Below are 59135 nucleotides of genomic sequence, written 5' to 3' on the forward strand. Positions count from 1 at the left end.
CAAGTATCTCTATACAATTCAATTCTCTCAACAACTTCAAAATTCCAAAAGAAAATAATAAAAATGATATAAAATTAACACACAAAGCGATGAGATTGGGCGAGATGTTTGAGGAAAAACCCATCAAAAAGGTTCTAATCACAAGATAAGTTAAGGCACTAATAATAATCTTTTTTGGAAAAGAAAACACATGCATACATACATTCAAATGATTTGTTATTTTTGTCATCACAACAATACAATTAAAAGAAAGAAGATGACGGCGACGATCGATAAAGTATAGAGAAAATAAAAGAAAGAAAAAAAAGAATTATTTGAAAAGTAAGAAAGAAAATGGGTAACCACTTCCATCAATATCACCCTCCTAATGAGTAATGCATTGAACTATATATAATGGAGTTACTTGAAAAATGAAAAATAAAAAAGATAATTACTGCCATCAATCATACTCGCCTGACGAGTAATACATTGAACTAGTTTCTACGGGCGTAACACGGTTAGTTCTTAGGTAGCAGATTACACTCAATGATGTAGGTTCGAGTCATGACAGTTGCAATGTGAGAGTTTTACCTTCTTGTAAATGTGGCTCCTTGTGGATATCATGCACTGTACCTCCTATTTGGTGCGTCGCCATGTACCATGATTAATCCCTTCCACATGCATGAGAAGTCTTTAAGGTGAGAGATTTCACCTTTTGCACCCAAATAATATATTAAACTATACATAATAGTTATACTTAAATGGAATCTAAATAGTCAATTTGATCAAAGAGAAATAAACCAATCAATGGTGTAGGTGGGAGAACTGAGAAGAAACAAAATAAATTAAATCGAGATCTATTTGATTAAAGGGAGAAAAGAACACCAATCAATCAATTAGGGGAGAAACAAAAACATTAATATCAGAGCCAGGTTTCGATCCTGGGACCTGTGGGTTATGGGCCCACCACGCTTCCGCTGCGCCACTCTGATTCGACACTTACGGCGGGCATATTATTTAAATTAACTCTTCAAGCGACCCATTGGACGACTCAATTACAGTCGCCGCCCTTCAGGATTTGCGTAATTACGTGGACCAACCTTTCCACCCTTTCGGGAATACCACAAAGTACCCCCCCCCCCCAACTAAATATATATACAGAAACATTCTTAGAAAATCTAATTCTAAATAAAATATATATATATTTTCTAGTTACAGAATATATTACATATTTTATAATTTAGGTCAAAATCTATATAAATTCATCTATCTTATATATATATAAATCTAATTTTGAGCATTTTATATCACATTAAATATGAATCATATATATAGATTTCTTTGAAATAATTTAAACAAGTGTTCTCTCATTTTCCTATTTTAGTTATTCAAATAAATTTGTAGGGACTAAACACATTTAATGGACTTTGAAAAGTTTTATCAATTAAAATCTTCTTTAAAAACTTTAAACAACGAAATAAAATGATAAATTAATGTCACAAAGTCATAAAAATCTAATAAATGTCTGTCTTCTCCGTTTGTTTTTTTAACCTTTTCTTCCCATCTCCACTTCGTTGTTGTGAGCCACCGTGGGTCAACTATTTTTCTTCTCTCTTTCTATTTTGTTTTATTTCTAAAAGAGTTTCTTGTCTTAGTGCTACGTTATTGGTATGGTAGAGTGAAATCCACTAAAAGATGTAACCATCATCACTAAACCTCTTTCTTTCTCGTTTTTTGTTTTCTAAGATTTCTTTTTTGTTTGCTTGTTTAAATCTTTTTTATGGGCTTCTTTTAATGGATCTTTAGTGTTATTTGGTTTATCTTTTATTCGACCCCATTATAATACCTTTGTTTCCAGGCCTAAGAGATATCTCGGTACATCTACCTTTATTTGGTTCATTACCTTGGAAGGAATTAATTTGAGAAAAACAAAAACAAAATAATATAGTTTTCAAAATTTTAGATACTTAGTTAGATTCAAAAAAAAAAAAATTTGAGGCATTAGATTCATTTTCTATTCAAAATAATATAATTTGGTATTAGATTTATTTTCTTTACGTTTGACTTTTTGTTTTTCATTTTTTTAATGCAACAATAATATACGAAAAATAACAAATATGGTCTAATCTCAAGAAAATATTTAATGCAATTGTAATACCATTGATAGGTTGGAAAAAATAAGAAAAATTCACATCAAATGAAAAACCATGTCACTAGAACCCATGCTCTATCAACCTATAATTTTACTCAAGATAGGATAAGTCTTCTATTGTCACAAAGGATCACTATTTCAAATGAACCATATTTTCGAATTCCTCAAAGAATAACAAAGTAAAAAAGTCCAATCTAGGAAGAAGATAGAAATTGAGATATCTCCTGTAGTAAAATATGGATAGTCATTACAAACACAATCCAAGCACGAGAAGATCTTGAGGGGTTTGTCTGTCAAACCATCTTTTGAAAGCATCAATAAACCCTCAATTCAAGACAATCGTTAAGATCTAGAGAATGGATAAATCCAAGCCTAAAATGAAAGTTCATAAAATAGGCATCCCAAGTATTCTTGATGCCACATGCCTTGACGTCATAAACTCATGTTAAGATACTCCACAATTACTCAGTAATTCTAATTCAACTCAATCATAGACTCATGAAACTAAGGGAAATCAACTAATCCTTTTGCGACATGAGCGGGACTTATTTTTTTCTTATCGTGATCTTAATCACAAATCTCAACCCAAAAGGTATACAAAGACCTCGAATGGCGAGACAAAGGTATGACATTCAACGTTATTCTCATAAGCTTCCAATCTCTCTCTCTCTCTCTCTCTCTCTCACACACACACAACTTCCTAACTAATTTAAGCATCAGAGTGGTGTTATACCAACTAAACGTAAGGGCAAATGTTCTTATTTTTTCTATGCACGAACCTTAAATTTGGATCATTTTGGCACATGGTTGATCTCTCATTTGAAGTCTTATAAATTCAATTAATGTCTCGTCCCTACATCATCAATTTGATGTCATCTATGGAAATAAAGGTTTCTTTAACTTTACGAGATGGCAAAACACCTAACTAATTATCACATCATCAATAATCATCTATCCAATCCGTAAACTCAACATGAAGAAAAACAATCAAGCAATCATCCAAAAACCCTAGATCTCTTAGCTCTTATCATGCAATTGAATGAGCTAATAAGGTAGGTCTAAATCCTTGTTAATAATTAAGAAATGAATAGCAATACTGAACACAATAATCAAATTTCAGTCAATCAAGGCAATGAAAGAAACAACAGTCTCTAAAATTATACTAACGGGGATTGAACCACTAATTACAACAAGCAAAGAATCATAAACAATGTTAAAGCAAATACTCTGCCTTGGCAATCTCATCCCCATGATTTTAATCACTAGAACTAAATGAGGGAAGATCAAGACCATAGCAATCAAACAAGTTGCTCTCATACTAAGAGTGGCAAGCATACAAGAAACCCTAATAATCATGTTAGGTGAAGTCATCTCAATCTCAATCCAAAAGTCAAAGCACAAACAAGTGTGAAGTATGTGAAGTCATACACGTGACCTTGAGCAAAGTCTACACTAGAGGCGTAGATCTCGAGTCGTATCATCAATCATGATTCCTTTATCTCACTAGGTATTCAATCAACCCGTTCCTAATCATTTTGAACATCCGTGCATTAATACATTTTTCAGAACAAAACATTCTTGGTGAAGAAAGTATCAAAACATTCTTTCATTTGGAGCATTAGCATGTCTAAAGGTTTCAAGGGAATTAGTGCCCTCTGAAGTCCAGTTCGATACTTCTTGAAGTCAAGCATAAACTAGGGGAAATGTTCAAGCAATATATACATGGAAAAATTCCAAATTGTCACCACCAAATTAGACAAGGTAGATGATTTACTAGCTATTGCAACTATATCTAATGAATAAAAAGATATTAGGTTCGATTCTTCTCTATTAAAAAATCCTCCTAAAACATTAAACGAGTTGTACATTCGCTTGCAACGTTACATTAGCACTGAAAAAGAACACTACAACCAAAAAGCTCATGTCAATACTAGAAAGTTTAAAAAAAAAAGAGGACACTACCAAGGACAAAAGAAGAGATAACTTAGCAAATTGGAGAGAAAAATGTTAAAACACATGGAGTTTTTTTGCAAATGATCTGAATAAATAGGATTTCTAGGTGAAATTTATCCAATAAAAAACACAGTTACATCTTTGAAATATAATAATTATTTTTAGAACGAAAAAAAAAATATATATATATATATGATAAAGACAAAATGTTCTGTATTATTTGAATTCTACAAGAATTTTTTTAAAATATCACAATTTTAAAATAAATTAGCAAAATGCTACATGTTTTAAAGTATTTAACAAACTAGTATAATCCATCCACCTGGTCAAGTTCATGTTAGAAGCAAGCTAGTGTGGCAATCTAGCTTGACCAAGTAAAACTCGCTCTTGGGATTCCTAGTAGTGACATATGTTTTCTCATTTTTTTAGTTAATGTCAATCTTTTTAATTGTTTTATACATTTTTATTCTTTTTATTTTAGGTACCATTGCCAAGGGCACCCCATTGAGGCATTGCCGATGACCCTACAACACCAATCACCACTAAAGGCACTATTGAAGAATGTATCAACATAGGCCATGCATGGGTTGGCAACAAAAGTCCCTAGCTAGTTGCACAATAGGAGCCTATAGTTGCTCCTACTCAACATAAACGAAAGAAAAGGCCTACATGCCTTTGTTTTTACCTGTTTGGATGTTGATTTGTTGTATTATTTATATATTGGACACTTGAATTTTTTTTTTTTTGGGGGGGGGGTATATATAGAACTCGTTGGATGTGTACTAGAGACATTTGATGACATAAATATAAAATTCATTGTCTAATTGTGACATACCAATGTAATAGCACAAAACTTGCTTATGGTAAAACTCGCACCTCACAAAAAATAAGTTGACTTTTGCAACGCAAAAATAACAACTTTGTAAAAAACAGTCATGCTAGTTACACATCATTTATGTACATCTTGAATTACACAATGCATTTAAATGACATAAACACCCCTCATTTTATTGCACCTCATTGCGCCTTAGATGAAACATTTTAGACATTAAAATATCATCGTAAAACTTTTTTCTTGTAAAAATGCAAGCACGGTTATAACTTTTTTCTTGTAAAAATGCAAGCACGGTTCCTCTGTCGGCTGCACAGCCTTGGCTTTGCGTTACGAGCGTGGAACCTTGATCCACAACAACTCGATGCCTCATATAGACTAATTTCGTTACTTTCAATGTGGACTGTCATTTGTATAAAAGGTGTAATAATTTATTATTAAATTTAAAAACCGTCTGAATGGCCATAGATAAGAGAGAACACACATGAAGTTTAGTGGAAACCACTTGCATCTCGGTCAAACTAACTTTAACAACCTATGGGTCACCACCAACCAATTATCAATGTTACACAATAAACATTTCATCCACCATTAGAAGTAAATACATTTCTGAACATACCCAAATATATATCTGCATAAAAGAGCACAAGCTTGAAAAAGCAAGCAAATTCTATTCAACTTTACTTTAGCAACCATAAGCAACGCTAGTTCTTTTCAGGCAATCACCAATACTTACTTATTCCTATACACACCCAAATAAATACAGGAAAGAGTTTATTATATATATATATAAATATAATACACTACAAACACTTGCGAAGTACCATCCGGTTGCCAAACTACTACCACGAGATGCTGTGCAGATTGATTAATGTTCGGGAAAGAATGGTTCAAGCTGTCCCCATAACATCTTTTCTTTGCTTCTGCTGTGGACTTCTTGCCATACAGATTTTTCTTCCTTTCTTTCTTTTTTTGTTTTTAGCCACTCCCCAGGAACAAACGGCAGCCCATACTAATCCCATTCTGACATCGAGGCCCCTATTGAATCTATTGTTCTGCTGCTTCGCTTTCTGCACGCCATCCAAGCCAAACAATCTCCAGTCATTTCAGTATTTTGATGAAATACAGAGAAACATAAAATAAATTATGGATGACCATAAAATTTGTGTAATATAGATGTACATAAATAGTAGGCAAGGTAATAAATAAGACAGTACTAAAGTTCTGAAATCATAAAATTTCTTAATTCTGACACGAGGTAATTATTAGATCAAATAAGTACATTTGACCTAATTGAATGATTTTTCCCTATCCAGATTAATACCAATCCAAGCCATTTCAAGCTTAAAATGTCACCAATTAACCAACCAACAAAAAAACTTGTTACAAATAATATCTTGTTGCATATAATTCTTAACCTTTTATATTTTTGCATGCATATTCTACACAATAAATGCAGTTTAAATTACAATCATAAATTATCTACAATTACAAACACAAATGTCAAAACTGATAAGTGAGAGACAGAGTGAGACTGAGACTAAGACTAAAAATGAGAGATCAACCTGAGAGAGATTGAGGACTGAGCCACCATCTGAAACTGGAAGAGAGAGAGATTGGGAACAGTAGTTACAGAGAAGGTTGCAGGGGGGGGGGGGGGGGGGTGTTCAGAAACTGAGAGAAAGAGAGCAAAATAAAAAAATAAAAAAAAAAAAAAACAAGACAGAGAGAGAGAGAGATATTTAGTCTTCTTTACTACCAGAAAGAACTTTCTTTCTCAATGAGATTCAGAAACTGTGAGAAAGAGAGCAAGAGAGAGAAAATCAAGGCAGAGGGAGAGGTAGTGAGTCTTCTCAGCTACCGGAGAGATCTAGGTAACATTTGTTAAAATGAGCAAGATAAAGTTGCATCAAGATAACTTATCAGTAAAGTCCAAAATAACTTATCCGAAATGAGAGGAGAGATAAATTTATCTAAAAAATTCAAGATAAGAAGTCATATAATTTCTTTCCAGATAAATTTAACAAATACAATGGAAAACACTTTTGTCCGGGATGCTTTCCATATCCCATTTTTTTCAGTCTATATCTTGATTAACAAACATTACCTCAAGCTATTGAGACAAGGCTAGACTGTTAGGGATACAAAGTGGGGGCTTATTTTCACTGCTGGATCTGAGAGATCTGGGAGCATAGTCCAGAACAGAAAGACAACATCCTTTATGTAAGATCTAATGTGGACATGACAATTGTAAGAAATCCTTCGGATTTCTGGGGCAATAGAAAAGAGGTGTTACCTATTATTAACTGCCAAACCTTATGGTTGATGTAAGGAGAGAAAAATATTCTGTATTTTTCTGTTTCTTGCGTAGACACGTTACACTATTATATATACATTCTAGATCCTAGGATTGTGCTTAGGATATTTTACTTTATATATTTACAAAGTTGACTATCCTACCTATTCTATTCTTACAACATTGAATGCTCTAGTTGTCTAATTTCTATATATATAGTTTCTATGGATAACACTCCCCCTCAAGCTAAAGTATAGGTGTTAATCATATCCAGCTTGTTACATAGATGGTCAATTCTAAAATCATTCAATGTTTTTGTGAATATATTACCTAGTTGTTTGCATGTCATGACATGACCAATTGATGTGATGTTTTGCTGGATCTTTTCTCGGATGAAATAACTATCAACTTCAATGTGTTTGGTTCTCTCGTGGAGAACTAGATTTGATGCAGTATGAAGAGCAGCTTGATTATCACACCATAACCTCATAGGTAGAGGGTTACCCAATCCAATTTCACTCATTAGTTGATAGATAGATCCACTAAGCTCACATGTTGACTATCATTGCTTGATATTCTGAGTTCGCACCAGACTGAGACACCATATTCTGCTTCTTACTCTTCCATGCAACCAAATTGCCACCAACAAAGACAACAATATTCCGTTGTCGATCTCCTGTCAACCTTAGAATAAGCCTAACATGTGTCTGTGAAACATTTAATATTAGAGTGCCTATGATTTTTATATAATATGCCATGGGACTCCTTTGAGATAGCACAAAATCTCCTTTAAAGTAGTCCAATGAGCCATTTTGGGAGAGGACATAAATTGACTTACAATGTCGATAGGATAAGCGATATCAGGGCAAGTCACGATTAGATAGTTCAATTTCCCAACCAGCCTTCTATACATTTTAGGATTTCCAAATTGCTCTCCCTCATCAGTTGTAAGATGCAAGTTCGTATCATTGGCACACTACATGGTTCGACTCCCAGCTTCCTTGTTTCAATCAAAAGATCAAGGACATATTTACCTTAGGAGAGAAAGATACATTTTTTAGATCTCGTTACCTCAATTCCCAAGAAATATTTCAACTCTCCCAAGTTCTTGGTCTAGAATCTCAACTGGACGAAGGACTTAAGAGATGCAATGCCTGTATTGTCACTCCTTGTGATAACAATATCATCAACATATACGACTAGCAATATTATACCAGCCTTTGATTGTTGATAAAACACAAAATGATCGCGAGAACCTTTTTTAAGTCCAAACTCTTGAACTACCTCATTAAACTACCCAAACCAAGCACGAGGACTTTGTTTTAGACCATATAGAGATTTTCAAAGTTTACAGACCTTTCTAGACTCCCCCTAAGCAACAAACCTAGGTGGTTGCTCTTGTAAGTCACCATGAAGAAAAGCATTCTTGACATCGAATTGATAAAGGAGCCAATCATTAGAAGCAACCAGAGAGATAAACAAGCGAACAAAAGCAAGTTCAGCCACTAGAGAAAAAAGTATCAGAATAATTAACACCGTAGGTTTGAGCATACCCTTCAGCAACAGGATAAGCTTTGACCGAGCCACAAAACCATTAGGATTAACCTTGACAACAAATACCCATTTGCATCCAATAGTTGTCTTCCCGGGAGGTAAAGGAACAAGATCCCAAGTACCATTCTCATCCAAGGCCCGCATCTCATCAACCATAGCCACAGGCCAACTAGGGTGAGAGAGAGCTTCAGATAAACATTTAGGAACCGAGACAAAATTGAAAGATGAAATAAAGCACTAATGGAAAGGAGATAAATGTGTGTAAGAAGCAAAAGAAGATATAACATGAGTACATTAGCATTTACCTTTGTGAAGAGCAATGGGAAGATCAAGGCTCAAACCAGCATATGAAATAATCGAGGTAGTAGTGGATGTAGGAGGCCCCACAAATGAAGAAGAAGCTAGTGGAGGATGTGAAGTAGTAGACTGAGCCTTGCGAGAATACACTTGAAGAATAGGTGGGTTAGGAGACAAATGGAGCAACGTGAGTGGTCACAGACCAAGATGTCATCATCCCCATGGGCATCCTCATGATTAGAGGAGGTAGGGAAGAGGGTAACGGTCTCAAAGAAGGTGACATCAGCAGAGACCAAGTACCGGGCACGAGTAGGAGAAAAACAATGATAACCTTTCTGAGTACGGGAGTATCCGAGAAACACACTTGAGCGATTTAGGATCCAACTTAGATAAGTGAGGACAGACATCGCAGACAAAAAATGTGTAGCCAAAGATACGAGATTCAACAGGGAAGAGAGACTGAGAAGGAAATAAGATAAGAGTAAGGAATATCCCCCCAAGGATAAAAGAAGGCATGCAGTTTATTGCAATAGGGAGAGAAAAAAATAATACCTCGAATATATTTGCAAATGATGAGAACAACAGCTTAAATACAAGGAATACAAAGCCTACTTTCTAACTAAACTGTCCTTAATAGGGATCTTGGACTGTAAATACAATGCCCTAGCCACATTTAGAAGGTGTTGATGCTTCCTCTCAACAACTGAATTTTGTTCAGGTCTCTCAACACAAGAAAACTAGTGTATAACTCCCTTAGAGGCAAATATTCAATAAATTGTAATTCAGGAGCATTGTCCAATCTAAATTTCTTAATCACCTTGTTGAATTGTGTCTCAACCAAAAAGAAAAACTTGGGAACAATAGTTCTAGCCTCAGACTTATGCCTCATAAGAAAAACCCAAGTGAATCTAGTGCAGTCATCAACCAATGTAAGGAAGTATCTATGACCAACATAGGTTGGAACATGGAAGGCCCCCAAGTATCACAATGAACAAGAGGCACACTTTGATAGATGATTATGTGAAACAAAAGACAACCTTCTTTATTTAGCCAAAGGACATACAGAACAAAATTCATTGTCATCATTTCTATAATGTAATTGAGTCTTATATTGAGTCCATCTTTTTAAAAGAAAGATGAACTAGCCTGCTATGCCAAATAGCTTTACTAACAACATTAGCTACTGTGGCAAGATGAATATTTCCCTTATCTATCCTTATACTATTAGGAACTCCAGTGACAACATCAAACACATATAGCCTTTCAATCAAACCACCCTTGCCAATCATCTTCAAGGTGAGTGTATCCTGAATAAAACAGGCATGAAAGGAGAAATTGAGACTCGTGGCATTCTTCCCAACTAATATGCTCACAAAAATTAGGTTAAACTTGAATTGTGCCACATATAGAACATCTTCTAGAACTACATGTGGAGTAAGTTTAACACTACCAACAAATTGAACTGAAATCTGAGTATGATCAGGAAGAGTAATATAGGCATTCTAAATAGGCCTCATCTCAACAAAAGAGGAATGATTAAAGCAAATATGACTTGTGGTTCCTGAGTCCAATATCCAATATCTAGGACAACTAACCAAAGGACTAATAGAAATAAAGAGGTAGATACCTGACGCCTGATCAGAGGAGGAGGCATCAGGAGATTCTACACTGTTCTTGGCACTTGTAAGATGGGAGGAGCTCAATACATTCAACAAATGTTGATATTGCAATGGGTTTAATGACTGCATAAAACCTTATACCCCCAGATTTTGAGGAAGACAAGCACTTGAACCAGACACCTAACTCACAATAGCAAACTTCATGTGATTAGAATTAATCTGAGCTTGACTAGGGTTATTGTTCCGTTGTTTAGGTTTATAACTTGGGGGATAGCCATGGAGCTTATAACACTTGTCCATAGTATGTCCATCGTCCCCACAATGAGTGCATATAGGCCTCTCCATCTTCTGAAATCTTACCCTGATTAAGCCTATTTGTATCATACTTAACAGAGAAAATAACCGGATCAACAGCAGAATTATGAGCATTCCTCTGATTCTCTTCCTGAGTAACTAGGGCAAAAACTTTATTAATTGGTGGTATCGGATTCATTAACAACTGGTCCCTAACTTGTGCATAGGAGTCATTTAATCCCATCAAAAAAGACATTACGTACTCGGTGCAATAATGACCAACTAGTGCTTTTGCACCACCACAAGAACACCCACCACATGAACATGTAGGCCTATAGTTGCTAAGCTCTTCCCAAATGATCTTAAGTTTTGTGAAATATGCACTCACAAACAATTGTCCTTGTGTTAAATTCATCAATTCTTTCCTAAGTTGGAAAATTCGAGGGCCATTATTTTGTTGATATCTCTCCTTAAGGTCAATCCATATATCACGCGTTGAATCAAAAAATATCACTTACAAAAATCTCTCTAGAAACAGAATTCAATATCCAAGGTATCACAATATTATTGTTTCTGATCCAAGCATTGAGAAGAGGTTCATCACCTGATGGCCAAGAAATCAAACCATTAACAAACCCTAGTTTATTCTTTACTGAGAGGGCAATCAACGTCACGCAGCTCCACGAGGCATAGTTGTCTCTCGTCAGCGATTGATTAACAAGCAACAACCCAAGGTTATCAGAATGATGCAAAAAGTAAGGGCTTGAGTCATCTTCAATGGCGGAATTGCTCATTGACGAGGAAGACAGATCTGGTGTTATCGTCACCATAAAACAAATATGGACGATCGATTGAAGCAGAAGGAAAGAAATTGATAGCAATCTTTGAACAAAGGAGCGCGAGAAAACGAAATCGCCGGTCACCGGAAAAGGTCGAAACACGATGATAAAAGTTGAAGAGAACAAGGCAAACCCTAGTGCTTTGATACCATATTGCAATAGGGAGAAAAAAAAATAATGCCCCGGATATATTTGCAAATGCTGAGAACAATAGCTTAAATACAAGGAAAGCAAACACCTTGCTTTCTAACTAAATTGTCCTTAATTACATAAATGCCCCTACTAATTAACCAACAAGGCAAAATAATAGTAATGGCAAGTAAAAATAACAATGAAATCTATTACGGTTAATCAAGAAGCAGGCAGTAGAGATTGCATAAACTCAAAATGGTTTAGGAACTTTCATGTGGAAAAGAAGAGCCCAGGCAGTTTCCAAGAGATGTCTATTTTTTCGGGCGGGGTATAAACACAAGACCATTCATGAAGAATGCCATGTGAGAGAAAAGAGGTAAATGAGGCAGAAAAATATTCAACGGCATTATCGCTACGTAAAACACATGCATTAGTATGAAACTGTGTTTGGATATCAGCAAGGAAGGAACGAAATATAGAAAATAATTCAAAGCAAGTTTTCATTAAATAGAGCCACACAACACAAGAATAATTGTCAACAAAGGTTACAAAATATCGATATCCAAAGTTGGAAGGCACCAAACAAGGACCACAAACATCGGAATGGACTAACATAAAAGGAGACGAAGTGTGTTTAATAATTCGAGGGAAATAAGACATACAGTGGTGCTTAGCAAATTGACGGGATTCACATTCTAAATGAGATAAGGAAGAAAAATGAGGAGACAGCTTCTTCAACGAAGACAATTAGGGTGAAGAGCAGATATCTTTTCTAATTAGGTTTCTCGTTCTCGATAGCCAGCTTTGAATAGTGTAGTTTGGTATATAGTATGGCAAGATTTTGGAAATGATACCCTTATTTCCATGTCTCCCAACTACTTTATTGCCTACTTTGATTTCACGTCAAAACATCTATACCTGGACTGAGCATATCAAAGACATACAAAAGTGGTTGCCTTGGGGCATATTATATGAAGGGCTTTTCCCTTAATAGTAAAGTTGCTCGAGGCAAGAAAATTGACGTCCCAGACGATACTAGATATCAAGAGGAGAGAGGATACTTGAGCAAACAATTGGTTGTGGAACTGGTGGGGTAGGAATAGTGTCAAGGAGATACAGACAACTGGACTTTTAATGGAGGCTCAGTATATTAGGTGATGCAGGGTCATGAATTCGCTACATACCTGCGAATTTTAAAGTTAGGTAGCTACCACATTGTGCTAAGAGTGGATTGGATAAAAATGGTGAGCCCCATGATCTTTGATTTTAATAAACTGGAAGTGACTTTCGAATTGGCAGGTAAGAGGATCAAATTAACAAGGAGTTTGGAAGAGGGTGAATGCAAACTGGCGAAAGGTGGAAGGATGCAGAAATTATTTCAGCATGGGGAAGCTACCATAGCCCAGCTACTTTCCATATATGCAATGGAGTTGGGGGTTTAGGAAGAAGATGCAGGAGGAAATGCAGCAGTAGAAAGAGTGGACCACTCAGGTCTTAAACCGACTGCCACACTGCATTCTCTCAACGAGGTACAACCTAGTGACCCTTTACATTCATTGTTGATTAAGTTTGAGGATTTGTTTGTTGAACCTTCTAGCCTACCCCCAACCCGATTCCTTGATCACACTATCCATTTGAAACCCAAAACGGAGCCTGTGAATGTTCAATCCTATAGGCATTCCCCTTTCAAAAGGCTAAAATTGAAAGATTGGTTAAGGAAATGCTGACTAGATCCGTAATCCAACCGAGTCAAAGCCCTTTTGCTTCCCCCGTTCTACTAAAAAAAAAAAAGATGGTTCTTGACAGTTTTGTGTTGACTACCACCAATTGAATTTCCTAACCATCAGCAATAAATTCTCAATTCCAGTAATAGAGGATCTCCTAGACGAATTGTTGGGTGCCACTGTTTTCCCCAAGCTTGACCTAAAATTAGGGTATCACCAGATTTGAATAAGTTCCAACAGATATTTCCAAGACTACTTTTATGACTCATCGAGGCCTATACGAGTTTTTAGTAATGCCATAACTAATATCCCTGCCACCTTAATGAACCACATTTTTAACCCTTACCTGAGAAAATTCATACTTGTCTTTTTCATACTTGTCTTTTTTTATGACATTTTCATATATAGCCCATCTGTTGACCAACATTAGAGCCACTTAGAAATAGCCTTCAAAATCCTCGGATCTAATCAACTATTTATAAAGAGATCTAAGTGAACCTTTGCTGAGAGGAAGGTGGAGTACTTAGGCCACATGATTACTAGGGAAAGGGTGAGCACAGACCCAAATAAGATTGCAGTTATGGTGGAGTGGCCGAGGCCTAACACGGTCAAAGACCTAAGAGAATTCTTGGGCTTAACAGGGTATTATAAAAGATTCATCAAAGATTATGGAATTATAAGCAAACCATTAACCGAATTACTCAAAAAGAACAATTTTGGACAGAATCCAAGGGGAGAGGTAGCCTTTCACACATTAAAGAATGCCATGACACAGGCCCCTAAACTAGCCCTACCTGATTTTACTAAGCCCTTTATTTTGGAGATAGAAGCATACGAAACAGGGGTTGGTGCAGTGCTGGTACAGGAGGGAAGACCCTTGGCTTTTCTCAGCCAAGCCTTAGCCCCAAAGCACTTGGGACTAAGCATTTATGACAAGGAGCTGAATGCAGTGTTAAAAGCAGTAGACAAATGGAGATATTATGTAGAGGGGAACCAGTTTGTGATAAAGATTGACCATGAGAGCCTCAAATTCCTGTTGCAATAGAGGATGCACACTCAGTTGCAGAGAAAAGGAATTACTAAGCTCTTAGGGATGGACTATACCATACAATACAAAAAAGGGAAAGAAAACACCATGGCAAATATACTATCAAGGAGGGAGGGAAAAAGGAGTTACCAAGCTATCTCAGTTGTGGTGCCTAATTGGGTGAAGGAGATCACACCAAGTTATGAACAAACTGCATGGGCAAAGGATATTGTGGCTCAACTAGCAACTGAGTCCACTAATTGGGATGGTTATACCTTGTCGGCCAGGTTATTGAGTTGCAAAGGGAGGCTGGTAATAGGTGAAGATGATCAGCTCAAAAGAAGGATCCTGCAGTCCTTGCACCACTCACCTATAGGAGGTCATTCAAGCTTAAATGTTACTTATCACAAGGTAAGACAAATGTTTTATTGGCCTGGACAGAAAAGATATGTAATCAAATATGTGCTAGAGTGCCCACTTTGTCAACGTTGTAATCATGAGCAGGTTCCGTATCCAGGCTTGCTGCAGCCACTGGACGTTCCAGATCAGGCATGGCAGCAAATCTCCATAGATTTCATGGAAGGTCTACCTAAATAAGAAGGAAGAGTGTTGTGTTAGTGGTAGTCGACAAACTGACCAAATTTGGCCATTTCGTAAGTATGGCTCTGGTAGATCCCTTGCACAATTGGTTGAATTTTAGCTCAAAAACAGTAGGAATTCCTCAATTACAGTAGCTTTAACAATGGATGTAAACGAAAACAATGAAAGAAAACAAAACAGGCCAATTCGAGAGGGCCTTATCTCTCCCATGATCACTCTTCCAAAATTTCCAGCCCCTTTCTCTCTCCTCCTCCCTCCCCTTTTATACGTAATCCTCATTCCGTTGCAGCCACGTGAGTGAATATTCTTTCTCCAACTGAATGTGACTCTTCTACTCTTGCATTTTCTTCCTTTAACTGCCCTTGCTTCTCCACCCTTTTTACGTCTCTAGTATGTGTGACGAATAGGGATTCTAACATTACTCCTTCCCATGAAATTCACCTTGTCCTCAAGGTTAAACTCAGGAAATTAATGCTGAATATGATGGCATGGCAGGGGTGGCAACCCCTTCCATTGGATAAGAACATCAAGGCTTCTCAAATTTGTTCCCCTACCCAGCCTTACCCCCGGTAGGAATTCTAGTTCTTCCACTATCTCTAGCTCTGCAGTCCCAGGATGCAGTGTGATGCTGTGGTTGCCCCTCCGGTGAGGGAGAAGTTCACATGACTCCTCAAAAACCTCCCTAAATTATGCCAACACTTCTTGTAACCCATCAGGTACTTCCACCTTACTTCCATGAGTTCAACAGACAAACTTCCCAACTCCAGGAGTACACCCTCTCCATTTTCATGAAACACCCTCATCATCGACTTTTAAGGATACCAATGTCTTGCTAAGACTAAGATCACCTTGCAAAGTCACAACAGTGTCCCCCACTCGAAATTTCATAACCAATGGTCCCCAATCCACCTGTGTCAACCCAAGGGTGGCTAACCATTTCATTCCAAAAATAACATCTAAGCTCCCCCATTCCAACAGTAAGAAATCCTCAACTACTTCGACATTTTGCGATGTTAGGGTCACCTCCTTACACACACCAGCCCCTTGAACAGCTATGCCCGACCCCATGATCACACCATAACCTCTAGTTTGTGTCCGGACCAGTCCCGATTTCTGCACCAGATCAACCGTTATGAAGTTATGGAAGCCCTGCTATCAATTAGGACCACCACCTCTTGGCCCTCTACTTCCCCCTTTATTTTCATGGTCTGTCAATGGGTTAACCCCACTACCAAATTTAAGAATAGCTCCCCCATCTCCCCCATTTTGACCGTGTCCCCCAATTCCCCTGAATTCCCCCCTGCTTCAACTTCCTCTGTGCCTTTTTCTTCGTCTTCCCTTTCCTCCTCATAAATTACCATTACCTGTAACTCTCTATTCTTGCATTTTTGCCCAATCGAATACTTCTCATCACAATAGAAACACAAGCCCTTAGCCCGTCTGGCTTGCAACTCACTCAACCGTTTGAAAGAGGGGTTGTTTCACTTACCGACGGTCAGAGGCCAGTGTGAGGAGGAGGGGTTGGGCGTCACCGATTTTTGTGTCGTCGGCAAAGGAGGCATATCACTACCCGCTAGTGATTCAAAATTGGGGACGAAGGCGCTTGCCCTCTGTTTGGGCCAGGTTCAAAAATGCTTCCACGAATCACCAGATTCCTCTCTTTAATTGGTTGGGCCAGGTCCATCATCTGCTCCAGCCCTATCAACCTCGACACCCTCATCTCGGCTCAGATGACCGGCATCAATCCGTTGATAAAGTGGCCCTCCAGCAACGCATTTGGCATGCCTTCAAGCGGTGAGGTCAGAGTCTCGAAGAAGAGGCAGTAGTCCTCAGCGGACCCCCAATGTCGGAGCGCAAGGAACCTCTCTTCCACCATGCCTTCCTGCATGGGCCTGAACCTATTCCTCAACATCGCCTTGAGTCCCTCCCAGCTCCTCACCCGTCATTGTCTTTGCTCCCTCTGGAACCAAGAAAGAGAAGCTCCTTCAAAACAGGGAGCCGCTGAGTCCAACTTCTCCGCATTCGTTAATTGATTCACGAAGAAGTATTGTTCGACCCTAAAAACCCAACCATCAAGGTCGTCTCCCTTAAACATGAGCATCGCCAAGCGTCAACTTCTCACTTCCAACCTCCCCAAGATATCAAACCCACCGCCTACTTCCTTACTCCGTTCCCTAAGTTCCGACGTGGCCTCCCCAGTGAAGGACGAGCCCACAGGTAGGTTCTCCTCACTCTGTTTTCCCTTCCTCCCTTTCTCCTAGTCCTCCCATTTCTCCATCAGTAAATTCAATTGGTCTAACATCATCACCATGTTCTTCTCTATATTCTGCACCCTCTAGAGCTCATTTCTCATAGACTCCAAATCGACCTCCAGACCCCCCATCTTTCCTTCAATTCGCTCTTGATAACTCTCCAATCATCCCTCCAATTCACCCACTCTCTCAGAGACGATCACCCCCATAGATCAATGCTCTAATACCAAAATGGTAGATCCCTTACACAATTGGTTGAATTTTAGCTCAAAAATAGTAGGAATTCCTCAATTACAGTAGCTTCAACAATGATGTAAACGAAAACAATGAAAGAAAGCAAAACAGGCCAATTCAAGAGGGCCTTATCTCTCCCACGATCACTCTTCCAAAATTTCCAGCCCCTTTCTCTCTCCTCCTCCCTCCCCTTTTATACGTAATCCTCATTCCGTTGCAACCACGTGAGTGAATATTCCTTCTCCAACTGAATGTGACTCTTCTACCCTTGAATTTTCTTCCCTTAACTACCCTTGCTTCTCCACCCTTTTTATGTCTCTAGTATGTCTGACGAATAGGGATTCTAACAGGCTCATCCCTATACAGCCCCCAAGGTAGCAAGGTTGCTGTTAAGACTCTGTGGTGAAGATACATGGGCTACTCCTATCCATCATCTTGGACAAGGACAAAGTATTCACCAACAACTTTTGGAGAGAGCTATTCAAACAATTCGGAGTGGGGTTGCACATGTCAACGACATACCATCCCAAAATTAATGGACAAACCGAAAGAGTGAACCAATGCCTAGAGACTTACCTAAGATGCATCTGCTTCTCTAAGCCCAAGAGTTGGAATAGGTGGTTGCTACAAGCACAATGGTGGTATAATTCAAACTTCCATCAATCCTTAAAGAGGTCCGCGTTTGAGGCCCTCTTTGGATATAAGCCACCTTTAATTCCTGTTGTCATGTAATATTCAAGAACTGAAATAGCCACAGACCAGTATTTGCAACAAAGACATGAAGCATGGAAGATGATAAAGGAGGAGTTGACAATAGCACAGAACAAGATGAAGCAAATGGCAAATAGGAGGAGAAGTGAGAGAATTTTTGAGGTGGGAGACATGGTTTATTTGAAGGTCAAAAGATTTCAGCAACAGTTTTTTTCTATGACCCCTACATCAAAGTTAAGTCCAAAGTATTATGGGCATTTTCCTGTCTTGGCCAAGATCGGGAGGGTGGCATACAAGCTGCAATTACCGGAAGAAGTTGATGATCACCCTGTTTTCCACGTTTCACTGTTAAAAAAGTTCGTGGGGCCGACTGAATTAACCAGCTTGGACTTGCCCCATATGGAAGAAGATTCATCAACAAGGGTGGGAGCTGCTTGCAGTGCTGGAAAAGAGTCATCCATCAAAATTCCATACCTCTCACCCAAGTCTTGGTGCAGTGGAGTCACCTGCACCCTAATCACACAACTTGGGAATACTTGCCTGATCTTCTCAAACAATTCCACTGAGTCGCACAACTTCTGTAATTTCTTGAGGACAAGAAATGTTTCACCCGGTGTACATTCCCAGCGGGTTACTCCCCAGCTATGAGCTATATATATGGCCACAGCCACAGATTGTAAGGCATGTGATGAATAAATATTCTCTTTTTCTCTCTCTATTCTGTTATTCTCTCTCTCTCTCTCTCTTTCGTATCTTCTCTCTCTCTCTCTCTCCCTCTCTCGTAACTTCTCCTCTCCTAAATCCTTCTCTAATCTCGAATATACCAAATCAGACCCTTTGTCAATTATGGAGGATTAACATGGTACTGCGTAAAACAAGCAGATCCATCAGTAGAAATCAAAATTGTTTGTTTAGAAGGTGAAAGGCTCCTATCATGAGTAACAATATCGGCAACTTGCGGTTGTGAGGGTTTCCCGTGAAATTCTAGCAAGTACATTTAGTGTGACCAACCTCATTGCAGTAATAACACATAGGTCTGCTGCTACTATCTCAGAACTGCAACCCCCACTGCCACTAGTATCACCATTGTGCCTCCCTCCACAACCATTCCAACCACCCTTTCCACCACCACCACCACAATGTCCATTTGCAATCCAGTTATTGCGACTTACAGCAAAGTTGGTACCTGGAGGAGGACGAGGATTCTCTGCTAGTAAAACCCTAGTAAAAATATCATGTAGAGATCCAAGCTTCAGGCTAGACAAAATTTGCGTTCAAGCAGCATCAAATTATGTTGGTAATCCTGCCAAAAAAACTCATAACAGCCATCTATTCACATTGAGACTGTTGCGTCTTTACATCAGTGCTAAATGGAAGAAGAATTCAACTCTTCATACACTCATTTGAAGTCCATAAAATATTCCATAAGGGTCCTATCCTGTTTCTTTGGGCGGTAAAACTCCTAACACACATCATAGATGCGAGAGACATCACCTTTGCCGAAGTATAAAAAGGCTAGGTAATCCATAAGCTCCTTAACAAATTCACAATGATTTACTAGACCAATTATCTCAATGTCGATAAGAGTGTTGGATCCGCAGAAATATCTTAGCGTCCTCACATAACCATGCCTTCTTTGCAGCAGCATTAGATGGCAGTTCATCAGTGTGGTGGTCATCTCTTTCAGTGCTACGATTGTATACCCTAACGGTTTTGCTCCAATCTAAATAGTTCCCACCATTGAGTTTATGTTTTGTGATTTTTGTTGTCATGAATGACATCAGAAATCAGTCTTTACCCCCGTAACATCTACTTGTTCAGTAGCATTAGCTGTTTCTGGCTCATGGACCACTATCAAGAACTACACCGAACTAACTCAAGTGGACCAACAGGAAGGATTGGATGATTGGAACAGGTAGACACGAGAGGACTAGAACAAGATCAAAATAAGGAAGAATCAATACTCGAGTCACCACCAAGAACACAACTGGCTGCCAAAAACTAGGAAGAGCCAATACTTGAGTATCCACTGGGAACTCAACTCACTGCACTATCGGGATTCAACAGGATCACGCCACAGCTGCAACTTGAACAGGATTGTAAATAGAACAGTCGTGAGCACACCAAGCACACCTAGAACGGGGCTTACCTAGGCTTGGAACTGCACCTCATGATCAAGCACGACAAGGACTGCTTCAACTCAGGTAAAAGGGCTTGCTCAACTAGGGCAAAACTTAGGGCAAACGGGCTGGCTCTAATACCATGTAAAGAGAGAAATATTCTGTATTTTTCTGTTTCTTGCAGACACACATTACACTATTATATTTACATTCTAGATCCTCAGATTGTGCTTAGGATATTCTACTTTCTATATTTACAGAGTACACTATCCTACACACTCTAGTCTTACAACGTTGAATGTTCTAGTTGTCTAGTTTCTATAAATATAGTTTCTATAGATAACAGTTGCATTTGAACCAGCTCCATATTTTAAAAACCGGCATTTGAGACATGGTTTCCCCCATTTATCACAAATAAGCTAGCTTTTATGTTTAACAGTTTTATGGGTAACAGGGAGCAGTTCATGGTACAATTCGTACTACAGGCAAGTATTTACAATACTAAGATCAAATAAAAAACAATCCACGTAAAAGAATGCATAGTTCTCTATAGTTAACAATTAAACAATTGAATGCAATTTTTAACTTCTATGTGAATAAGGAAAACGAGAGATAAAACACTGGAAAATGTATTCTGCAACTAAACAAACAATAAGCAGTTACAGTTTTTTTCTCTAGGTTTTTGCTTTCTGCTTCAGAAATAAACAAAAGTATCATTAGCAAATTTATACAGAAGATTTCATCCAACAGTGGCCCAGCAACCACTCATCTCATGAAGAAAGAAAAAAGTGAAACACGATATGATTTATATGTGCATGTGGCCTTTTCTTTACAAATGCATGTGTGTGGCCTAATCGATATTTCCACACATATTGCTAGTAATTGTGGTTTATGGGTAATAAATTTTGGTGCCAAACTAGCATTATGCATCAGCAGGAAAAACAAGAGATTGCTGCAGTAATAATAGTAGTAGTCATAGTGCAACGGAATAGACAAAGTAATGATTTAGTTGCAAGTACAAAACTCAGTGCATAGGAAAAAACATGACAAGCTGGACGTGACAGTAACATGCCCTTCCTAGGAGGTAAGAGGCTGGAAGGCCTCTGTCAAGCCATAGCTTCACCATATTAAATGAAAATCAAGTGAATCAAAAAGTCAGCATATAAAATATTGATTCACAAGCAAGCCAAAACTTGATATAATGTGAACAAGGAAATTTCACCCCACTCCATAACCATGCACCACCATTATGTATTGTAGATACAATGAAGGAGATGTTACCCAATGAGCTCATTCCTTCAGTTATCTTATTAGTGTAAGAATTTTCCAGATTGATTTATTATATTTTAATTGTATGATTTCCATGCTTCAAATAGTAGAAGAATAAAAAAAAATATCAAAATACCAGCAAATAAGCTAATGCATATCAGCAGAAAATAAATTATATGGATCACTACAGATGACTACCATCGTAATGCATGCACGTGCAAAGGGAATATAGAAATAGAAAATCCACGCACCTTCACCAGCTAATTGCTCAAAGCGAGCAACGATATGTTTTCCATAAGTGTATTTCTTCAAAGAATGAAGGTGTATTCTGATCTGATTCAGCAAAACTTCCCTTTGCTTATCATTGCTTGTTTCAAGGATCTTTTGGACCACATAATTTGCAAACTGGTCTTTCATCATTATCTAGAAGATGCCAATAAGAAGATCATTCAACAAAATACACATTTAATCAATACAAGCTTCAAATAATAGATGCTGTATCCAAATAAAAGATAATTCTTGAAATTATTTGAGCTAGAAAGCTTTACACACACAACTCATCACTGTTGTGTTGAGGAATGGTAATACTTTTCCAGTACAGCCTTAGCAAATTGCAAAACTAGCCATGTTTAACTCTTGGTATTAGACAAGCTGAAACAGCTTGACCTCCCAAAACTTGCCCCCACACAAGATTAGAAGGTAAGCAACTACTAAATGTAAATCTGAAAGTTTCCTCGTATTATAGCAATGAACAAACTGTTTTAGTATAATATCATACTCCAGGCTATTTTCAAAAATGGGAGACAATATAAATGTTCATAATACTAAGTACACTATCAAGTAAGATGTTTCCCATTGCTTTTATTTGTAAAATAAGGATTTCCATAATATTTCAATTTGTTGTTTAAGTGCAAATATTTGTCAGGCAAGCACAAGGATATATTTTGTGCAGTCACTTTACAAACATCACCACAAATTACATATGTGGTGATTAATCTATCCTGCCAACCCCTAGCCAAACATTGACAGAAGGGAGGGAAAACAAAGAGCCAACATATGAGATTTCAAAAACCAGACAGGAATAACCAATTTCATTATCTTAACTGTTAACTGCTATACTCCTGTCTTCTGAGAACCCCAAAACTGTCCCTCTTGGAAGGAACTCCATTTTCATTACCCATTCACTGATGCACGGTAGAAGTATGGTGTCTATGAAGCTTGACCTAATCATTATTTACAGGTATATCATGGTTACTCCAAAAAGGAAAAGCTAAAGAGAATTTCACAAATCACACCTCCTCCTAGTAAGAGACCTTGAACTCAGATAAATCTAGGTAGCTCCTGAGCTAAATATAGGTGGGGCTAGTGCCTGGATCTCATCCTACTGATTAGCAGGACATGTGGATCAAGTCAAATTAATTTTCAAGTAAAACTATTCTACTTTCCTGATATCACATAAGCACGCAATAGCAGAGGGCAGGAACTAAATTATCCACTTACCAGTAAATTATCATTTTCCTCAGACTGCCCAAGGATCTCATCAATTAGGAGGTCCCGCTCAGCCACATCACCATGTTCCAAACACTTCTCAACAACATTTGATGCATATTTATGTTGACTCATTTGGACAATTTCCCCACTCAATTTGCTGATGATTTGGCTTCTTTCATAAGGCTTTCCTCTTTCCAAAACATGCTGCAAGCAGTTAAGCAATCTTGATATATTCAGAATGCAATTCAGGATATGAAGAATATAAAAGGAAAGAAACCAAATATATATATATATATATATCCAGGAATTGGGTATCATCTTAGCTCACACAGTAAGAAATTCCCCCTCAAGGCACAAAAGCAGTTTAGGGTTGATCTTTTGTGCACTCAACCAATCACACATGCACATCAGAGAAATGGGAGTTAAAGAAAATATATATATATATATGGAAATAATTAATATTCCAGTTAATTAAAATGACTCAGTAAAGCAAGATTTGAAACCGAAAGAACTGTTAATCTAATCGGCCCATTTTAAATTAACTATTCATTATATTGATGTCAGTGTTATGCTGTTCATAAGATTAATGCAACAAAGGTAGTTTCAGCAGACTTATTCTAGTATACTTCAAGAAAGTGAAGTAGTATTCGGATACAAGTGTGCTTCAGCTCCCAGACATTTTTTGCTTATTCAAATATCAGAAAATATCCACTTGTGATAGTGGTTGATCTCGTTGGTATCATGAAATTAACCAACTCACAGGACAGTTTTAAGTCCCATAACAATAGTTAAATAATTAACCAGAAAAACTTAAAACTCCTATGCAGTCAAACAAAGCATTCTTGATGGCATGATGTTTGCTGCTACAAGTATCATACAAATCCCATTCCTGAATTTATGCACCAACTCGAGAGCAGTGTCATGATCATTAGCATAGGAGCAACATAAATCCTGGTAATCATGAAGGACAAGGGGCAGTGAATTTATTCAGCCAAAAATTACAAAAATAAAAAAAATGAAAAATAAAACTTCATGTAGTTCAATACTCAAATTATGAACTCCACTTAGAATTAAAGTATTGTAATTCAACTTCATATTACTTTTGTCCTTGGAAAATACAAGGAGAAACAGCAATAAAGTCAACGCTTGGGAACATTTTTACGTAAGTCAATTAGTTGGCAATCTTCTGCTGACAGGTTAGCTGAAAGATAAACAAAGAGGAGTTATGAAGGAAAATCTTAGCAGTAACTATTTGGATTAAGGATTTTGGATTGGCAATTTGTTTGCCCAATAATCCAAGTTGTAACAAGTGAAGTCAGACAAGAAACACCAAACCAAGCTGAAGAGAAGTGCAAGCTTTGCAAAATTCTAGATCGAGAAAATAAATTATCAATGAAACTAAGCTTCAACCAATAGCTTCAAATCCAAGTCATATTAAGTGAAGTCAGACAAGAAACACCAAATCCAAACTGAACACAGATCAGTTATAAATGAAGTGATAGCTTTGCAAAATTGTAGGTTTTATCAATGAGAGCAATTTTCTTTTGATCTGTTCAATTGCAAGCCAATTTCTCAACCCTCCCCCCCACCCCTCCCCAAAAAAAGGAAATGAGGGGGGAAAATAAAATGTGCAAGTGCAATTATACATGCATGCACAAACAAAAACCATGTAGCCAAATAGGTAGACAACAAATCCACACTGTGTCAGTTGAAAAATAGGTTTAAGATAGCAATTGCTTCTCCATTTGGGATCAGGTATAAGATTATTGGGTTTTAAAGAGAAAAGAAAGGCCTCAATCATTTTATAGCACGCTGCCTCCTTGTTTCCCGTCTTCATCTGTTTCTCATAAAAGAATACTGATCAACTTTGATCAGTGATAAAATGAAGATCTTCTAATTGACTGCATGATGTTAATTGTCTTATGAATTACCTCACAAGACTGACTCATAAAACCTGGGAAAGAAAAGGAGGTTTTGTTAGTGCCATGTGGAGCCTGAAGAGGATCTCTTGCCACGCCTGGAGGAGATCGCCATGTCAAAAGGACTTCCCAGACTCACCACATGGCATCCATTATACATGCACCCACAATCTGAAGTAGTCATGCATCTCAAGAAGATGAAATGTGTTAACAGGGATGAAGATGAACAAAACTAAAGCAAAAAGGTTATGCCAGCTATAGTGCAGGACTTCTTGCATTCTTGGGAGTGAAGTCATCCTTTTGGTGGTCAACGTACAACTTAGGTGACATTTTCTCTTGGTATTTTGTGCATATAGTCTGAAAGACACAGGAGCACCATAAGCACAAATAGAGTTTGATTTTTTTTGTTTGAGATTCATTATCTGTTCCATGTTTTTTTGGTTCCCGATATGAAGGTTTTAGAAGATTTATTTTTATTTGTAAATAGATAGCATTGACCTCTAGGTTGTTACTGATCGTTTGCAAAGGCTTGTCTCCTTTAAGCAGCTTTTTGTTTAACATACTCAATTACTTCTCAACCAAAAAAAATAAGAAAATAAATTATTCCTTCTCTTTACAGAAAGAAGTTATATAACATAATTCAAGTCGGAGCTAGGTGAGAAATTGTCAGCGATTACTAACAACAAAACCTGAGCTGAGAACATAAATGAGGAACAAAAAGGGTCATGATATGACCACATTACCTTATTGAAGAGAACAAAAGAAAGAAGGCTGAAAAGACAATCAAAAATAGCCAACCTGGATGACATAATTTCCATATTGATCTTGAGCAAGATTACAAGTAGATTCCAAGATTTCATCAACTATGCACTGACTTTGCAATCCATCTGAAGAATGCTCCAATACTCTCTAGGATAGTGCAAGAAACAAGGGGGCATTAATCAGACATAAAATAATAATAGAAGAAACTCATCAAACATCACACCAAAGAAGCTGCAAAACAATACCTGAATAACACGGCACCCATAAGGATGAGTAGAAAGTGTGGCAACTTGGCCCTTAAAAGAAGAGATAATAAAACCAATTTTGTCTGTAGAAATGCATTCAATACATTTCTGTATCACATGATTTCCATTTTGATCTCGCACACATTTCATGACATTCCCATCAAGTTCATGCACAAGTTGTATTTTCTGGTCAGGCTCAATAACCTCAAGGGCCTAGAACAGGCATAAAGAAAGGGATCAATTACAATAGGCAATAATAATAAAACAATCAAGAATGCATAGCATCAATTAACCCAAGTCAAATTTAAAGTAACAGAAATTCAAAAATTTAAAGTAACAGAATCATAAGTGCTATTAATTTGAGAAAAGCAAAAACATGAAAACCAAAATTATAAGGAAAATAAAAACATTGAGGGGGTCTTCAATGCACAAGGCTACCATTCTGTGAGATCATGCAAGGGTCATCCTTGTACATACCCTTACCCTTTGCAAAGACAATGTTTTCGACTTAAACTTGTAATCTTCCTATCACAAAGGAGCAACCTTACCTGTTGCTCCAAGGCAGTAGAAACCCTAACTAATAGAAATACCTAGGAAGTATTACTAACAATCATAACTGAGAACTCCCTTCCACTGTAAATAACAATAACACAAAGCCATAATGCTACATAAATTGACTTGCCAATCATGTCAATGTATAACTGTATATTTAGTAAGTTCAATATAACTCAATGCATGTCTAAAATTTTCTCAACAAGTTTTTGTTGGTCTTCCTAGAGATGTCAAATGAGTTGGGTTGAGCCAGCTTGGCCTTGCTAGTGTTGGACGTGTTACCATGCAAGCCAAGTCAGGCCCGACCTACTAGCCTTAACGAACCAAGTCCAATCGCCAACCCTATTTTTTTAAAAGTTTTATAAATATATTTTTAAAATGCACTCCAATTCCACTTTTAAACATTATTTTATAGTTCAAGCTTCAGAATTTCAAATGCTACACATGTAACTATGAAATTTAAATGTGAAATAATTTAAATTATGAAACTAAGAGACTTATTAAATACGAAAAATGCATATTAAGACTAGATATATATAAAATAGTTAAAATTAAAATATATATTAATATTATTGTTTAAATTTTAAATCATTAATAATTTTATAGATATAATTATATGTTATGTTATACTAATATCAATGTTACAAATAATGATATTTATATAGTTTTTAACTCATCTTTAACTTTTCAATTTATTAATCTCATATTCTTATAATTTTTTCATTATTTTGTAACTTAATTCTTAGTTTTGCATTCAATATGGTTCATCTTATATTCATCCAATAAAACTTCTCTTTTAACTTTAAAAGAATTTTACACTCAACTATCCCACCTTAATATTGTATGTAACTTCCACGATGTCCTTCACTTCTTTTTGAATCCTTAATCAGAAATATCTGAACTGACCTCTTTTTGAATCCTTAATCTGAAATATCTGAACTGGCCTTTTCTTATAATGACGTGTTCTTCAAGTCTCACCATAACATCACTCATACTTCTTAGTTTCTTTTTCTTTCTTTTTTTTACCAAACATACATTTTATATATTCAGTTTTCAATCTGCTCAACTTGAAGCCCTAGATTATAAAGTGTCAATCTATATCTCTAGCTTAATATTCATGTCAAGTGGTATTACCTCCTGTCAATCCTAATACCAAACACCCCGTTAGGGTTTAAGAAAACCTCAAACATTAAATTAGAATAAAATAGTTGCCTATAAAGTGTCTTAAAAGCTATTTATACTGGGGTTATAACAATAATAAATCCTAATCATTAATCATAAATGAATCCTTTTAATCTTAATCATCCATCAATATTAAAAGTCACATGCTAGTCACATGATTACTTATGAAATCTAATAATATAACATACTAACTAAAACATAATAACATATACTCCAATCATAAGCTAAACAAATAAAAACAAAAACACAAATAACCCAAGAATATACTCTGCATCAGTCTCCTTGGGTTGAAAAGAAACAGCTCTAACAAGAAAATCTGGATATATTGATCATATATGACAGGATCAATTTCCCGCAACTCTTCTTTAGATATCCAAGTGATTTCTGTTGGAGGTTTGCCGTTTGCCTAGAGATGTCAAATCTCTAGATATCTAAGAAATCAACAATAGAGATTACCTCAACATGAAAGAGCATCTTTCACATCAAGCAAATTATCAATAACTTTTCTTGAGTTCTTTGGCAACTGATTAACTCATTCCTTGATGGTAGCTTCATCATTCTCCCCATCTAATCACTGGAAATCAAATAAGTCTGCAACACTAAAAATAGGGTTGATTGAATGATTATTTGGAAGCTCTACCATAAAAGGCATTGCAACCAATCTTTGTCAAAATCTTGCACGATCCAATTTTTCTAAACTTGAGCATATAGTAAGTTCCTTTGGAAACCTATCTAAGATGCACCGAAACTTGTTGATCTTCAAAGAATTCTTTGAACCTCCTATGTTGATCAGCATTTTCCTTGTAAAGGTCATTTGTGCTTCAATGGCATCTTGTAGCACTTTGTGGGTAGTTTGAATAATGATCAACAATAGCTTCTACATCTTCACTAATTCAAGCTTCTTGAGATAATGACACAAGATCTAGCACAAGTCAAGGCTTGTAATCATAAGGGAGTCCTTTTAGTAGCATGGTTTATTAAGTTATTATAAGCAAATTTAGGACATCCCAAACCTTCACATGATCACCAACGACGCATCTCAACAAATTCCCAATACTCCTATTCACCAATTCAATTTGCCCATCGGTTTGTGGATGACAAGTGACAAAATATTGCAACTAAGTTCCCACCTTCCTCCACAAGGAAGGGTCATCTCACCCATCATTTCTCCAAACTGTGCAACAAGGCTCCTTATCTCCTCCCCAAGGGCCTTTATTTTCCTCTTGAAGGGCAGCAACCTCATTAGAAAGAGAGTCGTGCAAAGTATTACCTCGCGTGATGCACTTCTCGATGATAACATTCAAGGCACCTTGCACCTCCTCACGGAGCTCATCTTGCCCCTTCTCGAGCTCCTTGACGCGTTGGTCCACATCCTCGAATTTGTCATGGTCATCAACCACCGCAAGTTCCACCTCGCAAGCCTTGTGTCAAAGTCTCCAATGGCATCTCTAGAACATTCTACAACATGCTAGATATGTATAAGATATTCTATAAGATTCTAGGACCTTCCACAACCTTCTAGAAGCTTGTGGAGGCTTCAAGGTCTCCCCACATTCTTCTAGTACCTTTCAAAAGCCTCTTGAACGTTCCACGTCCTTCTAGAATATTCTAGAAAACTCTAGAACATCCTAGAGAACTCTAGGATAGTCTACATACTTCTTGGTCTTTCTAGAATTCTCTTCATCATTTTTTAACTTTGGAATCTCTAGACTACCTTGCTCTTATGAGGTGTGGAAAATGTATGGCACATGGCAATAGGCACAATGGAAGACAATTCCATCACATATGACGCATCAATTTTCCATGAACAAGAAATGAAGAGAGTCATTTTGGAAAATCAATCAACCACCACGATGATAGAATCATACGCATTAACAATTTTAGGAAATCAATAACAAAATCCATACTAAGATAAAAGCACGGGGAAGTAACAAGTAAGGGTGTATACAAACCAATACTTTGTGACTAGCCATTAGCAAGCTCACAAACTCTACTCGAATTCATCAACCCTGTTCATCTTCAACCACTAGTAACATTCACTCACCATTACCAATATTTTATCCCTCCCAAGATGTCATCTCAAACCACCTCCATGAACTTCTCAAATGATTTGCTCACCTAAAAAACCTTCTAGAATACATCTGGTTACCTCAAAATAGGCTCCCAACAAGTACAACAAAAGAATTAGATTACTCCATATTGGACCATGCAAATTTCTCATCAATTGGCTAAAATAAGAATCTATTTGGTATTGATTTTTCAACTCCTCAAAGCCAATGACTTGAGCATGTAAAGTAGCTAATAAGATATCTCATAAGTGCATTGGGCACTCTAATAAACTCCCCAGACTTATGCTTCAGAGTGAAGGAGAATTGTCACAGAAAACACTCCACCTTTTACATGTTTTGGATTGAGTTTCTTTTGGGAATTTAAATACCAAAGCACCTCATGATATGAATACACCATAAAATCTTGATATAACAAATAATGTTGCCAATGATGAATGGCGCAAGTGAAAGCATAGAACTCCTAGTTATAGGTCAGATTTCGATGTTCTGCATTAGACAAATTATTAATTGAAAAAAGGAGTCCTGAGGACAACTACTATCTCCACATGTGATGCGTCATAGATGGTTGTCTTGATGTATTTGAAAGCCTTTTCCACCTTCTTAGTCCATGTAAATGTCTCTCCTTGTGGAAGAAACTGAGGCAGATCAGTTGTAGCTTCTATTCTTTTATACTGTTTGTTATTTTATATGCTGTATTTGTGACTGGTAGGTTGTATTGCTAGCCTGCGGTTTCAGTTGTAGAGGATTGATAGTTATTTACGTTATGTAAAGGAGGTGATCAAGGCTATATATAAGATAGCCTTTCTGTTGTATTTTAGATTTGAGATTCATTTCATTCTTCTCAATCAAATTGGACAAGGTTCTACTTTCTTATTCCCTTTCCTTTCTCTTCCTAGCTTCTGTTTCACTCCTTAGAAAATGATAATTGATTAGGGAGACTGCGAGAGAATGAGACCCCTCAGACCCTCTATTTATAGAGTATATAGGGAGAGAAATACAAGGACACTAACCTTGGTAACCGCCTTATACAAGTGGTGGTGGTTACCATTACAATCCCTAACTACCAGTCTTCTAGAAGCTTTAATATAATTCCTTCTCTTCGACCTTCCTGTCCCGTGACCAACCGAGATTATATGTCTAATCCTCAGGGAAATACTTCAACAAAATCTCCACCATTTGCTTAGGATTTGACTGCTCCAAGATAGCCACCTACATTCAAACCATACCTGACCTGATCTTCTTATCTAGCCTCTTCAACCATCTGAAGCAACTTTAAACAATGCTTCAACTTTGCCATAGGAACTACTTTTGTGAAGATATCTGCAGCATTATCATCACCTGCAACCTTTATTAGAAAATTTTCATTTTTTCCAATATTTCCCTAATAAAATGGTGACGAACATCTATATGCTTTGTCCTTCCATAATGAGCCTGGTTCTTGGACAAATGTATGGCACTTTGACTATCACACATCAAAGTGGCATGCACTATAGTCCCTGGGAGTTCACTGGCTAGGCCTTTCAGCCACATAGCCTCTTAAATCGCCTCTAATACTGTTATATATTCTGCCTCAATTGTTGATAAAGCCACCACATGTTGGAGACTTGATTTCCAACTGATAGTAGAGTTCCACAACTGAAATACATACCCAGTTGTGGATCTCCTTTTGTCTAAATCAGTAGTATAATCAATATTCGAATATCCTAAGATGCTGGTTGATTCTCCTATATTTGCTCCACCACAAGACAAAACCATGTTGCTAGTCCCTTTCACATACCTAAACACCCACTTAACTGCATTCCAGTGTGCTCTACCTGGATTTGCCATGAATCTGCTCACAACACTCATTGCGTGAGCCAAATCGGGCCTTGTGCACACCATGTTATACATTAAACTACCCACAGCACTAGAGAAGGAAATATTAATCATTTCCTTTATATTTTCCTCATCTTTTGGAGACTGATATGAGGATAGTTTAAAATGTTGAGCAAATGCCACATTCACTGCCTTTGCATCTGCCATTCCAAACCTTTTAATTAGCTTTTCTAAATAGGATTTTTGAGAAAGGTATAATTTTCTTTGCTGTTTATTTCTGAAAAATTCTATCTCTAGAATTTTCTTTGCTTCCCCTAGCTCCTTCATCTCAAATTTTGACTTCAATTTCAGCTTCAATTGCTGAATTTCTTGCACAGATTGACTTGCTATAAGCATGTCATCCACATAAAGGAGCAAGTAGATTGAAACACTAGGTGATATATGTTTAAAATAAACATAGCACTCATAGGAACTTCTTCTATACCCTTGGTTTAACATTACCAAGACGAATTTGCTATACCATTGTCTTGGTGATTGCTTCCCATAAAGTGATTTCTTAAGCAAGCATATCTGCACCACCTTTCCTCTAGATTCAAAGCCTTTAGACTGCTCCATTAATATCCTCTCATCTAGGTCTCCGTGGAGAAAGGCTGTGGCAACATCCATTTGTTATAATTTTAGGTTTAAGTGGGTTGTTATAGCAAGCAGCACCCTAATTGAGGGATGTCTCACAACTGGTGAGAAAAACTCATTGAAGTCTATACCTGGGACTTGGGTAAACCCTCTAGCAACTAACCTAGCCTTGTACCTAGGCTTTGGATTGCTCCTAGTTCCTTCCTTAATCTTATAGAGCCATTTACAGCTTACTACCCGCTGTCCTTAAGGCCTATCAACCAATATCCATGTCTGGTTCTTCCTCAAAGATTCACTTTCAGACTTCATGGCTTCTATCCACTTTTTTGCATCTTTTGATGACACTGCCTCCTCAAAAGTGAGAGGTTCCTCCCCTACCACTTCGGATGCACTTGTTAGAGCATATGACACTAGATCTGAAAATCCATATCTAAGAGGTGGCCTTCTACTTCTTTCCTGTCTATCCCTCGCCACACTATACCTAGAGGTATCAGGCTAGTCACCTAAACTAGAATCGGCATCACTCTCTTCCTCACTCTCTTCATATTGAGCAAAATCTTGCTCATGAGAGTCTTCCTGGACATTTTCAAATACTATTTCTCGGACTTCTTTATCTATAGACTTAGTCTTTTCTCCTAAGGTTGGATGGACCTTTGTATCTAATAATTCCATGGTTGCCCCTTCATCAAATGTCACATCTCTTGTGACAATAGTCCTAGGCCCTCTGACTCAAGGTTCTACAATTTATAACCTTTAACTCCAGTGGGATATCCTATAAATAGGCATTTCTTAACCCTAGATTCCAACATGCCTTGCTTCACATGAGCATAGGGAAGGCACCTGAATACTCTAAGGTGGTCTGAGGATGGCTTATGGCCTGACCATCTTTCATAAGGTGTCTTAAACTCAATTGCAGCAGATGGTGATCTAGATTCCAACTTGCCTTGCGTCACATGAGCATAGACAAGGCACCTGAATACTCTAAGGTGGTCTGAGGATGGCTTATGGCCTGACCATCTTTCATAAGGTGTCTTAAACTCAATTGCAGCAGATGGTGATCTATTTATTACATGTCTTGCAGTTGATATTGCCTCCCCCCAAAAAGGATTTAGGTAATTTTGCATGAAATAACATGCATCTCACTCTTTCCAATAGAGTTATGCTCATCCTTTCAGCCAATCCATTCTGTTTTGGGTTTCCTAGGGCTGTCAAGTGCCTAACTATCCCACTTTCATTACACTATCCCACTTTCATTACACATTTGTGTAAATTCTTTGTTACAAAATTCTAACCCATTGTTGGTCCTAAAGGTTTTGATAGACCTCCCCATTTGGTTTTCTACCATCTTCTTCCATATCTTAAAAGCTTCAAAGGTATGATCCTTTGACTTCAAGACATATACCCACACCATCCTAGAATAGTCATCAATGATAGATAAGAAATACCTAGAGCCTCCATGAGTTTGGGCTTGAGATGGTCCCCAAAGATCCGAGAGGATATAATCTAATGGAGATTTGGAAGAATGGATTGCTTTCTTGCTAAATTTGACATTGGCAGCTTTCCATAAATGCAGGACTCACATTTGTCGAGTCCTGCAACCTGCCCTTGACTTAAAATGCCTTGTTTTTCTAGCTCCTTGAGCCCTTGCTCACTGAAATGTGACATTCTTAAGTGCCACAATCTAGCCTGCATATGGGCACTATTGCTGGCCACTGCAGCCTCCCCACTTAAAGTGGTTGCCTGCAGAATGTAAATACCATTCAAATTGAGGGGAAATGTTGGAGACATTGTCTTAGCTGATATATTGTTTTGTATTCTGTTATAGCAATTAGCTGCTTTTCTGTTATGCTTCTTTAAGTTGTTTTTGTTAGTTTGTTATTGTAAATAGCTATATAAATAGCTATTCCTCTGTTTTATAATATTCATTGATCGAGGTTCATTTTCACAATTTCTCTCTCTTCTTTTCTGTTTGTTTAACTGAGAGAATAACATTCACATCTTTCACATACACACAGCACATACTCTTTCTCAAGATAGAAAATGATAACTGATTAGGGAGAGAACGAGACCCCTCGGACCCTCTATTTATAGAGTATAGAGGGCGAGAAATACAAGGGCATTAACCTCGGTAACCGCCTTATACAAGTGGCGGTTATCGTTACAATCCCTAACTACCGGTCTTCTAGAAGCTTTAATATAATTCCTTCTCTTCGACCTTCCTCTCCCGTGACCAACCGAGATTATATGTCTAATCCTTAGGCAAATACTTCAACACATATATATCAAAAGTCACATGCTAGTATTAGTCACATGACTACATATGAAGTCTAATAATATAAAATTATAACTAAAACCTAATGGCATAAACACTAACCCTAAGCTAAACAAATAAAAATAAAACACTAATAATCAAAGAATATGCTCCTGCATCAATTTTCCACCCACATGACCAATCAAGTCACCTTTGACAATGTTCTTCTCTACCCTGGGCATTTCTTGCAACTTCCCAAAATCCTGCCTTCATCTCTTCTATTAATCTGACTTCTGGCACACATGCACTGACAATATTCATAGCCTTCTCTTAGAACCATAACCATGGTAATGTGGAAGAGTAGTTACTATTGCTTCTTGTATTTGTTTCTTATTTAAAATTATGTTATTTGTTAATTCATATTGTTTTCTGTTAGGCATTTGCTTTTGTCTTTCATTTTGTATATAAGGACATTCTAAGTCTTTTGTCATTAGCAATTGTATTTTTCTTTTTTCATAATATCAGTTTGCTCGAGGTATTTTTCATCTTGGTTTTCTTTTTGTTCGATCCTGAAGCTCTCGCTTCATGGTATCAGAGCCACATAGACTCGCGTCAATGGCTTCTTCTCACACTGTGAGCTCCTCTTCGTTGCCTTGTTCTAACTCTGTATTGTCGTCGACATCACAGTCAGACTTTACAGCAATAGCTAAGGCTTTTAGCTTTGTTCCGATCAAATTGGACTCTAGCAACTATCTATTCTGGAAAGCTCAAATTTCAACAACGATTAGAGCGTTTGACTTGCAACAATATATCAACAAGGCTCCAACACCTGCGCAATACATTTGCGATCCAGATAATCCAGATTGCGATGCTCAGGTGCTGAATCCTGAATATATTAGTTGGATCAGGTCAGACCAACTCCTCTTAGGTTGGTTATTTTCGACTATGGAAAAGGATGTTTGGGCGCAAGTCATACACTATGAATCTTCATCTGATGTTTGGAGTGTTCTCGAAAACTTATATTCACAACAAACAATTGCAAAATCATTTCAATTAAAACAACAATTAAGATCTATGAAGAAGAATGATCTATCAGTCAATGATTATATTCTGAAACTTAAAAGTATTGAACATGCTTTAGCCGCCATTGGAGAACCGTTGAATGATAGAGAATTGTTGATGGCCATTATACATGGCTTGGATAGTGATTTTGAGACTGTTGTAAGTCTAATTACATATCAAATGGATGATATCAATATAGATAAAGTGCAATATCTCTTATTAAGGCATGAACGACGACTTGCTGTTAAGAATGCCTCTAGTGTTTCCTCCATTTATAACATTAGATCTGCTAGTGTCAATTTAACCTCACAGTGGACAAAAGACAATTCTGGAGCGTCTAGAGGTGGTGGTAGCTCTAGAGGAGGAAATTATAGAGGTGGAAATTATAGAGGACGAGGACGTGGCCGGTCCTTTGGTCGAAGGATGTATTGTCAGTTTTATGGACGGCCTGGCCATTTGACTGACCGTTGTTATCATCGGTTTGATCAGAATTTTCAGAGGAGTTCTTTATTACCTACTAATCAGAATTCTAATTTTGGTTCCTCTCAGTTTGGTAGAGGAAATGGTGCTTTGGTTCACAATCCTCAATCATTCGTGGCACATCCCATTGGATCTAATGAAGCCTACTTAGCTGATAATTCTGAGACTTACTATGGCAGTCTGCCATCATCTTCAGATTTGTCTTCTTCATTTTCTTCTCAATTCTCTCCTACATCAACCTCTCATGGTGATGCTTCATGGATTGTGGATTCTGGTGCTACAAATCACATCACTTCCAATTTAAACAACCTATCCATTCATTCTCCATATGGTGGCAATGATAGAGTTGCAGTTGGCAATGGTAAGAAGTTACCTATATTTCATGTTGGCTCTAGTCACTTACGCACACAAACTTCTCCTCAAACCTCCTTGTCTTTATCTAATGTGTTGCATGTTCCTTCTATGCAACGAAATCTTATCAGTGTTTCTCAATTGACCAAGGATCATAATCTGATTATTGAATTTCATGTTGATTCTTGTTTTGTTAAGGACAAGGAGTCAGGTCGTGTGCTGCTTTGAGGGATTCTTAGAGATGGATTATATCAATTTGTTTCAGCTCCTAATTCTACCTATTCTAAATCAGTGTCTAAGTCTGTTTTCAAGTCAAGTATACCAACAGCTTCCTTGTCAAGAAGGATTCAAGTTGCTTCTTCGCCTGAAGATTGTTTTTCTTCAAATAAATGTAAAAGACCAGTTTTGTCTACTGAGTCTTCCTTTCCTGTTGTTTCATATGTTTCTAAAGTTTGTCAGCAGTGGCATTCCAAATTAGGACATCCTTCTTTACATGTACTTCGACTTGTATTGAATAAAATTGGTCTTCCTTGTTCAAGTTCAAATATATCTTTTTGTGATTCTTGCAAAATAGGCAAAATGCATCAACTTCCTTTTGATGATTGCATGATTACAGCTAAAACTCCTCTCGAACTTGTCTATTATGATCTTTGGGGACCAGCACCAGTGCTTTCTACTGAGGGATTCAGATATTATATTGTTTTTGTCGATGCATTCACTAGGTACACATGGTTATATCCTTTGAAATTAAAGTCTGATGCCTTAGCCATTTTCAAAACCTTTCATAAGCTTGTTGAACTTCAATATAATACCAAACTCAAGGCCTTTCATACTCATAATGGTGGTGAGTTCAAAGCTTTCATACCTTATTTGACTGATTGTGGCATTCAACCTAGATTTACTTGTCCTTATACACATCAACAGAACGGTGTGGCTAAACGAAAACATCGCCACATAGCTGAAATGGGTCTTACCTTATTAGCTCATGCCCATATGCCCTTAAAGTTTTGGGTAGAAGCATTTGCTACTGTTGTTCATATTATTAATCTTTTACCGGCCTCTACATTAAAATTTCAGTCACCATTTTCAGTTCTTTATTGTAAAGAGCCTCATTATATGAAGTTACAACCATTTGGTTGTGCTTGTTTTACATTTCTTCGACCCTATAACAAGCACAAATTCCAATTTCATTCAACCAAATGTGTATTTCTAAGATATAGCCATGTGCATGCTGGTTTCAAGTGTCTACATCCCTCAGGAAGAGTTTATATTTCTCGTCATGTCAAGTTTAATTCTGAAGACTTTCCTTATTCTAAGTTGTGAACTTCTTCTTCAAGTTGTTCTCCTATGTCTTCTGTTTCTACTTATTGTTTTGGTTCATCTACTGCAACACTTCACAATCTTCCATCTTCTCCAGTTAGTTTCTTACCCTCCTTATCTTCTCGAACAGCACAATCCTCTCCTTTGTCCTCTACTGTTCCATCTCCCATACCTAATAATCCTTCAGCTCAATCCTCACTTCAATCTTCTGAGTGTTTGAGACGGAATTCACCTTTTATTCATTCTAAATCATTGATTTCTAAACTTGCTCCAGCTCCTTCTATTCATCCTATGATTACTCAGTCTAAAGCCAAACATCTTTCTGCTTCCACTCCATATGCTTTAGTCAGTACCTCATAACCAAACTCAGTTCAAGAGGCTTTCTTAGATCCTAAGTGGGTTAGAGCTATGAATGAAGAATGCATTGCTCTTTAATGCAATCAGACGTGGAGTTTGGTACCATTTTCTTCTGATATGAATCTGATTGATTGCAAATGGGTGTTCAGGGTGAAATATAATTCTAATGGTTCTGTTTTAAAAGTAAAACATAAAGCTCGACTGGTTGCGAGAGATTTTCTTTAAAACCCTGGTGTTGATTATAGTGAGACCTTCAGTCCAATGGTTAAGGCTCCCACCATTAGGGTTTTATTCTCTTTGGCAGTCAGTTTTGGTTGGGATATTCAGCAGATTGATGTCAATAATGCTTTTCTAAATGGTGATCTTGATGAGGCAATTTTTATGAAGCAACCAGAAGGATTTGTAAGCTCTGAGTTTCCTACTCATGTTTGTAGATTAAACAAATCCTTATATGGTCTGCGGCAAGCTCCTCGAGCTTGGTATAATAAACTAAAGGGAGCATTACAACAGTGGGGTTTTAAGAAGGCAGTTTCTGATGCCTCTCTTTTCATTAAAAAGACTTCTAGTTATGTGTTGTTTGTTCTAGTCTATGTTGATGACATTTTGGTGACTGGTTTGGATTCCTTGGCTCTTCATGAGTGTATTCATGATTTGGACAAGAATTTTGCTCTTAAAACTCTTGGATCTGTTAATTACTTTCTTGGATTTGAAGTATATAGAAACTCCACTAGTCTTTATCTTACATAGTCCAAGTATGCTATGGATTTGTTGAAGAAAGCGAATATGGTTAACTATAAATCTTGTCCAACACCTATAACTTCGGGTTTGTCTTTGACTGATGATAGTGATCTCTTTTCTGAACCTTCATTTTATCGAACTATAATAGGCTCTTTACAATATCTGACTTACACTCGGCCAGATATTGCATTTACAGTCAATAAGCTGAGCCAATTTTTGTCGGCTCCTAAAATTCAACACCAGCAAGCTTGCAAACGATTATTGAGGTATCTTAAGGGTACGCTTCATCTGGGATTGGTATTTACACCTTCTCCTCAAGATATGTCTCTCATTGTTTTTACAGATGCGGATCATGCTGGGTGTAAGGTAACTCGCAAGTCTACTAGTAGATTGTGTGTGTTTCTTGGCTATAATTTACTGGTCTGGGCCTCTAGGAAGTAATCGGTGGTCGCTCGGTCAGTAGGGGAAGCTGAATACTGAGCAGTGGCTCAAGGCGTTACAGAGATTTTATGGTTGAAATCTCTGTTGTTAGAGCTGGGGTATCCTTGTGAGAAGACTCCTATTTTGTGGTGTGATAACTTGGCAACCAAGAGTATGGCAAAAAATCCTGTCTTCCATTCTAGAACAAAGCACATTGAGATTGATGTGCACTTTATTCGTGAGAAAATTGAAAACAGAGATGTTGAAATTCGATATGTTCCTACTCTTCATCAAGTGGCTAACATTTTTACAAAGGGTTTGTCAAGAGGATCGATTTCTGTTTTTGAGTAATAAGCTACGTCTTCGACAGTCACCTATAAGTTCTACTCAGTATGCTGATCGTGCTGATTCTAAAATACAACTGTTGTCTACAATAGCTGCAAATGGTTTGACAAGCTCAGTGTTACCAAGGGAGCTTGATTTGAGGGGGAATGTGGAAGAGTAGTTACTATTGCTTCTTGTATTTGTTTCTTATTTAAAATTCTGTTATTTGTTAATTCATATTGTTTTCTATTAGGCAATTGCTTTTGTCTTTCATTTTGTATATAAGGACATTCTAAGTCTTTTGTCATTAGTGGTTGTATTTTTCTGTTTTCATAATATCAGTTTGCTCGAGGTATTTTTCATCTCGATTTTCTTTTTGTTCGATCCTGAAGCTCTCGCTTTAGGTAACACTCCTCGTACTTTAAAGTCTTAACCTTGAATCCTCACCCCATTGCTCATATGGTCTTCCCTGAATACCAAAGTTCACATTCTGACTTAGTCAACATTTCCACCAACCCATCTTATCACTTGAAGACAAATAATATTGATTTTGTTGAAGTTGCATTTGTCCTACATCGCCAAGTTATTGGGTCATTGTGTTGTTTATATGTGATTTGGACACCCTCCTCCTAATAACTAGCTTTCAGGAGTGAGTTCTACCCAAGCCCATTTGACATGGTATCAGAGCAAGCTTTTGTTTACGATGTTAGGTGTGGACCCTGCCCATATGTATTTGCACGCTACGCGTGAGGGAGGGTGTTGAAGTTGCATTTGTCCCACATCGCCAAGTTATTGGGTTGTTATGTTGTTTATATGTGATTTGGGCACCCTTCTCCTAATAGCTAGCTTTTAGGAGTGAATTCTATCCAAGCCCATTTGACATATTCTTTTTCAAAACATCGCATCTACCATCTCCTTAGTCTTTCCTATCAAAGTATATTCCATGATTCACCTTGAGCTTCTAATCTTGGACTAATTCATTACTCACATCTGTTAGTGAAAATGTGAGAATCCCTTACAAATTTTGCACTACATTTGGGCATCAATGCAGTGGTGCTACCCCATTTTCCGACTCAAGCAATACAATGCATAGCTAAAAGTGTTACAACCCAACAAAAAGATATTTTGTCCAGAAATCCATAATACAAGATCTGATGATTTTTACACTAGTGGTTGGCTACCTAACTTAATAAAACTTCCTACTATATATAGAGTAAGTTCATAAATAAATAAATTATATCAAAAATAAGTTATCATTTCTGTTTGCAAATAGAAGTGGCTGGTTTTGCTTATACACATGTTTGCCCGTTCCCATAGGAAAATAAGTATTGGGACTGAAATACGCACTCAACTCAACTCAAGCAAGCTTTGGGAGATAAGTCCGCAACATAGATTTCCGTTTCTTCATTTTGCTCTATCAAGAGCCATAATTTCAATTATAACATAAGAACTCATGAATTTCTTTATTATCTCAACCCAACTTGACTCTAGTCAAATCCTCATCCCATACCCTGCCCTCAACATGGATGTTCTGAATTCTAACTTGGAGATAGTCCTTGGCATAAATTGATATCAGCATACAACAGTCACGTTAATAGACTACCACAAAACACTCATAACAGAAAACTGTTATCCTTTGAATTACTAAATTCTAAGTCAACACGGCATTTGAATTGTAAGGTTATGGAAAAAAAAAAAATGTACCTTCTGTATCACACGACAGCCATACATCTGCAAACTTAAAGGTAGCATCTGTCCTGAAAGTTGATCGGCAAGTTCCTTCCTTTGTTCACGACTTCCATGCTCAAAAAACTGTTACATGTTACATTTAAGTTTTTTTTTTTTTTTTTAGTGGGGAGAGGCGAGAATGGAACTGACTATATAATCTCTCTGACAGGAGCCATATTCTCTTGCAAAATTATGACACACGTTGAAACAAACAGGATTTTGAAAGCATACCTTCTGAATGACGTAGTTCCCAAAAACATCTGTTATTAACTTCGAAGCATGAGGAAGAACTTCCTTGAAAACAGATTCCTTCTCATCAACCCCACAACTTTCTAACTTCTGCTGAATAAACCGACTCCCATGCTGATCAACACTGAGATAAACATGGAAAAATAATAAAATAAAAAGTAAATATTCAAAATACTATATCAATAACATTAATAGATGAAAACACAATCAAGCTAGGTTCAAAAGATCACCTCAATTCCACAACACGCCCAGCAATATCAGAGAGATCAATTTTTCTAGCATTACTGGATTTTAGTTCCTCCAGAAAAGAATGTTTCTTAGGGTCACTGAAAGTGTTGCCTCCTCTTTCTCCTGGCCATCCAGAGTATACTCCTGCATTTCTACTAGAACCTTGAGAAAATCTAAAATCAGTTCTCCTCCCTGAATGACTTGCTCCTGCCACCGGAGATCCTGGCAGTAATGGACTACCCAGAGGTGAGGCTGGAAACTGTGTCATGACATTTACAGTTGGTGGGCTACCATAGTAACCACTAGCACCAATCCCCCCTTTTCTTGGACTTGGAATGCTTAGACTTCCATTTGATGGAGAATGAAAGGTCTGATCAGCTCTATAACCAGCAATACTTGGCTCCTTTTGGGAAGAATATGCATCAACCTGTTGTCCCCCGAGTACACTCATTGATGGGAACCAACCATATTGACTGGAAGCACCATATGCATCCTCAGCCGGATGCTGAAAGTATTGCATCTGGAAGGGGTCAAGAAAAGAAGGTTGCATCATGAACCCTTGCTGCCTAAAGAACTTGTTTATATGTTGCATGTCACCTGTTGGTGGAATACCCTCCCCTGTTGAAGGACCAGCAGTTTGACCATTAAAGCTTTGAACAGAAGAGGAATCATACTGCATAGGTATACCAGTCTGAGATGGATATCCAGCCACAAATGGTGGAAGGAATGCAGAACCCATAGCATACCCACCCACACTGTACTGTGGAGCATATAGGCCAGGTGGATGTAAGCCAGGATAAAATGGATTTCCTGAAGTCATGTAGGCTGCTGTTGTTGCATATAAAGGAGGTCTGGGTCCAGGAGGTTGAAAAACTTGTAACTCTGCCGAGGAAACCTTTGTGCGGCCATGAGACACCTTTTCCATGCCACCATATGGAAGGTTAAGACCTTGAGAAATTACTTGGGCCTGGGTTCCATGGACTTGATAAGTAAGGCCTTGTTGGGGAAAAGGCAGTTGCTGATCCAGATTATTCTCATGAGATTGATGTTGAGGGAAAAGATCTGACCTAGGTGCGCCATTGACTATTACCTTATCTCCAGAACCAGTATCCTCACTGATTAGTTCAACATTTTGTGGTGAAGGTGAAACTTTAGTTGTGTCAGAATATGACCTTTTCGGCAAGATTGAAGGATTATCATTGGATGTTAATTCTCGAGCACTCAAACCTTCAACACCCATACCCGCAGAAACATTAGCAGAATCTGATTTTGAATCTGAGAATGTTGAAACTTTGAGAGAGAGATTATCTAAGGAAATGGCTTGAACATCATGATCAATGGGATCCTCTGTAGCATGGCCTGATGAACGAGACTGATTGTACATAGGTGATGGGGTGCGGGGAAAGTCTTCCTAAAAAGTTTAGAAGGAAAATGTACCCATCCATAAGAATCCATCCAACCCAGAAAATCAATATTTCTTTCCATAAGTGAAGGAGTATCAAACATACACTTCCATACTTATCCAAAAAAGAATTACCCTCCATTAAAACAAGATTTTACCCTCTACAAAAAGTAAACAAACTAGGTTGCATGCTGAATAATCACTAATTATTACCTACAATTGAACCATCTGCCATCACATTTATGCTAAAGCAATACAACAGCAGCCTTAATCCCGCTACATGGGTTGGCTTTTATGCTTAAGCAATGAGTAGATTATATTCCTTCACATGTCTGTTTATATTTTATACTTCAAAATATTGAATCAGAATAATTAACTGTTAGCAGAAGCTAACAAATGAAAATTTTTCATTTAAGCTCCCTCCCCATCCCCCAAATACTAACAAAAAAGGAACAAAGGGGCACCTTCCTCCCCAACAAAACTCAGGGTGCACCCTTAACCCCAAAAAAAAAGACGTGGGGTGCACAAAATTGCCACCACCATATGGCAGGAGTAGGAGGGCCCATGTACAAAACAGCTCTCCATGACATACCACCTCATCTCACCCTGTAGCAGGGGAGGAGTGTCAAAAGATATAAAAGCTACGAAAGAGAAATGTTACTTTCAAAAGATGATAGGAGGCCATGTCAACTGGTAGCATGTAAGAATGTCGAAAGATGGAAGGGGGAAACTGTCAAAAGCTTTAGTTGGTCGGTCGAAAGTTTTGAGGATTTGCCAGGTACGGTTGATGCCAGCTAAGTTTTGCTGGGGAGTTCAGTGTTGCAGGAGTGAAGTTGCTGAGAGCATAAGGAGCTGGAACTGAAACTTGTGCACCCAAGAGAGCTAACCAAGCATGAGGAAATTGATAAGAATTCATGCATGCTACCATTATTAATGCATACCACAAATGTCAATCATAGTATGCATGGTTTTATGTATATGCAAAGGCCTGGCCAGAGGAATCCACAAGCAGTCCTGTGAACCCTGGAGTAGGGTAACACCTTTGAGGCAGAGGGATGTGATGGTCCCTTGACGGGCCATGGTATAACCATCCACAGAAACTGATACTTGCTTAGCAACATATACGCACCAGCATCTGTGTTGCATATACATGATTATCTTACTAGGCTTTGCAGCTCAAGTGGGTATTGTTGATCACATAGACTAAGCACCAGATGGGGGCAGACTAGATGGTTTGTTGGATGATTTGGTTGTTTTATGCTACATACTTGATCTAGTCCTATTTGGATATGCTGATGAACCATCCTATCAATGTGACTTCAGCTGTAAATCAAGAACCTTCATCGTGTAAATCTATTTTGACATAGCAACATGCATGTAATGTAAACATGTCATATCAGACCCTTGCTGATGTGTGTCTGTATGAGATCCAAGATGTTCTTTTTATTGCTGCATTCTGATTTATATGTGAAGGTAGTTGTACTCCAAAGCACAGGTAAGTCATGTAAAGATAATTGTACTGGGTGCTAAAGCAATAAGGAAAGCAATATATTTAACGAAGAATATAACAAGGGTGTTAGCCAGTTTCGACAAGCCAACCTGAACAAACTGTGGGCACTATCCACAGGCCACATGAAACTATCAACAGCCTTGGAGAATGTTCAACGGTCTCTAAAGACATGCTGAAAGAACAGCTGAAATGCACAGTTGACACCTAGTGAAAGATTTGGAAGAAACAAAGAGTGGGTAAACAAACTGTTGACGGGAGGCTGAAGACTGTGGACCAGTCCAAGGGAATTTTTTGACAAGAAACTGACATTTTAGAAATCACTTAAAGATTATACGAAACCTGACTACCTAGTGCTTAAAGGGTAAAAGTAAAACTACATAAGAATGAGATTCTGAACTGACATCCATGGGTTACAATAATGGGCTTCCCACATTGAACCTGGGTGCTCAATTAAATGAGGAAAATTCTAGCTGGTAATGCACGAACACTACAGGCTAAAGTGTACTTCCCTTGTGACTTACTCATAGAAGGGTTGTGGATCAGGCTTTGAGAGACAAGGGTCACTGGTGCGCATGAGAGAGAGTGAGAGAGAGAGGTATATAATTGTGACTTTTGAGTGCTAAATGGAGGACAGGTAGTGTAGAAGTAGCAAATGAGGATTTCAAAAGAGCAAGAGGAAGAGAAGTTGAGAACCTTGGATAACTGAATAAAACACTAAATTACTAATTAATCTACTATTTATTAAATATAAATAATCATAGTAATTAATATATTCTTTATTCATTTCAAATAAAATGTAACACAATGTGGCTTTTTAGTTATGCATTGTAGTAAATATTAGTCATATAAAGTGAGAACAAGTGGGAAATCAATTAGATCAGGGTTTCAACTTTCTTTTTGTTTAAAGAACCATATTTTGGACATCTTAAGGGAGTTTTCTTTTTTTCTTGTATTCAATTTTCATTTTCAACTAAAAAATGAAAGCTTCTCTAATAATTTTGGTTTGTCTCCAGTTTTGCTTTTGATTTTTTTCAACATTCTGCTGCGTGGAGTTGCCAAACTCCAGCAAGCCATCAGCAGTCTTCTCTAGCTGTTGGTAATTGTCGTGGGTTGCCAGAGCTACTGTAGGAGTCACTACATGAGGTTACTGTAGGAGTCACTACATGAGGTTGTCAGGACTTTGGCAATTAAAATCACCAACAATGCAAAAGGTAGGCAGGAAAACAAAACAAAAACACAATGAAAAAATGTGAAAAGGTTTTCACTTGTTTCATATTTTTTCAAATTTATTGAAAACAAAAACAAGCAGTCAAAAACCCATTGTTTCCAAAATGATGGAAATGAAAAGAGAAAACTGAAAATGGAAGCCCTCCCAATCAGGCCCTTAAAAGTCAACATAGTCAAATAACCAGAAAGCAAATATTTGTAAACATATACGGCAAGGGAGGACCCTGCCTCCTTTAAAAACTTTACAAGCATGGGCGACAATCCAAATCTCAAGAGGCCTAGGAATTTACATCAAGGAGGTACAATCATACAATTCATTAGACTTTTTAAGTGTGAGTTCATTTGCCATGTATGACACAATGTTAGCCTTTTGTATTGATAGGAAGAACATTTGCAAAAACAGCTTCATGAGATTGTTAATTCCATAATAGCATCGCCCGTATGATTGTGCCCAATGGATTAGGCTGGATTAAAAAAATAGAAAAAGAAAAAGAAAGCACACAAACAGACATAAGCTCAATTCCTATTAACTTGCACATCAAGGGAAGAAAGAAAACATATGATTAATGATTAAATCTTTTTTTTTCCTCAATATCACAGCAATGGAATATCATTACATCAGTGTTTCAGCTGTTGATTATTTACCAATACAATACACCTTTAATAACAGTTCCCAAACACTGATAGCAAGCTAAAAGCTTTACATAAGAACATATATATGAAGAAATCCAAGTAAAATATCTCTCCATGACAAACAGGCATTATAAGGACCGCTAAAGTAGCCAGAAACCAGAAATACAGAAAAAGAAATACAAAATATAAGTAGCAGATAATTCAGATCTAGATTTATACCTGTATAAGATCGACCAAGCTTTTATGATGAGCAGCCAAAGCTGCATCATATCCAGGCATGAATGCATTACTACTTTTTGAATAACTATCTGAAGTTTGACAAGATGGCCTATCATCCTCAGGCTCCTCATTATGAGTAGAAAGGGAACCCCTAGCAAAGTAAAGGGACCCATTCCCACTGTCATCGAAAGAGGTCAATCTACTTTTACTGCCAAGGCTGCCAAATTGACTTACTAGTTGTCGATTCTCCTTTGAGAGTATAGGTGGAGGAAGCCTTGGATTCAAGTTAACATTTGAATAATAATAGGCAGCATATGATGGATCAGCACGAAGCTGCTCCTCAGATTTACAATTTCCTATTGAACTGCTAAAAGTGGCCAAGCTCGCATTCAGACTAGAGCTCTGTCGAGCCATTAGGTTCCCAAAAGCTGCAAAAGACCCTTCTACACTCGGAGGTGCACTACCACTTCGGTTGGGGACCATGTTTCTCTGATCTCCATTAAGTCCATGCCCCTTCAGGAGCAATCCCAACTCATCTGCTGCAACATTATTAAGTGGTGGTGCAAATCTAGCTCCAGTGCTTTCAACCAATCTCATAGGGCTCTCTGTTGCCATCCTGCTGAAAGAAAGGGTATCAATTTTCACCAAAAATAACATTCACATAACTTCGACTATACAGTTGATCCCATATTCTCCAGGGCCCTTTCATCTGCTTAAATTTCCTGGGCAGCTCTATACAGAAAAAATTATAAAAAAGGTTATAAATCTCAATAAATAGATGGCAAACAGAGGCAATAAGAAGAGCAGCTAAAGTGGTAATGCCATGGGAGCTCAAGCCTTAATTATTGGGTAGACACTATTTATTGGCAACCAAACAAATTTTTCTAGTTATTTTTATTTTTTAATTGTGAGCAACTATAGGTAACATGGGCCAGCCAGTCCTAGTCAACCCTGCAGTAGCGGACAAAAATGTCAAATTACAAATGCTGCAGTAAATGTCAACAAAGTATTAAAAAATAAAAGTGAAAATACCAAAGGTGCAGCACACAAATTCTGTTAAATGTTATTCCTTTTGTCTGTGCATTAGCAGTGTTAAGTAACCGCCATCTTTGTCCAATCTACATCCACAACCAAATACACCATACCTAGTCATAACAATAGCAGCTGATCAGGGCAACCCCCAGTAGAACTACCTTCGTCATTGTAAAACTTTAATCCTTTAGACACTAAGATTGTTATCTTTTTTAGTATTCAACAACAACAGATACAGTCCGCGAGGTTTTGCTTCCTCCCTGTAAAAAATTTGGGGTTTTTTCTTTAAGAAACCCGATATTCTCCTAAGATAATACATTTCGGATAAGATAACACTGAAAGCAGAACTTTCTTTGTCACGTCCACCGAACTTATTATTCATGAGCGTAGGAAAGTCACATGAATAAACTAACATATATATAATGTTCCTTTTCTCACTCCCTGCGGTTTCGATGGTAGAAATGCATAATCTTTGTACAAACTATTGAAACTTTCTCGGCACTGTCTCTGGCATAAACAGACTACTAAAATAAAACTTCAAAGCGTCGTTCTGCCACCCACAAACCAAAAAATTAAATAGAATTCACGAACAGCTCCATCGTCAATCAACAGCACTTATACACAGAAGTCAACTCACACACAACAATTACCTCTGAAACACATAAACGCGAGTAAAAACGTAGACAGCGCTAAAAATTCAGTAAAAGAAGTGAAACCAGAGCATCACAAAGCTTCCAACCATAGAACAAACACGAGAAACGACACAGAGGCACAGAAAGATACAAGATTCTCCAAAGGCAAATATTCAAAAATTAGAACCCTAGCAAGCGCACGACGACGACGACGAGCAAAGGTCACTGAGACTCACCTGCAGGCGCTTGATGGCTAAACAACAAACCCTAGCAGTTCGAACTCCCCGAGAGACCGCCGGAAGCTCGATGGAATTACTCTCAAACGCCGAGTTCACATGGACGAGCGAAAGAGAAAGCAATAGAAAGAGAGAGAGAGAGAGAGGTTCCTTATTCCTGTGTTTAAAAATTATATATAGACACAAATGTCGCTTGCTGGATACATGAGAGTGTAAACCAGGGTTTGAAATTTCTTCCGGAGCAGAAAGGGAAAATTAAATGCGAGTGCATTAACCCTTCTAATGACGGAAATATCCTTGCTCCAGAATAAGTTGCGGCCTCGCGGGGGTTCGGATTGGGGGCAGAAGTGCAAATAGATAACGCCTTCGGGGTAAACCGTGGAGACTCACTGCCTTTTTGGCCTTGGACAGTGGAAAAGGGAAGGGCTTACGCATGCAGGCGGGGACACGTGGCGGGATTAGGGAGTGGCAGGATGGACTTGCTGTCGATCAGGTGGTGGCATTTGGTTGGTTGGTTTGGGTTGGTGACGTTGGTTTCTTGCTCCGCATACATTAATTAGTTTATTTGGCCTTTCTTTTCTGCGGTTAAGTGTATTCGACGCTTCTGTGCTTCACCCCTCCCTTAGACCCCTCGTTCTAGTTTAATCTTCGATTTGATTTTTTATTATTGTGAGGGTAAACCCCTACTCCCCTAATTAAGGGAATCAATTAAGCAACATCAAATAAGAAAATCTTGTCTTTTAATTACAATGGTATGGATCACTTTAATTAGTATAATCCACAAAATATAGGCAAAAATAGCCACAAAACATCTAGCCCAACCTTCGCACCTTTCTCCTCGTGGGTTGTGGCTAAGGTAACAACTTGGGCATGACTTAACACTGTCGAAAAGTACAGAAGATTTCAAAAAAGGGATATACGGCCAAAGGAGGAAATAGAAGCACAAGTGCGTGCCAAAGCCCACAGCTTACAAAGACCTTCAAGAAGAACAACAGTAAGTAGTATGATGCCGACATTGGAAAAGGATATGGTATATATTATAATGGCTTTTTCATGTCATGGCAATATCTCAAAGCTCCTTATAAATAATTAAGGCTTATTTATTTGTACTTTGTGGTACTCTGAATGTAAAATATTAAAATGTAACTTTTATTGAAACATATTTAGAGAATTTTATTTTGATCGACTTTGGATTAAGGTTCTTTATAGGTTTAAGGGCGGATACATGTGTGAGCTGCCATGGCCTAAAGTCTAATGCAACCCATTATTAAATTTAATTTTTTAATATAAAAAATATATTTTTTAATAATAATTCAGTCTAAAAAAAATTACAGTCCATCTCAAAATCTGTGATGTATAACTCATGAATCAAATGCATTAAATGGCTATCGGAAAGGGTCTCGAACACCTTTTGGAGAAGGTGATTTCGGCTTCCGAAAAAATATTAGAACTTCTTTCAGGAAGGTGCTTTAAGGACCCAGAGAGAACTTGAATCTTCTTGGGGACAATTCTTAGATCCCTTCGGTAGACTCGACCTTCGTTTTTTAGATATCAAACTCGTGAGATATCTCCAAGACTCTTTCAAACTGCATATCTTTTCTAGGAAAAATTATTTCAGCAACAACCTTTTCAGAGATAATCCCTGTTGGCTTAACACATCAATTTTTCCTACATTAATAAAATTTCAATTGTTATATTTTTTAACAACAATAATTTGGCGGCGTCTGTCAGATTCTCTGGGAGCTCTTGGTTGAGCAGGTATTTCAATATCGGGCCCCCCAAAAAAAATTAAGTCTCGCCTTATATAGATTTTTAGTTTTGCTCTTGTATGGGTTTAAATAAACTTAAAAATTGAACCAAAATAATGTGATTGAATTGAACTGATTGTGTTATTTTCTAAATTGGTTTGAGGGTAGATTTGATTGTTTAGATTTGATGTTCATTGATTTGGGTTTAAATTAGACCTAAAGACCCCACCTGAACCAATAGATGCATGCATTTCAAATTACACATATATTATTTCAAGTGACATGTATAGATATTTATATATACAAGTATAATGTGTAAAAAGGGGGAAAAGAACTTTAGAAAAGCATAGACATGGACTAGTTTCTAATGTTAGACATCCAAATCTATCTTATTCATAGTTATGATACACCATCCAAGTAAAAGTAGAACTACAACAGATATGTAGGATCTAAATCCTAATGAATATAAACCAAATATAGTTTAGTTCCTATCATTAATAGACCTAGTTATCTAAAGCCATGCATCCAATGGCAACCTTATATAATTATTTTAAATTTTAAAATAATTTATTAAAAGAAAAGGATTGATGACTTTTATGTGACTATGACCTAAAATATCCAAAACGTAATTATGTGTGCATATTTGATGCACGCGATTTATAGACTATTATGTGTATATATAAATTTATTGAGTGCACATTCAAGAACTAGTACTAAAGAGTTCACATTAAAAAAAAATTGAGAAATCTCATAAACATTTATTCTAAATCATAGAATCACTCAATAAGGGTACGTTTGATTTCAAGTATAGAATTTACATGGAAATAAATTTTTTATAGGTAATTGAATTGTTTATAATTAAATTTCAAAAAAAATGTTAATTGAAAGTGTTTGATTAACTTAATTTTTTATCTAAAAATTGTTGTACTTTTATAATTTTTTATGTTTGATTGTCATTATTTTTCATAGAAATAATCACATACACACATATAGATAATCAATAATCAACTGCATAAAATAATCAAATATATGCATATTAAAAAAATAAATCAAATATACATACACAAAATATTCAAAAAATAAATCAAATATACATACACCAACAAGTTCAGCCACAGCCGCTGCTACAAGTCACTGATGGTCGCCGCTGCAAGTTGTCGATAGCCATCGCCCAGCCACAACCACTACAAGTCGTCGATTCGTCTCTTCTCCGGTGATGGGCAGTCATCGGATATTATTGATTCTAACCCTACAAATCTCTTCTCCATTGATGGCATATCCAGCGTAAGTTTTCTATTTTCACGGAAAATTGATTATAACCCCCTCACCCATGAGAAAACTAATTCCAGCAAAAGTGAAAAAAAAGCATCACGTGACCATAAGTTGAAAAATATTTTTCATGAAAAATTTAGTCAATCAAACACTTCAAAAACTGAAATTTAAGTGAAAAATGATAATTTTTCATGAAAAAAAATGATCAATCAAACATACCCTAATTAAAATGACTGACTATTTGAATGTTACTTTTTTTTCAAATTCACAAATATGATTGATAATGTGGGGAGTGAGATTGACCAATAAAAAACCCAAAAGTTGCCTAATAATTTGAACTGCCAGTTGCTGTCCTAAGTGACAAGAGAAAGTGGTGAGACACCCCAAGGTATCCGATGCTTAAGACAAAATCAAAATCCGTGAAGGAAATATTAGATCAGGAGAGAGAGATGATTGGGAGTTGTGGTGAAAGGATTTCCCCTTATTACTGTAAAAGAGAAAAATGATTGTTTTCTTCTTCCATACTCAGGTCCTATACAGTGGTGAAGCTATTTTAGATCAAGTAAGGATGATTCTTTTGTTAGCTAAATATCCTCTCTTCCCCAACTCAACTAGAAAGATGGTTTAAAATAGTGGCATTAATTGCTTTTTAAACACTCTGGCACAATTGTGTTACAGGTAGCACAACGTGCATGGCTCGCAATTCATGTTGTACAAATACTATAATGCCTTATTGGAAATAATTAAATGTGAGAAAATTCATAGCCTTCCCTCTTAAAAAATTTTACGAGAGATTGTCGCGTGTAAATTGTATATTCAAAATTGATAGAGATATTCATTCGGTCTAAATTAGACTAAACTAATACTATATTATAGGATTTTATGGACCAAGAATTTAAAACTAAATTGAATTAATAAAGGACCGGACAAAATCGGATCAATTTGGTCTAGTGTGAGCATTTTTTTTCCCTATTTTTGATATGAAATTTAGAGAAAAAAAAAAAATAGACCATAACAAGGATAGTTTATATATGCATGTCAAAATGTAAGGTGTAATTTTAAATAGAGCTTTAAGTACAAATGTGGTACCTCAACCATATATGCTTTCTGAAACAAAGTTTCTTGCTTTTGGACACCCTATGAAGCACAACATTAATTGAACATGGCATTACTTTGAACCACAAAGAATAAAGTAATAAGGAAAAGAATAAAGCATATATACCTATGTATGGGTGCAATTCACATATATGCGGATATATGCATGGAGGGAGAGAGAGAGATTTAGTAATAATTTGTAAATAGGTTAATGAGAAGTTGAAAGGATGGCAATTTTGAATGGGACAATGATACTAACAATAATCATAAGACCACGACACTGACAAGACAAACACAAGTAATAGTTAATAAATATAAACTAATAAAATAGACGATGATAAGTCGATGATGACGAAGTGGTCACAATTTGACAATGATCATGACATGATGCAGACTTGTAGTCTAACGAAAGAGAAAGAGAGGGGATTAGGCTTATTACCGAAATAAAATATTTTCAATAGAGAGTTTTTGAGAAAAACTAACTTCACTATCCAAAGATATTTTTGATATTTTAATTTTAATAATTTCAATTTTCAGTCCAAAATGGGGTCTAAATCAAATATTAAATTGAATTTATTCCATTTTAAATTAGATCGAGTTTTTTTTATCTCATTCAATTTGATTTTTCAATTCAAATCAAAATGTAAATACAATTATACAAATGGATCCCTTATTGCATTGCCACGTGGAAAGTTAAGTCAACCCATTCACATGACCAATTATATTAATAGGATGATATTATTACGTCATATTTTAGTCTTCTATGTTTAAATGCCAGGAAGAATGGGAAGAACGAATATGAAAAGCAAAGAATAAATAAATAAATAAAATATAACAAAGCAAAATGCATTATAGAAAACAGTTTTAATTGTCTAACTCCAACTTTCTAACGAGTAGTTGTACCTCCAATTAGAAAATAAAAAATTTAATTTTTCAAATTTTTTATTTTGAATTAAAAAATATCAAAAAAAATATTTGCTAAATTTTTAAAAAATGAATGCTACTATGTGTCAAAAAATATTAGAATAAAGTCAATAATATTTTTAAAAATATTTTCTAAACACGATATTAGATAATTCACATAACAAAAAATCACCTCAAAATAAATAAAAAGTATTGGTATCTCTTTAGTTATATAATGCATCACAAATGATAAAAATACTTTTTGCACTTTATCGTTTTCTGTGAGGATATTTTAATCATGCGTCTCATATCATTGTATTGAGTGAGAAATATTTTAATTATATTATATAATTTAAGATATAAATGATATGATATATTAAAAGTATTTTTTCATAAAGTATCCCTGCTTGTGCTATATATAGCTATGAAATGATACCCACTAGCCATAGCAATAGTCAATATTTTTCTCTAATGGCATACAAATAATCACAATGGGTCACCACCAATGATGTGATTGATACATTTACCGTGGATTGCTTTATTAAAGTACCTACAAACCGAATCTAAGTATTAAAGTTCAAATGGGAACATGTGCCTAATCTAGAATATGCCACTCAGATACCATCACATCTTCAGCTTCCCTAGTTTATGTTACATTTTAACGTATAAACAAATATAAAACAATCAAGCTTGGAGATTTATATGATCTGTTATATATTTTTCCAAAAATATCTTATTTTATTTTAAAAATATCTCTATTAGATACTTGTTAGACATTCTAATGAAATTGAAATTTAAAACAAAAATTAACATTTATATTTTAAAATTTGAACGATTTCTAACTTTTAAAATTATTGGGAGGGAATAGTGGTGTGATTTGGTATCATTGTCGAGAGTTTATTTAACATTTAAGTCTCTTACATGTTTTATCTAAAATGTAAAAATAAAATTATCTGTATGGTATATAAAATTAAAATAAAAAAATTGTGTATGATTTTCAAAAATAAAAAAAACAAGGTAGGATTTTCAAAAATAAGAAAGAAACAACTTTTTAAAAATCGTTTACTAGCTTTGTACTTTACAGCAAGAAGCAATTTTGAATATAGAATAAGATATGAACTTGATTTCTTTAATAAATCAATAAATGGCAACATGATTTTAAAATTTTTAGTAGATTTAAGATATAAAAATACCTTAGTATTTTATCAAAAATGTCGTGTGACATTTCAAACTTTCAAAACGTTCCATTAGATATCTCTACTCAAAAAAAGTGAAACTATTAAACACTTGTTACACTTATTAGAGATTGCTTGAAAGCGCGAAACACATGTACAGTAACATGGCATAAGCAATATAATGTGGCATCCATAGAGTCTAATAAAATAGAAATATGAGTTTTCGTTTTCAGTTTTCAGTTTTTAATTTTCAAATTTTCAAAAATACTAAAAACTCCTTTACTTTGTTATTTTTAAAAATGTATTTTAAAAAATAAGAAAAAAATTATAAAGGAAACTCATTTTGTTATTTTTGGTGTTTTCAGCCAAAACACACTGAAAACACTCAAAACGCAAAAAACACACAGCCCCCACCAATCTCGCACAAACCCAACATCTCTCGTTTCTCTCATATCTTATCTTATTTTTCTTCTCTTTCCTTCATTCGGCCGTCGATCGCCATTGCCATCATCGCCGTCGACCTCGCCCGCTATTATTGTGTGATTTGGTATTATTGTCGAGAGTTTATTTAACATTTAAGATTCTTATATGTTTTATCTAAAATGTAAAAATAAAAATATTTGTATGGTATATAAAATTAAAATAAAAAAATTGTGTATGATTTTCAAAAAATAAAAAAGAAACAAGGTAGGATTTTCAAAAAATAAGAAAGAAACAACTTTTTAAAAATCATTTATTAGTTTTGTACTTTCTAGCGATAAGCAATTTTGAATATTGAATAAGATATGAACTTGATTTCTTTAATAAATCAATAAATGGTAACATGATTTTAAAATTTTTAGTAGATATAAGATATAAAAATACCTCAGTATTTTATCAAAAAAGTCGTGTAATATTTCAAACTTTCAAAACGTTCTATTAGATATCTCTACTCTAAAAATGTGAAACTATTAAATACTTGTTAGACACTGATTAGAGATTGCTCGAAAACATGAAACATATGTGCAGTGACGTGGCACAAGCAATACAATGTGGCATCCATAGAGTCTAGTAAATTAGAAAAATTAGTTTTTATTTTGAGTTTTCAGTTTTTCAAAATATTAAAAACTCGTTTACTTTGTTATTTTCAAAACCAAGACAAAAAAAATTATAAAGGAAACTCAGGTTGTGTTCTCTTTACTATTTTCAAGTCATTTTTAGTTTTCAATTTTATAAAATAATGAAAACGCGTTCTATTGACTGTTTTTAAAAATGCATTTTCAAAAACAAAAAAAAAATTATAAAGAAAACTGAAAACAACCAAAAATTATTTCGAGTGTTTTCATCCAAAACAAACTCAAAACTCAAAACATATTTATTTATTTATTTATTCATATTTTATTATTATAATGGACAAAAATATTACAAAATTCATTAACTTTAAAATGTATATATATTTTTAATAATATATTAACATTAAATATTTATAATTTACTTAATAATCAAATTTATTGATAAAATATCATTAAAAAAATATTTTCAAAATTTCAAAGAGAACGTGTTTTCTAATTTTCTGTTTTGAAAAATAGTTTTTCAAAATGACAAAAAGAATGCGTTTTTAATTTTCTAAAAACAGACTACTGAAAATCAATTTAAAACTCAAAACTAAAAATTGAAAAGTAAAGAGAACGCAGCCTCATTTTGTTGTTTTTGGTGTTTTCAGCTAAAACACCCAAAACGCAAAAAACACCCAAAACGCAAAAACACACACCCTCCCACTAATCTCGCACAAATCCAGCATCTCTCATTTTTCCTCTCTTTTATGCCTTTGGTCATCGATCGCCATCCCCACTGCCATCATCGCTGTTGATCTCGCTCGCTACCACCACCACGACCATCGCCGTCGATCGCCCCTCATCGTTCTCTTACTGGTTTTGTCTCATCTGATCTCCTCTCTTCTCTTCTCTTACTTCTCTTATTGGTTTTTGGATATGTTGGTCGATGGGCTCTTAGGTGTTAGGTGATTGCCTCTGATTGTCGAAAACCACAGGCCACAGTGGCCAATGGAGATTGACAGTGCGTATATAAGCAGATGTTGGGTTTAGTCGAACGTTTAAGCTTAGATTTAAGGAGATTTGGCCATTGGATCTTACTGTTTTTTGGGTATGTTGGTCGATGGGCCCTTGGGTGTCAGGGGGTTACCTCTGATCGTCGAAAACCATCGGATACAGTAGTCGGCATGACTGGTAATGCATTTTTCACTTGTGGCTGAAAATTAAAAATTATATTTACAAAAATTCAACAGTTAAATCTTGTCCATTTTTGTGTATGTTAACCCCATTGGCTTGAAATTTCTAATGGTAGGCTTTGATCGCGTGAATCTCAGGCCGGCGGTGGTCGTTAGTGATGGAGAAGATGTAGGGCACCGAAGAAAAAGAAAAGATAAAAAAAATAAAAGAAGATACAAAATGAAGAAAAATCTATTATTAAATTTTGAAAATAAATTTATATATTTATTTAAAATTTTAAAAATGTAATATATCTATATTATAATAAAAATATAAGATAACATATAGTATATTAATATGTGTATAATTTAATATCAATTATTGTTAAGATGTATGCCAGTAATTATTAATCAAATTTATTGTTTTATTTTAATAGTAGAATTTCATTAAAAAGAGTTAATTTTATTATTTAATAATTAAATTAATTAAATAAAATATCATAAAATAAGTTTTTTTCAAAATTACGAAATAAACATGTTTTATAGTTTTCTATTTTAAGAAACAGTTTTTCAAAATGATAAAAAGAACACAATTTCAAAAATCTTAAAACAAACACTCAAAATAAAAAACTGAAAATAAATTCAAAACTTAAAACTGAAATACAAAGAGAACACCATTTTATATACTCAAAATTTAGAATTATTATTTGTAGGTTGGAACAAAGACTTGAATTGACTTTTATTGAATTGGGTTAATTTTGTTTTACCTAGTGATTAGTTCAATTCTAGGCAATTTTATGAATTTGATCAAGATTGGTTTAGATTTGGGTTACTATGAAATCTAACCTGAATTATGAACACCTCTCTTATAGTTTAGACCTTCAACTAGAATAAGAGAATAAAAGACGTTTGATAAGATAATTCCCCCATATATATTCCACTACTATGTGGTTTATTGTTAAAGCTCCAAATGATACTTGAACTTGGGTGGTTAGTATTGGATTAGTCATATGGTTGTCTATGAAATTTTAATTTTTTTTACATCAAAGAAGTGCAACAAAGTGCTACACAAACTATACGCAGGTTGGGTATTTAAGCAATGCAACATCACATTATATGTGATAAACAGAAGCATACCTGAAAGCCGAATATCAAGTGGGTGTAGAAAATGTTTCTACACTGAGACTATATCCTCCTTAAGTTATGAAAGATCTAGTTTGTCCATACTAAGCAAGCCTTTCGGTACCAACTCGTTTTGTGTTAGCCAGAAAACGCTGAGTTCCTATCACCTATTTAGTTTTCATAATTTTCCTAAAGCCAAGCTCTACCATTAGGCCTATTGCAACAAGAAGTAGACAAGCAGTTTAAGAGATGAAGAAAACAGAATTGAGCAAGAAGAAGCCATAATATTTGTAAATTTCTCTTATCTCCTCAATCTTCCCAAATTCTGCTTAAGCTGGGGTCCAATAGCTATCTCACAACCCTCCCATGAAATCAATCGCGAAATAGACACATGCAAGCCACTAAATTGAGCAAATGTGGCACAAATAACCCATTATTTCATCCGAGTTATCAACCAGTTTTCCAACTTTTTTGGAAAAATAGTTGACTATCTCTACTAAGTTGTTGACTGTTTATAGATGCAGTTGACAATTTCGACTCGCATGCTACATGGTCCCACATATAGTTGCATCTGATTCGTTAACATTTAATGAAACTCGTCATTAACCTTTAATGACATATTCAAACCCACCATTAACTATTAACGATATTGAGAACATAAGA

General features: G+C 36.3%; 1 protein-coding gene and 1 non-coding gene across 7 annotated transcripts; both read right to left on the reverse strand.

Moving 5' to 3' along the window:
• Positions 1 to 899: 899 nt before the first annotated feature.
• Positions 900 to 971, reverse strand: TRNAM-CAU (transfer RNA methionine (anticodon CAU)). The gene has a single exon. It is a non-coding gene; the product is annotated as a tRNA-Met (tRNA).
• Positions 972 to 5567: 4596 nt separating this feature from the next.
• Positions 5568 to 49150, reverse strand: LOC127789832 (pumilio homolog 5). 6 transcript variants are annotated; one of them, XM_052318849.1, is made up of 11 exons: positions 48952 to 49150; positions 48084 to 48196; positions 47052 to 47667; positions 42063 to 43471; positions 41815 to 41956; positions 41560 to 41667; positions 26302 to 26514; positions 26093 to 26203; positions 23385 to 23579; positions 22136 to 22307; positions 5568 to 5986 (listed from the first exon to the last, which is right to left on the reverse strand). In XM_052318849.1, the coding sequence occupies exons 3-11, from the start codon at positions 47664 to 47666 to the stop codon at positions 5964 to 5966; spliced, it is 2988 nt and encodes a 995-aa protein (XP_052174809.1). In that variant the 5' UTR covers position 47667; positions 48084 to 48196; positions 48952 to 49150; the 3' UTR covers positions 5568 to 5963. The 6 variants fall into 6 exon arrangements, with proteins under 6 accessions (XP_052174809.1, XP_052174807.1, XP_052174805.1 ...); XM_052318847.1 differs by having other exon boundaries at positions 47052 to 47670; XM_052318845.1 differs by having other exon boundaries at positions 47052 to 47783.
• Positions 49151 to 59135: the final 9985 nt, after the last annotated feature.

Source organism: Diospyros lotus, chromosome 14 (genome assembly GCF_014633365.1).
Source record: "Diospyros lotus cultivar Yz01 chromosome 14, ASM1463336v1, whole genome shotgun sequence".
NCBI lineage: Eukaryota > Viridiplantae > Streptophyta > Magnoliopsida > Ericales > Ebenaceae > Diospyros > Diospyros lotus.

Excerpts from the sequence above, each read along its gene's own strand:
- LOC127789832 (XM_052318845.1), bottom strand. The coding sequence starts at position 47,708 with ATGTTATTTTTGGTGAAAATTGATACCCTTTCTTTCAGCAGGATGGCA. Across the intron at positions 22,308-23,384 it reads AGGAAAATGATAATTTACTG|ATAATGATGAAAGACCAGTT; the intron begins GTAAGTGGATAA and ends GGCATCTTCTAG. Across the intron at positions 5,987-22,135 it reads TGAGCAATTAGCTGGTGAAG|AAAGCGAAGCAGCAGAACAA; the intron begins GTGCGTGGATTT and ends GATGGCGTGCAG.